We start from the raw sequence: 72,089 nt of genomic DNA on the forward strand, positions 1-72,089 counted from the left end.
AAATATTATTAACTAAACCAATTGAAAAAATTTGCGAAGCTACCAAGAAACAGGAGTTAATCACTAAATTTCACAGAGATCCAATTTTAGGAGGACATTGCGGTAAAAAACGCTTATTAACAAAATTAAGATCATATTATTACTGGAAAAACATGCAGGAAGATATTGCTAAATTTGTTAAAACATGTCATGAGTGTCAGATTAATAAAGCAAAAGTAAAAAATATTGAGCCAATGTGTATTACACCCAGTCCTCAAAATGCATTTGATATAGTCATTATTGATACAATCGGACCTTTTATAAGGACATCTTCAGGTAATGCTTACGCTGTTACAATGGAATGCGAATTAACAAAATATCTTGTAACTGTTCCTATCCCGAACAAAAATTTTTGAAAATTGTATATTGGTATACGGGCCAATGAAAGAAATTCGTACTGATATGGGTACTGAATACATTAACGAAACCCTTACTGAACTAAACAAGTTGTTTGACATAAACCACATGACGTCAACGCCGTACAGACCTCAAACTGTTGGAACTGTTGAGCGCAATCATAGAGTTTTAAACGAATATCTAAGAATGTACATAAATGATTACATAATTGATTGGGACACGTGGATGAAATATTTCACATATTGCTATAATACAACACCGTCGACAGTTCATAATTATTGTCCATTTGAATTGGTATTTGCTAAAAAGCCAAATTTACCTTGTGATTTTTTAAGTTCACACATAGACCCTCTTTACAATGTTGAATCTTATGCAAAGGAGGTTAAATACCGTTTACAAACAGCACTTGCAAGATCCAGTCAGTATCTGCAACAAATCAAGCATAAAAGAAAAACTAATCATGATAAACAGGCGCGAATGTTTCATGTAAACCCGAACGATTTAGTTTTAGTAAAAAGTGAAGTGCGACAAAAGTTCGACCCTGTTTTTTCCGTCTGCAAGATTATGAATGTCGTGTGCAGTTTGGCACCTATATAAGTAGTAACCCCTATTGTAAAACACACTTAGACGCAAAACTCAAGTCATCAACGCCAAGTCGATAAGTGTCAGTGTCAAAGTCGGGCTGGGACTTCCGGTCCAACTCCCGCAGATATGTAGTGTATCACATTAATAAACGTAAGTGAAAAAGAACCGTCCATGATCCATTATTGCATATCCCTAAGAAGAGCCTCGATCAAGAAGACAAGAACCATCTATTACACTTTTTTGAAAGTTCCATTCAATACATATCTACACTTCATACTCCTGATGGACAAAATATTTTAATGACACGTAGAAGGACTGGTTTCATTGGTCTCATTATATATCTGACAAGTGTTCAGAATATGGTGGACGATCTTATAAAAACAAAACTTTTGGATTACATCTTGACATACAAAGTAAGTCAAGATCACATAGAGATGTTTTTCTCAGCTATAAGATCACGAGGAGGTTATAATAACAACCCAACAGCTAAACAGTTCGAGGGCGCCTACAAGAGACTTTTACTTAAAACAGAAATTTCAACCTCTGTTTCTGCAAATTGTGTACAGATAGATAATACGTCTATTTTAACAATAAGTAGTAGATGTAGGAAGGAACAGCATGTTGATGATCTACTTGATTTAATAAATGACAATGAAGAACATGTTACAGAAAATGAAGACGTACTAAATTTTCCAAATTGGTCTCCATATTTAATAGACATAACTAAGTACATTTCAGGTTTTGTTGCAAGAAAACTAGCTAAGTCTGTTAAATGTTCCATTTGTGCAGATGCTGTATTCGCATCAGAGACTAATTCAAAGCTTTTAATTAGGAAAAATCGTGGAGGGTTGTTGCACGCCTCTAGAGATGTCATAAAAATTTGCCAAATTGCTGAAAACGTGTTCAGGTTTTTTATTCAATCCACACCACATCCCGTTGTAAACAAAATGGTTATCAGCGGTCTTAGAAAAATCAGTAACAGCTACAACCCATTTGCATCTTTGAATAGCCATATATTGAATCCAGATCCGATAAATAATCATATCTTACAACTTACATCTTTAGTTTTAAGAGTTTATTTTACCATACGTGTTCACCACCAAAATTCACATATAAATCAAATTAAGACTAGAGTAAGGCAGTTGTATACCAATTTAGTTCAGTTCAAACACCAATAAAAATTTAAAACAGTGTTGTTGTTTTTTTGCTGCTAAAATCTATTGAATGCATCCGCCAAAGCATAGTACGATAGCGCAGCGAGAGAGTACTTCTGCCCCGCAGTGCAAACTTGGTTGCCTATACCGTCTTGACAACCAGGCGCTTATGGCAAAACCTACGTTGCGCTCAGTCTAGTTATATCAAGTCTCTGCTGTGCACGGACTCCACACACATATATACACATTAGCATACAGAACTCCTACTTGTGCAAATCTCTGTTCAATAGTTTGTAATAAAACCCATTTTTGATTAAAAGAACTAAAAAGTTCCAACTGTGCTCTAATAAATCAGAAGTGGAATAACCTGAGACCCCGGCAACCCGAAATTACAAAATTTTTCTGATTTGTGATGAAAAGGAGATATTACGCAATAGCTCGTGGATGTTGTGCAACGTGCCATATCCTTGTGTTGTACCCCCTGTGCCTTACTTCGTAAAGGGTGAGTACCCAAGCCTTAAAACTTTTGCACGTTGTCTAGTCTGTCGGTTTTTGAACATTTTATTGCGTTTTGTTTGTGGGACAATTATCCGATCCGAAATGTGTGATCCCCCTGTTAGCGGTGGAGATGGCGAGCAATGGTACCGTGGAATTTCGTGGAATTCGCTGACCATGAGGCTGAGCAAATATTCTAAAAATAGGTCATATGTATGATTATTCATTCTCTTGGGTGTGTTGACTGATTCAGTTTGTTAATAAATGAGAGTTCATAAAGCCCCTTTGTTACTCAAAATATACCTACCCTCTAACATCTCAGAAGTGGGATAAAACCACCCCTCAAGAAAATACGACCTGTTTGTACTGCATAATAGTCAAATTAGACAGTTCGTGAAAATTGCGTGTAATTGTGCAAGTGACAAAATGAACAGGGACATGGCAAGTACTTTCAGGTCTGGTCGCTCATACACCCCACCTTTGTCGGCAGCACAGCTCCAGCGCAGCTTGACACCTTGAGGGACGTAGTGAGTACAGGCTCATTTTTTCCCGCATCAAAATGATAATGTGTGTCGGCTAAATTGGGCTCTTTATAAAGACGATCGGTTGCTTTCCGATTTTGATCCGTCTAATACAGATCAAAATATTACAGATTGGTTAAATAAAGTTAATCAGTGTGCACAAATGTATCGTTGGGACGAATTAACTACGATCTATCTGGCATTAGGTAAACTAAAGGGTCTAGCTAGGTTGTGGTACGACAGCCTGAAAACTGAAAACGCACAATATTCGTGGGCTCAATGGTAACATTCACTCAAAACAACGTTTAATCGCAGACTGGCCAGGATTTGACCCATTATTATTTTACTAAATTATCAAAATTAAATAAACTCCAGTTAGCTTTAACAGACGAACAAATTATTGATGTAATTATTGAAGGTAATGGGGATACTCAGGTACAATTAACTTTACGCGCAGCCAATTGTCGAACTTTTGTTGACTTTGCCGCGTACATAAAAAATATTCCAAATAGTCAAAGTAAAAGCGCCGAGATGACATGTGGAACAAAACGCACTTACGAAGAAAGATACAAAATAAAACAGGGTCGAATGAATCGACAAGAATTAGAATCTGCCAAGGTTAAATGTTTCTCGTGCCATGAAATCGGTCATAAACGCAATAATTGTCCAAAATTGCAAAAGGCAGTAGCGCGGTGCTCATTCTGCCACAAAATGGGTCATGAAGAAAAAGTATGTCGTAAGAAACGGTTCCAGGAGAAAGTAGAAGCTCGTAAAAATATTAATTTTATAGGACCTATACAGGACAGTATCTATTTCAAACGTGCAAAAATTAACAATCATAAACTGGACAAATGTTTTGTGGATCTTGGTTGCCAATGGACTTTAATAAAACAATCAGTTGCGCTCAAAATTGGTTTAACGCAAACTGAAATAATAAATGAAAAGATTGAACTAAGCGGTTTCAGCGGCGAGACGTTAACACCAAAATTTCAGTGTCGAGCGCTTTTAACTATCGACGGCGTGGGCGTTACGGTTAATATGTACAGGGTGGAACAAAAGTATCATATAATGGCTGTAACTTATTAATTTGACAATTTTTGAAAAAATGTTTAATATAAAAGTTGATTGGTGTATTATCCTGCATCATCTGGTCTTTCAAGTTTGTTCCTATCTTCTTTTGTTTCGCTGCTATGGCAACCATCTTTGGTTTTTTAAATAGCACCCATACATTTTTTGTGTGATTTTCAAACAAGCGTATCTTTCTGTATTCATAAATACAGTTTTGCAATTATGGGGAAAAAGAATAAAATTAAAAAAAAATAAACAAAGGTGATAAAGATAAAATTAACTTACTAAGTAATAAAATGCAATATCAAGAATGCCATGGAAATTTGACAATTTTTGTTGAACGTCATTGCAAATTATTAATTTACTCGAAGAAATTGTGAAAACATGGCACATTTAAGTGAGAAACAACGCATTGAAATATTAATGATCTATGGGTATGATGGCGATAGGAGGAGGACGCAAAGCGAAGTATGTGATCTATTCAATGAAGTTTACCCAGATACTCCTGTCGCTCAAGGAATGGTTTCTCAACTAATTAAAAAATTTCGAGAAACTGGTAGCATTAAAAACATGCAAAGAACTGGGAGGCCAAAATCAGCAACAAGTGGGGACAAAGCTTTAGACGTCCTGTTAACAAATGAAGAAACACCAAGAGTTTCAGCAAGGGAAGTGGCAGAAAATTCAGAAATTAGCCATACTTCAGTGCTTAGAATTTTTAAAAAATAAGAAAATTGTCCTTATAAGATTCAATTAATACATGAATTAAATGAAAACGATTTTGACAGACGAGCGGAATTTTGCGAGCAGATGATGGAAAGATGCAATGCAGATGAGAATTTTGCTTCCAATATTGTTTTCTCTGAGGAAGCAACATTTATGCTAAATGGTACAGCAAATCGCCATAACTGTCGATATTGGTCGAGAACCAACCCACATTGGGTGCATGAAGCACTGTAAATGTGTGGGCAGGTATTATAGGAGGTCACATCATAGGACCATTTTTTATTGATGGAACCCTTAACGCTGATAAATATCTTCAACTACTTCAAACTCATGTCATACCTGCGATCACCGCATTATTCCCGGGTGAAAATGGAGGTATTCATCACAGCATATTCCTCCAACAAGATGGAGCGCCTCCACATTTCGCACATGTTCGGGAGTACTTAAACAACGTTTTTAGAAACAGGTGGATCGGCAGAAGAGGGCCTATTGAGTGGGCAGCCAGATCCCCGGATCTGTCACCCCTAGATTTTTTCCTGTGGGGTGGTCACGTAAAAAATAATGTGTACAAAGAGAGACCACGTAATTTGGACGATCTGAAAGTGCGAATCACTGCAGAAATGCGTACCTGTAGAAATACTACAAAAAACTAAAATGAATTTTAAATATCGATTAGGTCATTGCTTGGCACTCAACGGAGCTCAATTTGAACATTTTTTTTGTGTTCAACTTTTCTTTTATTAAGCTCTTAATAAAATAATTTTTTTACTTGTCAAATTTCCATGGCATTCTTAACCAAAAATGTGGAGTCAATTTTATTACTTAGTAAATAATTTTTTGTTCATTATTTATTTTTTTATTTATTCTTTTTTTCCCCATAATGGCAAAAATGTATTTATGAATACAGAAAGATACGCTTGTTTGAAAATCACACAAAAAATGTGTGGGTGCTATTTAAAAACCAAAGTTGGTAGCCGTGGCAGCGAAACAAAAGAAGGTAGGAACAAAGTAAAAAAGTCAAACAATTTTTATATTGAACATTTTTTCATAATTTTTCAAATTAAAAAGTTACAGCGATTTGCAACACTCACTAAACCACTGACAAAGTTGTTAAGAAAAGACGTACCATGGGAGTGGAACGAAGAACAAACAAATGCCATTCAAACCTTGAAAACTTATTTAACAACGCGACCAATTCTAAAAGTATTTAATCCTGATTTAACAACTGAAGTGCATACGGACGCAAGTAAAGATGGCATAGCCGGAATGCTATTACAAGTTGAAAATAAATAGAAACACGTTGTCGCCTATTTTAGCCGCCAGACAACGTCACTAGAAAGCCGGTATCACTCCTATGAACTGGAGACGCTAACAGTCGTAGATTCATTTAAGTACTTTCGCGCATATTTAATTGGGACAAAGTTCAAACTGGTAACGGATTGTAGTGCCATTCGTAGTACAGCAACAAAAAGATATCATTCCTCGTGTAGCGCGATGGTGGCTACAGTTACAAGACTACGATTTTGAAATAGAATATCGTCCGGGAACGAGAATGACACATGTTGATTGTTTAAGTAGAATACCCCAACACGTGATGACAATTACTATTACGGAAGGGCTTCTCGCCACGCAAATGCCGGACGAGGAAATTTGTAAAATTCGCGATATTCTATTAACTAAAGACGCAGATCCGAGCAATAAAACATACCTCGATAATTACATCATAAAAAGGAATATCGTCTATAAAAAGTTGGGCATTGAAAGCAAATGGCTAGTACCAAAATCAAATAGATGGCAGATTTGCAGACTTTGCCATGACGATCAAGGGCATTTGGGTTTTGATAAGACTTTAACTAAGATCCAGGAAAACTACTGGTTTCCAAAAATGCGTCGATTTGTTTCTAAATAAATATCTTTGTGCATATCTTAACTGTCTATACTACAAAGCACCTGCGGGTAAAAGACCTGGGCAGTTAAACCCCATCGATAAAGTTATCATCCCATTTCATACTCTGTACATTGATCATCTAGGTCCGTTTGTTAAATCCCAAACAGGAAATACTCAATTGTTAGTTTTGGTGGACGGTTTTACTAAATTTAGTATTCTCGAGTCTGTACGAAATACAAAAACGAAATACGTCACAAGATGCCTAAAGACGATAATCGATATCTTTGGGGTGCCTGTCCGCATAATTACAGACAGAGGAACTGCATTTAAAGTCCTCGTCTAGAAATAGTCAATTTTGACTTAAATTGTAAATCATATTACAATAGCACAGCAAACCGTCTTATAACTACCATAATACCCTCTAACTTTATTGCCCCTTTGTTGTGCAGTGCCGACTCAAGGAAGAGCAAACATCAGGTAAAGTAACCGCCCCTATTTATTTATGGAATTATTTATGGTAGTTATAAGACTATTTTCTCTCCTATTGTAAAATGATTTACAATTTAAGTCAAAATTGACTATTTCTAGACGAGGACTTTACGTCACATACCCTCCGGCAGTTTTGTCTTGATCTGGGTATTAAACACATTCAGAATGCTGTCGCCACGCCTAGGGCAAATGGGCAATGCGAACGGTTCAATGGGACCGTTCTTAATGCGTTAGCAGCTCTAGAAATAATAACACATTAGTTTCCAAGAGATGATAAATTAAGAATGATCTGTATATTATAGGATCCGTCTAGCTCCTGTTCAAATTGATTGGGGACAATCAAGAAGCAGGCTGGCCGACTGTTAGCGGTGGAGACGGCGAGCAATGGTACCGTGGAATTTTGTGGAATTCGCTGACCATGAGGCTGAGCAAATATTCTAAAAATGGGTCATATGTATGATTATTCATTCTCTAGGGTGTGTTCACTGATTCAGTTTGTTAATAAATGAGAGTTCATAAAGCCCCTTTGTTACTCAAAATATACCCTCTAACACCCCCAATCATGCCCAAAGACGTTCTCGTCACGACACCGCCGCAAACGTCCGTGTTCTCCTATTGCTAATCTCGATAACGAATTATTGCATCATTGAATTAAAATTCTAGAAAGTATTATGGCAAATCGCGGGGCACATTCGATGTCAGGAGTTCCTACTGTCCCTTATACAGCCGAACTTCCCCAACATTCGCCAGATCTCTCCGCTATTCCATCATCGTCGCGAAATTTAAATATCCCATGTAATCGCGAACGACACCATTCTACGCCGTTGCCTGAAATTCGACATGAAAACAACAGTCCCAAATGTCAAAGACGTATCGAATTAATTCCCGAATTCAGTGGTTCTACGGATGGTATGACAATCGATCGTTGGCTAGATAAAATAAATTCCATTGGTAAACTCTATAACTGGGATGATCACGCCAAAATATTTTCCACCATTGCCCGTCTTAGTGAAAATGCGAAATCCTGGTACGATTGCCAAACAACGACACCAGTTACTTGCAATGAATGGGAAGAAAAACTTAAGAGTCCCATTTCCACCACATAAAAATATCGCCTCCAAACTTAAAGATTTTGTAAACATTGAAAGAAATCCCGATCTCGATGAAGTCATCACGGATGTGATTATTTCAACCATAAACAACAACATATAATACGAGCAAGTGCTCACGCTGCAAATTGCAAATCTACCGAAAAACTTTTGTTATTTTTAAGCGATTACAACTACGTCACCCAAACTCATAAACATCATTCAAGCAGACTAAATTTCAAGTCCCAAAGATTTACGAAGAATGACCAACATCGTTCTCAGAATAAATTTGATTCCAATAACAAAGACACCAATTATTCTACTGTGACAAATAAACAAAATATCACCTGCTTCTATTGCAAAAAGGATGGACACACGCGTGAGATGTGTTTCAAATTAAAAGCAAGAAAAGAAAGCACTCCGAGCGAATCTTAATCAAGGAATTGTCGTTCCCAATTTGTCAGAACAACATAACAGTTCTGCTCTAATTGTTCCTAGTAAACCGATTGAATTTCATAATTGTTTAGGCATTTTAACCGTATACTCCATTAGTTACGCGAATACGCTGTTATGTAAAGGGCAATGTGTCGCGCGGGGAATTCCATCTAGGCAGTCTCAGAATGAAGTACCTCTAAGACCTTCGCTCTTGACAGAAGTACAACAAACACGTTTAGATAAGCTTTAAAAGATTATGAGGACTGTTTTGCTGCTAGTACCTCAGAGTTAGGAAACACAAACGTCAAAACGAGCATTAAATTGACCAGTACTGTACCAGTATGTTACAAACCATACAGGTTATCATTTTACGAAAGAGAAGTTATCAGAAGAATATTAGCAGACCTTATGGATAATAATATCATTGTCTAAGTAGAACTAGTCGGTCAACCGTGAGGGTAAGAATATGCTGCCGTCTAGTGTAGCAAAGAGAAGCTTCAGAAAAATCATGTTCGGATTTGAAACGGTTCGGATCTGAAACAGTCATAACTGATACTAGATGTAAATGTAAAATTAAATTTTAAGGCCACTTTTATTAACATTATGTATGCCTATTTGCAGCCGTTTAGGCGTAATTTCAATTTTTTGAATAAAATATTCTTTTTTATAAGATTTCAAAAACGCATTTAACTCAGTCGAACGAGATTGTATTCTAAAAGAAGTCCAATGTCATACCCCACTTCTTCCGACTTTAAGAAAGTTATCAATTTATCCAGAAAAATTGATCTTGAATTAAACTTTAACAAATGCGAGATCTTTTGCTGTTCTGAAGATACAGATTTAAGAGTCATAAAGGAATTTCAAAATTTAGCATAAGGTATTAAAATTTGTGACCGAGGAAGTTTATCTCTTTTAGGCTCTCCAAGGCTTCAAAAACACTGTCGAAAAAAACAGTTGAAAATCTTTTAAATAAAGCTGAATTTCTTAGCAGACACGTAGCTTATACTTTTATCAAGAACTGTCTTTTCACTCTTTTCATACCAAAATTTAATTTTTTATTAAGAACAACTCCATTTTGGAAATTCTCTAATTATGTTAATTCAATTGATGCTTCTTTAAAGTCTTCTTTAGAAAGAATACTTAATTTACGTTTAACTGATTTGCAATGGTGTCAGTCCACTTTACCGATTAGATTTGGTAGACTGGGAATTCGCGGCATTTCCGAGATTTGCCTCCCTGCTTTCCCATCTTCAGTTCATGGTGTTAAAAAGTTTAAAAAGCAAACGCAAACATAGCAAATATACATAGTTCAATTATTTCGTCAAACTACATATTTAAAGGTTTAGCCTTTGAAACCTTAGGCCCTTGGTGCAAAGAAACAATCGATTTCATTAATGACATCGGAGACCGACTTATCGCGGAATCAGGCGATTCAAAATCAAAGAAATTCCTTTTTGAGAGGATTTCCCTTGCCATTCAATGTGGAAACGCTGCAAGTATTCGGGGCACTTTTCCAGATTCCGCATTATTATAGGAAATTTTTGCATTAAATCAAAAAAGTCATGTAATTATATTCCACAAAAATAGGTATTTTTTTGTTATTTTTATAAGCAATTGTTTTATTTGAATTTTGAAAGTCCCGTCATCTGGTTTATTTAGCGCAATAAGTTTAAACCGAGCGCCTCGGTTCAAATGTTAGCAATTTTTCAAACCACTTATCAGCACTGGAGAAGCGACTTTTCCAGTCCATCGCCCTCTGGTAGCTACGTCCATTACTATTAACAAAATTCACCGATTGACCGACTAGTTCTACTTAGACAATGATAATATTATAGAGCCAACTGTTTCCGAATACGCAAGCCCGATACTTCTAGTGAAGAAAAAGTGAGGATAAATGAGAATGGTTGTGGACTATAGAAAATTAAACTCTATCACTGAAAAGGATCATTATCCCCTACCAAACATCGAAGACAAACTTGAACGATTGGCTGGCCATACGTGTTTCACAACCTTAGACATGGCGTCAGGATACCATCCTTAACGCTCTAACAGCAGCAATTGAAGGCCATTATGAATCATGGGAAGATCATCTTACCGAAGTACAACCAGGTATCAACATGACCATTAATGCAACAACAGGACAAACTCCGTCTGAACTTCTTTACGGGTTTCGACCGCGTTTAAGGTACGATGCCGATTTACCAGATCGCGAACCAATAAACAAACTAAAGCAATTAAAAAGTAACCGCGCCAAGGCTTCGGGTAAAATCGCTTGAAATGCAATTAATAGTGAGCTTTCGCGTTACGTTTTTCAAATAACCGTGTACGCTAACGCCGGTGTTGCTAGGCAATAGCGTAACCGATTCATTATTACAATAAGCGATTACGGTAATTGCTCGCGAATAGCGTACCGGTTATTTTAACTGAACGTGACGCGAAAACTCTCTAATATGAAAGCGCGTTATGACAAAAATCGCTTATGTATATTTCAACCCGATGATATGGTATTCGCTGAGAGAACTCCAATAATCATCAAAGGACTTGCAAGTGGAAAACTTGTTCAGAAAAATCCACCGCTACCGTGTCCAATCCCTGTCAAAGGACCGAAGACGCTTCAGAGGCATTGTGGCGAGCGATTGAATGAAGATTTTTACCGCCCAAAAATCCAAATAAAGGTGGGTAAACTTTTATTTCTTTTTAACCGTCTTAAAAATTTTACTGTTTGGTCCTTGTTGAGGTCACATTTGTTTTGTGGACTTCAGGCTAATTCCTGTTGAGGTTGCATTTGATGTGTGGACTCTAAGTTGACCCCTGTTGAGATTGATGGTAGAGGTTGTATTTGTAAGAGGTACACACCGTATAGTTGCGCAGTAAACCAACGTTGGTTCGCTTGTGCCCCACTCTGCTAAATCAATCAGCTGTTCGTACATTCAGTGGCGTCTTCTTTTTCAGTTGTGGTACCCAAGTTTAATTTTATTGTGTTGTATTGAAGATTGTGTTGTAATAAACGATAAAAAATTGTATTTCTTAATAGAAACCTGCACTTTAGAACATTGTTCTCTGTAAGACAAATGGAATAGAACGACGTTTTAATTAATAAAAAATATAAAATAAATTGAAATAGTTTGGTTACGTCACTGCTCATAACTATGACGTCAGCTTCGCGCAGGTTGTTGGCTCCGCCTATGTACCTCTTACAAAAACAACCTCTACATGTTGCGGATGTTATGGTCGATGGGACCTCAGCGGGGTGGGGAAGCAACGCCCACTCACTGGGTGGACGCTACCTACCCTGAAAACTATGAATTCCATGGATTTCTTGGAATTCTTGGTCATGATTCTTGCAAACATTCTCGTAAATTCATTGCGTACTCTTGTTGACATTGCGTAGTATTAAGTGTTGAATTTAAATAAACGAAGTTCAAAGCAACAGACATATTTAATTTGGTCATCCATTGTGACTCTCAACTAATTGCACAGAAACATTGGTCCTTCGAGCCGGATCGTGACGGCGAATCGACAATCGAAACATCAAGAAGACAACGAAAGCCAAGAATCCCGCCTGGTCGACGCAGCAGTCAAGGTAGGCCCTTTATATTTGCCACTCTGTATATATCTCCTCACGGGTACGATAAACAATGACTCAAGAAGACGTAAAGGCACTCATTGCGCGTCGCGGCCAAATAAAGACGACTACAACTAGAATCAAAACGTTTTTGGAAAAATTCAGGGATGGTGACAACATCTATCAATTAAAATCGCGTCTTCCAAATCTCCGCAATGCATTCAAAGAATTTGATCAGGTTCAAACACAATTAGAATCATTACAAGAGGGAGAAAGACAGGATAAAGAGCGCGACGATTTTGAAACGGATTATTACAATATTGTACCGCAGATATTGGCATTATTAGATTCCGTGGAACATGCAAAAAGTAAATCAATTAATGGTCAAGGGTCCAGTGCAGTCGTCGAACAACCGCGTCTAAACCTGGTAAGGTTATCCACATTGGATTTACCTTCGTTTTCCGGCAGTTATTTAGAGTAGACCGTGGTCGCAGACACCTTTAAATCATTGATTCACAATTGCAATCTGTACAGTGAAATTCCATTATCTCAAATCGTGTTTGAAGGGAGATGCTCATAAGGCACCGCACTCAATATACGTGTCATCAATAAATTATGAACTTGCATGGCAAACCCTACAAAAACAGTTTGAAAAGAAGCGATTAATTATGCTGGAGCATGTAATAACAATTTTAAATTCACCGCCGTTAGTCAAAAACTCACATGTGGCAATGCGTCAACTTTTCGACTACATCACGATAAATATCGAAGCTCTCAGAACGTTGGGACAAGAAGTTGATAAATGAGACGCGTTGATTTTGACATGTGTTACGACACAAAATTTCGACTCAGACTCGGTTTCACAATCGCAGGATTGAGTGAAGGCAGACGCGTCACCGTCTTGCAATTTGTTTTCGTTGGTGGTGTGCGAGTCCCACCCAAAGTCACTTTCACTCGGAGTGGAGGCCCCCCAGAGGCCGAAAAGTCCCAGCATTTGGCGTAGGGCCGGGCCGAGACGTCACGCGCGATAGAGGGTGGACCTGGTTAGTATTGTTAGGTCTCTCCAATGTTTGTGATGGCCCACGAAAAAGTGGCGGTGTCGGCGTAATCCTTTCCAGGGGGTTAGGTCACTCTTCGCCGTCGGTCATGTGGGCACGTGTGGACCAGACGCGATGTCTGCGCGCGCGACATCTCGACTCGATATATTTTGTTTGTAGAATCAGATAGCGGGTGAAAGGGTGTCACGGGGGATATCTCGGTTTGGTGTGACCGGTCGGAGACGGCAACGTTCGCTCAAGGGTCGGTCCTGCGTTTTCCGGCGATCTTTGAGGTTCGCGGGGCCCTTTCGTCGAGGCGTCGGAGGTCCTTAAGGACGACGACCGACCACGACGGGTCGTCAACATCCATTCGCGCGGAGCTCGTCGTCTAGACCGACGGTACCACCGGCGGAAGCGGTACCACCGTTTCCGGGCGGCCCCACTTGTGTCGTTCCGGCCCCCTCGTCACCCAGAATTCCGATTTAAGCGGCTGCGGCTGTACGGCAGAAAAGGGAAGGGTTTTCTTTTATTTTCGGGTTTTCAATTTTGTTTGCGTCCGATCCTTCAGATCAATGTTAGTCTGACGGAACTATATCCCGTTGGGTCGAGTCTGGAGACCCGGAGCTTCACTCCAAAAATTCACGATTGACCAGACGTGAAAAATAGTTTCATCACCTGTTGGAGGCTGTGTGCCCCTACAGACAACATTCGCAACTCCAAATCACGGCGTCACGTGTTACGATTTAAAAAATTCCTGATCACACCAAATTGAATAGTCCGCGCAAAGCCAAGCATTTCCCCCGACAACACTTTGCGGAAAGCGCTGGTACGTTCGAAAAGGAAAATTTTTTGCGGGATTAAAGAAGTACGCGAGTTTCGAGGAGCAAGTCCAGAAGCCGTAGGTAAAGAGGGTGAAGGTTGGTGCCCGTAGAATACCAAAGGTGCATTAACACGCTTTTAAATTCAAATTATCAAAATAATAGCACTTCTAGTGCTTCTCAGACTTGATTTATGTTATTTATTTTTTCTATTGTTTATTTCATTAAAAAATATTCTATTTTATTCTCAAATAAACGTTCTTTTTCAAAGTTATTTTAGTTTCAATTATATTTGCGTCACATCATTTTTGATGAAAATAATATCCTTACAGACCCACAAGGTTCTAAGTACATTTACAAAAAATTGGACTAGGTCCTGTATTATTTTTACTATTTTGTAAAAAAAATAAAATGGTATTGAACACCCATTTGGTTTTACATAGACTATATGATCCCGTTGTAAAAACAGAGCTACTTCAGAAAAATTTGCCAAATTAACCCTTCTGAACCTTAAAATTGCTTAATATTTGAGGATTCGTAAATTTTGTTTGTCTTTCATCACTAATACAATTTACGAGTGATCTGTGGCTTAATTGCGTAATATCATAGCAACGGAAAATACAGCTTGAATACAGTTAATAAATCTAGTAACTTTTTTTAAAGGTTGTCTGAAATTGTTTGCTGAACGGTATGCTTTCATGCATCGTAATCAACCAACGGCTTTGAAAACGATCGTCAGCATTTGTGACAAATGGCACGGTTACTGCTCGAAATTAAAGAACTGGATCCATCTTTGATTGATTACTAAGACTGCATAATTTATTGCGAATATGATACCTTATTGGAAGGCGTACTTAAACTGTGCTGTATGGATTACAACATTGCTGTTTTTGGAAAACCGGCTCTGGCTCAAGTGTTAGGATCTAGTATTACGTTTTTATTGCAATCTTTGATACAGTCTTACAAGAAACGAGGTTTTTCAAAAGACCGCATTAACCAAGGGTAAATGTAGATCGCCTTGCATTAAGATACAGAAAGCTGAGGCGTTCCTTGCTGCCCATGAACAAAATTATTCTATTTATGTTTCAAGATCTGCTGGTAGGACCCGCCTGGAGAAAAGAGCAAAGATAAGAAATGATTTGCCGTCATCAAAAGACATTAAACTTTTCTCCACATACATTGTTAAAGAAGCACAGAAGGCATATGATCAGCTATTGAAAGGGTTTGATTACGATACATGGCTTATGTTAGGAAAAGCGGAACTTTGTATTTAATAGGAGAAGAGTTACTGAAGTCGTCAGTATGTCTTTAGATTTATACCAACAGCGAGTCGTATTAGAAGACTATAAAAAAGACAACCTAACACTCTTAAAAAAGGCCCTATCCGATAAACATATGATAATGACGATGATACGCAAGAGAGAACGTATTTTACATGTTTTGCTTGATGTGGATCAATGTAGGTGAGTTATGCCTATACTATAAAGAAAAAATATATATATATTTTTTTATTGTTGTTCTAAATTTTATACGTATGTCTAGGCACCTTTTCGTTCACAACACAACAAAACCCGGACACGCGTTCCCCTGCTGGGTGTTCAAATTTCGTTGTGGAAGTGCACCCCGCCGCACGACGATTCTTCCTACAAACTGGTCGCGTATACACAACCTGGAGATCACACCACATACGCGATTTTCTTGAGGTAACAGGCTGTTACAACTGCCAGCGCTACGGTCACCTTTCGCGAAATTGTAATTGTAATTCACCCAAGGCCTGCGGCTATTGCTCCAGCACGGCACACGAATCAAACGCGTGCCCAAACCGTGAAGACCCTCAGAACCATAAATGCGTCAATTGTCTACGAAGCGGGGATAAGGACGTGGCCCACCACACAGCAGCTAACATGTGCCCAATTTACAAACATCGACTCCAAGATGTAATAAATTCTACATTATACGAGGTTGATGGATAGTCACAAAATTATTCAACTAAATCTCCAGAAATCCGGCACAGCGAGAAACGAATTAATAGCGCACATGTTGGCCAACAACATCTCCCTCGCACTGGTACAGGAGCCATTCGTCTGTCGTCATGGCTCCTTATTCAAAGTTCCCCATTTAAACGGCCTGCAACTGGCGGCAGTCACCTCGGCCAAGTTTCTGTCGGCCATTATATTTAACAAAAACTGCGTAGCGCCACTGTTTGTGCCTCAGTTTTCTAACGACCACATTGCTGTGGTCACGCTACAACTGGGAAAAACCCAACTGTTCTTCTCAAACGTATACCTGCCGCCCTCGACAGACATCCGGTCCGAAATCCCGACAATCCACCGGATAATAAGGCGACTGCAGGTAGCAGACTGGTCATTGGCGGCGACTTCAACACCCGGTCGACCTTGTGGTGCGACATACGAAATGATGCAAGATCTCCGATACTTCAGGAGGTCGTAACACAAAATGGCCTAGACATCCTAAACCAACCCAGCGACCTGCCGACTTTCCGAAACATTAGAGGGCAAAGTTACATCGACTTGACACTAACCACCCCGCTGGCGATCCCAAGCATCTCGAACTGGAAAGTCTCGGACACCCTCACAACATCCGACCACAACCCCCATCATGTTCACTTACACGGTCGACCCAGCTGACAATACAGCCCGCACAGTCGCACCCAAGTTTGCCATTGATTATAGCCAAAATACCTCAGAGTATGTCGAAGAGACCCTGCACGACTGGGATAACGAATTTGACACGTAATTTCCCACCATCTGCAATTCAGACATGATCGATCGAGCGGTTAATTTGCTTTATAGCAGTATCCGAAATTGTGTAGCTGCAAAAGCTGTCCAACGGAAGCGCTTCACCAACCGAGCAGACTGGTGGACGGTGGAGCGGCATCGCAAGATTCTCTGTTTCAGGGCGAAGTCATCACTCCGCAGATGTTCGACTCCACGGCCCATGCCGGACTCTACTTACAACTGCGTGCAGAGGACATCTGGCAAGCACGATGGGACAACTCAACAAAGGGTCGAGTAACGTACGTATTTCTTCCCGCCGTCACCACTGACCCTGCCGCACTTCCCCACTTGGACTTCGTGCGAACACAAGTTCTCACCGGCCATGGTGAATTCGGCTGTCATCTCTACCGAATTGGCAAAGAAGAGAGCGACCGCTGCGATGCCTGCCCCGATGCCACAGACGACCCCATCCACCGGCTTCTCGACTGTCCTAAATACCTAGTCGCCCAGGAACTGATACACGAGGAGATCAGAGCCTGGGCACCACAGCTTATGGAAATTTTCGCCCTCACCAACGGAGAAATCTTCGCAGAATTAGCGACTGCAACCCCGTCAATCTCTGACAGTAACGCTCCCCTCATATACGAGCAAAGATCACACATAGCGTGAGCCAAAGGAGGACTTGGACGGATCCCGGGATTTGGCTCTAACCCGATGATTACATTTCTATATTTTCTCTGTTTCTAGATTTATCGGAACTCTCTTGTTTGTGATTCCTGTTCACACATTGTAAATAGTTAGGTAGAATTATAAAATAAGAAAAGAGATATGCATGTACACTGTAAACACATTTGTAAAAAAGCCGAAAGTACTGCGTCCAATTTGACGTTCCCTTCTTGAATAAACGTGCCCCTGGGCGCCTTGTTTTTTTTTGTTCACATATCTGACGAAATGAACTGCGATGATGATCCAATGCAAGACGATCACTTCACAGTTGAAGAACTACTGGAAATGGACTCGACCGAAGACATTTCAACATAACCGCCAACTGAACGTGTAGAGGTTGACACGCCTCAACAAGAAACAAGTGAAGAGATGCGCGAACAAGAAAATGAAGCCAATGCAGGTAGATTTATTTATTTATTTATGATTATGCAATATATTTTGATTAGTTTCAGATAAACTATTAAAGTCAAATAAAAGGTCACCAATTCGTACAAGAAGGTTGACCCTAGAAAAACACTGCTCGCCGAAAAAGAAAGTGACTACACCAACAAAGAAAACTGTTTGTTCCTCTAAAAGAACTATTGCTCAAATATTGACGCAACTTCCCAGAAGATGACTGAATTTTACATCCGCACAAATCTGTGCCATGCAGAATTATTTTCAGCAATATATAGAACGTGGCGATTTACCACAAATGCGAGTATGTGACATTCCTGCAAGAAAGTTCTTCATTATTTCCAGGCCGAACTTCTCGCGATGTTTATAATTGGGTGCAATATCAACGGAACAAATACCGATCCCTCAAAAAATTCGACTGACTTGCTCCGCACTTTGTTATATTTTATGTTGTCGTTGTTTTGCTGTCGCTGTTTCATTTGTTAAGTGCCAATGTTAAGTTTTGTAATGGGCAAACTTTCTGGGAGAGTTTTAATTACTAGTCAAGGTCGATTATGGCAATCTATCCTGTTTTGATTCTTAACTTTTGTAAACTGTTTTTTTTTTTTAAATTGGTTAATGTAATTTTTTAATCAATCATTTTACTACGACTTGTAATGTTTTCATAACATTCGTATTGTAAAATTTAAGAGCAATTATAATATATCGGAATTTTTAAAAGATAAATCCGCGGACGACTTAGAATAATTATTTATAGTACAAGTGGGGTAGAGGCATTTTTATACATGAGTGTGATTTGCATAACGAGCACGTTAGTCCGAGTCATTTAAATCCCACGAATGTAATAAAAATCCTGTTGGGGAACAGGATTTTTATTACATTCGTGGGACGTGGGGACGTGCACTATACAAAATTTTTTCTGGAGCTGCAAGAAATTTTATCTATAATCCAAAATCAGATCATATATACAGGGTGATTTTGAAAGTTGTGCAGATATTTTAATCACGAGCTACTGGCTTCATGTAGAACTTGGACAAAATGTTTAAAAAATTCTATGTCAAAAAATAAAATGACATTTATTTTTTGAGCTACAATTTTTTTTAATTGCTTTGTCTTCTACGTTGTCAAACAACCTCGTAGGTACAATTTCGGCACATTTTAAAAATACACCCTGTATATCATATTTTATAAAATGTACACCAATGCGGTTTCCTTGTTTTAAAGCATATTTCCTATAGGTTACTTCGCACACAAGGTATGTACATATAATGCTTTTTGGCCGACGTTTTTTAATTTAAAATGTTAAAAACAATTACTACTTTTCGAATTTTAATGGAACGCACACAAGAATTGTCAAATGTAAGGTAGAACCGACAGATGGCGGTGCTATTTTGATTACTTCATAGACAACACAGTAAACTTATAGAACGCAAACTCCTATGCATTTTATCGGTTTTTTTGGAAACGCACCCACCACAAGCCGTCAGGGGACGCTGCCGTTTTATAAAAATAAAAATCGCGGAAACTTATGCCAAAATTAAAAAAAATATATATATTTTGACATATTAAGTCATAAATAATAAATCTACTGTTACAAGAATTTGCAGAGTGCAAAGGTATTTAAACCATGTGGAACTCGCCATAGATTTTCAAATCCAATTAAATATCCTGGGCATGGAATGGATTAAAAACACGGGTAACAAGCAGTTATCAACTTTGTAGCCTATTAAAGTGTGGGTATAACAGCTACACTGTGTGTGGACTTCATTTTACCAGCAAATACTTCGGCACGAACAATAGATTGCTGAATGTGGCCGTACCTTTCACTCAATACAACTTCCCTCCTTTTCCAGTCCAGACTTACATATAGTCTTTGCCAAAGCCAAATAACCACCAACACTGGATTATACCCAGAAAATCAACCGGCAACGTTGTGTACTTTGATTTGATTGGTCTAGCATTTTAGTAATGTCAAAATTGCCATTATACACTTAGTGTAATTTTGTTTTCACCAACCTACTTCAACAGGTGGTGGTTATTTGGGTTTGGCACGGCCTATACTTCCAGTAATAGTAAAAAAATATTGATAATTATATTTTAACGGAAAACTATTTTTTATAGAATTTTCATCCGATCTACTGATCTACGATATTTCTACTGAAGACACTATAAGTAAATTATGTAAATCCTGTTTTATATAGTAATGACTGTATAAATTCTTGTGAAAGTTTCAAAAAGAAAATAAGAAAAGCTGAGCATAATCAAAATTATAAAAAGCCAGAATGTTAATCCAAAATTCGGGCTGCAACTACGGGCTGCAATGTACTGAAAACGTTACATGCAAAATTCGATGTCAAAATAAAGAGCAAAATTTTGAAGGCGAGGAAGCCATAAATCTCTGTCGCAATTGAGGAAAAGAAACACCAAATCAAAATTTATAAAAATGCAATGGAAATGTATCGAAAAAAATTGAAAATAAAAACTTCAAAATAAATGTAGTCTTTTAATTTCATAAATAAATTATTTTGAAAATTAAAATAAATAAAAAAGCCAGGATATCCAGCTGGCTGTGTCTTATTTTGCACCTACCACAAGCCAGTAGATGGCGTCGGGACACAAAAAACTATGGGAGTTTGCGTTCTATAGGTTTACTGTGTTGTCTATGGATTACTTACTTCTAAAGCAGCAATAACTTAAAAAATTGGTGCATTCTACTATTATTTTAGTCATCTGACTATTAATTTATTGAATTTTGTCAAATCAACCTAGAAAATAGTACATATTATTTCTCAGTACTATCAAATTGTAATTCTAACCCTGTATCTGTTTGAAGTACTATTATAGTGGTAGACAAACCAAAATCATTGTTGAATTAACTCTCCGTTTTGTTTACAATAGTTATTTGTGCAACGAGATAGGAAAAGTGACTTTTTTCCGTACGAGATGCGGGATTTTTAATCGAGACGTAGTCGAGATTAAGAACGCGTCGAGTACGGAAAAAAACACTTTTCCTTCGTGTTGCACACATAATTTTTTCTAATGACGTAGAGAAAACCCTTACCTCTTGAGGATTTATTGAAAATTTTAGATACAAAATTCGAAAAATCGAGTAGCTCATTTTGGTCGTTATGGAATCAATGTAAACACAAATTTTCACATTAGAAAAATTTGCGAGTTCGTTTAGTTGTGAGTGTATTTGCGATTAAAAATGTCCGAAGATGCTCAATTTGTTAGCTCGGACGTAGAAGAATCAGCAGCATTAGCAGTCAATGAGTTATTACCCGTGAAATCGCGGAAAAAATATGATAAAGCTTACCAACAATTTGAGGATTGGTGCCGTGAAAAGCGAGTGCGTGATATTACTGAAGAAGTTCTACTGGCCTATTTTGAGCAAAAATCAAGAAAACTCAAAGGCTCGACATTATGGAGATAGAAAAGTTCCTAAGGGAAGCGGATAATGGCACTTATTTAATGATGAAGGTAAAGGTGACTTTTATGTAATTCAAAAAATAACTGTTTTACTCTTTAAAGGTGATGTTGATAATCGGGATCAGTGGGGCATGCCGTCGCGAGGAATTGACTTTTCTTGACGTGAAGAACATTACAGACAAGGGGTCTTATATCATTATCCAGATTCCAGACACTAAAACAAACGTCAGGCGAGAATTTACAATATCACCAGGCAATTTTGAAGGTTTGGATTTATTAGAAATATTCAGGACATACTTTGTTACTTTATTTGTTAAAAGAATGCAATAATGTTGTAGTACATATTTATAATAAATAATATTAATATTAATATTAGTATTAATCAATCAAATCATATTCAACACTCAATTATAAAAGAAAATTTAGAAAAGCAATTTTATTTAAGAATTAAATCTATTTTAAAATCAAAATTAAACGGTAATAATTTAATTAAAGCAGTTAATATACATGCTGTTCCATTCCTGACCTATTCTTTCGGTGTTATAAAATGGTCCAAAACTAATTTACAGAACATAAACATTAAAGTTCTTTTTACCAAATTTAGTAAACACCATCCTAAATCTGCTATTGAAAGATTTAATTTACCACGCGAAAACGGTGGTAGGGGTTTTTCAAATCTGAAATACTGCAAAAAATCAAATTGCTTCACTAAAAAATTATTTCCTCAATAGAGCTCGTGATAACACCTTTTTTAATGCTTTGGTTTCAGCCGATAAAGGCTACACACCTTTAAATTTAAGTGATAATATAATTTCAGATATTGTTAAGCCAAATATACCTGACACTATAGCAAATATAAAACAGAAGTCTTTACATGGGAGATACTTTAAAGAACTGGAACAACCAGAAATTAATATTCAGGCCTCTCATGCATGGCTTAACAAATCAAATATTCACCCTGAGACGGAGGGTTTTATATTTGCAATACAAGATCGTGTTATAAATACAAGAAATTATAAAAAACACATATGCGGTTTACAATCGATAATTGATAAATGTAGGATTTGCGGAACTGAAGGGGAAACAATTGAACACATCATTTCTTCTTGCACCGTTTTGACTCAAAGCGAATATAAAAAACGTAACGATATATTCGCTAAAATTATACACATGAATTTAGCTGTTAAATTAAATTTATTAAAGAATACACAACCACATTATAGTTATACACCAGAAAGTTGTTTGGAAAATGACAGTTACAAGTTATATTTTGATAGAACAATTTTAACTGACATTCATATTAAGCATAACAGACCAGACATTATAATTTTAAATAAACAACAAAAGCAAGCATATCTTTTAGATATAGCTGTTCCAAATTCACATAATATAACATAGACATATAACACAAAAATTAATAAATATTTAGAGCTCTCCGTTGCTATGAGAAATCTTTGGTATTTAGAAAAAATTTCGATTTTACCACTTGTAATTTCAGCAACGGGAATAGTACCGCAATCTCTTTTTAAAAATTTAAAAATTCTGGATTTAGATAACACATTGGTAGTTGAAATTCAAAAAGGTATATTATTATACTCATGTCACATCGTGCGGAAGTTCCTTAACATTGACACAGAACATAATACACAACAAAGTCAAAATGCGGAGGCGAGACGCCGGTAATTATGTTGATAAGCACTGCACTATTACTTGATAGTAATATCCGTAATAGTGTATGTACTCCGGCAAAATTGCCGTGCCGCCGGGTGGAGGTGGGATACGAAGTATATAATTGCTGGTTTTCATTTGTTTTACTTTTCCTGACTAGGTAGGAAAAGTACTACTTTTCCTACCGAAATGAATGTGGAAATGTAACAGTTTTCGATACCGAATTAGAAAAAAACATAAAATTCCCAATACATTTATTCAATTTCGTTTGGTACATTTTATGGAGTTATAATTTTTACAGTTTTTACAATTTATGTTATTACTGCCGCTGAGGCTTATGGCCTTTTCAGCAGGGGAAAAAAAATTGTTTCACAGTCCACTATAACAGTCGACTATGAACGTTTGCGTTTGCGCACTTATATTCACGGTGTTATTGTATTTCATACTGAACATTTCACTATTACAGATGTCACATGTAATGTGATTGTTGCTTTATTGATGCATTCACTGTTACCACCTACTGTTAAACATACCATAAAGAACAACAATAAGAAGTTAATCGTAAAATCAACTATTAAGGATTCACAAGATTCCTTTTTTCTCCATGTCACTGTGAACAACGACTTTGAAAGGGAAATTGTTGTCTACAGGAACACACTGATAAGTAGGAATGAAACTCTCCAACCAATTATAATCGGAGTAGGAAGAAACTTGCTCTCATTTACCGAATTTATAGTATTTTATGACAACATTAAATATAAATTTAGTAATTCCCAACATTTCAAGTGTTGACTGGGGCGTACCTCACGGGTTGCATATACTAAATATACTCTGCAAGTGCTACGTCACGACCGCCATTTTTGTTGTACTAGGTCAAGGTGCGTGTTCCAAACAAACCGAGTTCCGCACGTGGTATCATAGGAATTATTTTTTCAATTAAGTTTTTCATTTATAAATTGGAGAGGTTTGTACTGAAGGAGGTAGTTTTCAAATGCCTTATAAAATGATGTTATAAAAGGCAAGAATACATATTGAGGTTATGTGAGAACGGTTTTATTCAAATTGCATGTGGATTTTCATGGTTTTTCGAATCAAAAATGGTTATGTGTTTTGCACCCACGTGTAAGCACTACAGCGAAAAACATGGCTGTAAATTTTTTTCCTTTCCTAAGTATCCAAAAGAAAAAAAGAAATGGACAAAGTTGCTAAGGTAAGTTCGCACATAAGACAAATGATAGGGTATTAACAACATATTGTTTTCTAAAATTAGTTAGAAAAAATCGAACTTTTCCTAATTCGAAATTACATTGTATTTAATTATGTTTTCTATGATGACTTTGTCAAAAATATCAAAACAAACTTGATGTTTGTATTTGACACGAAAAATTAAATTGTCAGTACACATTATGAGGAATTCCCTAGTAAATTTTTCAAAGTCTTGTGTTCAACTGAAAATCGGCTTTGCTTTGATCAAAAATCGCATACAAATACATGAAGCTACTTATTGTGAATAAAATCACTGCAAATTGCACAGAATTAAGAGAGTTGAAACTGCTACAAGTGAGACTGCTGTGTCTACTTTACCAGCAGAGCTTGAGACATCAGATTCCTCAAGGGAAGCTGAGCCGTGTGGTCCAATCGAAGTAGATACATCAACAGCATTCGTGGAGCAGGCTGGGCCATCTGGGCTGCAAAAAGTAAAAGCGGTGGTTCCCAGCGGGAATGAAGAAATGGGAAAAAAAGACCCAAGCCATGTTGCCATGGTACAGGCAGAAAATTACTATTCAAGATTTAACCAATCAATATTGAAAATAAATCACATTTGATATCCGTATATACTGGGTTGCCCACCAAAGAAATTTTTTTGGCACTGTTTTCGTTGTTTGAAAATATGGATTTGAATTATTTTTCTGGCTGGCAAGTTGTGAGAATTCCTAAAATTGACCAGTTGTTATTAACCCTCATGAAATTGAGGTTACATTAGTTAAATAACGACTTGGGTCAACTATTCAGTATTAGTCGTGAAACTGTCTAATATTTTTAAAACCTGGCTACATGCATTGCATGAAATTCTATTTCAGCAGTTGATGAAAGAGTTGCCGTCTGGGGAAAAAAATAAATTGTGTATGCCCATGGCATTCAGTACATTCACTAATTGTAGGGTGATTATGGACTGCACTGAAATGACTACAATTCACCCAAAAAATATGACAAGACAGCGGGCCACCTACAGTGCTTACAAACATCGCAACACTTTAAAAGCGTTAATTGGGGTTGCCCCAAATGCAGTTGTTACATTTGCCAGCAAGTTGTATCCAGGGCCGGTTTCTGATAAGAAACGCAGTGGTATATTGTCAGCCCTGAATGCAGGAGACTTGGTTCTTGCTGACAAGGGCTTCTTAGTGGCAGACATCTTACCACATGGTGTATCCTTAAACCTCCCACCTTTTTTTGACAACACCACAATTTACCCCGGAAGAAGCAGTAAGGACACGTACAATTGCAAAGGCACGGATTAACGTAGAACGAGCCATTAATAGGCTAATTCAACTCGTTCGTGTGTAAATTGGGCCTTTTTTGGCACTCGTGGGCCTTTAAAACGCTCGTTTCACTCGCGTTTTAAAATGGCTCACGCGTGCCAAAAAAGGCCCAATTTACACACAAACTCGTCAAATAAACTACCAATCTTTAATTCCACAGACATTAACACCGCATGCATCTGTGGTTTTTCAAGTATGTGCAGCACTGACAAATTTGCAATTTCCACTAATTAAAGAAGTTGAACAGTTGTACAATTATTAAATTCCTATGTATATTGTATCTAAGATGTTGTGCAAGGTATAAATTGTATTTTAAGTGTATATTATATAATTGTATTGTTCTGGTTATTTGAGCTAATTTGGTTCGCTTCCATGATTAATGTAATGCACTTACGAGTACGAGTGAGGTCACTGTTTTTCCCATAATGCACATTGCTAATCAAATCGCGCAGATCCTTCCCAATGAGAGATCCGCGACCGCCATTAATCAGTAATTTACCATCTACCGTAGAAAGCGGGTGAATCTCACACGTGGGTGGCACACCTTTGTCCACCATCTTTTAACTCTGAATGATCACATCCGAGAAAGCTCATCTATCGTTCCAACTATATTAATCTTATCGTTCTTATTTCGTTAAACCAAGCAGTGTACTTAGTTTCATTGTTTTTATGTGTTAAAGCGAGTAAACGCCATTTAAGTTAAACTGACCGTTGCATTAATGATCCCACGCCACGTCACTTACCTACACCCAACACCCATGGATCCAACACAAAACAGTATAAAGTGTTGTGTTTCCTTCATGTCAAAATATATGTGAAAGTAGATGTGTCTATTACTAATAAATGTAAATAAGTGTCATATATTTTATTTACTATATTTTCTGTGTGGTACAGTCACGCAGTCAGGTTTTGAATTCTGAGTTTTGAATTCCTTGCACTGAGTGTAATTAAACCATCGCTTCGATCTATTGCCTACCCGTTATTATGCAACAAATCACAACTTTTAAATGTCAAAAATACAAAAAAAAACAGGTTGTTTTAAAGTTTACTACATATTTTTGGTTTAGAAGTTTCTGCTTGAATAAAACATACATATACTTTACATATATTACTAAATATCATCAAGTACAGTAGAAATAATATGCGGTAAATAGCTATTTAGTTATATAAAAATTTTGTAAAAGGGTAATATTGTTGTCTCAATCATCGTCTTTTTCCACGACCATCATAAGGTTTTCCCTTGGTGTCCAAATAAACAAATAACATATTTTACGGCCCGTGATTGGTAAATTTCCCTGAATTTGGTGATAGTACTCATGTTTTTTGTTGAGCTGGAGTTCATCATCCGAATTTAAATACACAACGTAGCTGTGGTCAGTTTTTAATTCTTCACTAATTGTTTTTTCCCTGAACTTGAACGGGCATTTGACCTCAATAATGGCATCCTTCTCAACAATTCCATCGGAACTAGCACCAAGAAAACCACAGCTATGTAGCCAGAGACCGGTTGGTATAACCTTCTTTTTCATCTCATTTTGAAATTCTTTGATGGCTGTAGCTTCATGGACAATCACTTAATTTTCTGCGCGTTGAAACATGGGTTTTCCCCACGTATAATTCGTCAATTGTTTTTACCTCTTCTTCTTTAGGCTTTCTAGTTGCCCAACGACACTCAACATCTGTTACTGCTATGTTGTTGTGAGCATGTATACAAACAGCAGCAACATGATGACATAAGAAGTGACCTCTCGGACATGTACATGACACACTTTTTATGTCACCATCCATTGAAAGGTTGATCTAAAAATTTTACCTGTTAAAAAATATATACAGGGTGTCCCAAAAAAGACGAGTCCATAACTCCCTTATTTATCGGAGGATTTTAATTCTCTATACACCAAATTAAATGGTTGTTAATAGGCTACAAAACAGCTTCATAAATTCACGTAGAGCTCCAAGGGCTTCAAGACTAAACTGTCAAAATAATTTTTTTCAAATGGGATTACATACTTTTTTTTAGTAATTCTGATAGAGATTTTAATTCTGAAAACAACAATGTATCACAAGTATAACTTCACATAAAAAAAAATTACACTAACTTTTGAAACAAATGACGAGCACCAAGCGAAAAGCTATCAAAATGCATTGCGTTACAATGTAATTACCAAATGAAGGTAGCTGGAAAAACAAATGACAAATAATAACATGTGGGATTGCGCAGATATGCCGCCAATGTTTAACGCAAAATGGAACATAGACGATAGTAGCGTTTTTTTACATTTTTTTGGTGAAATTTTTGGTATTTAAGTGTATACTTGTGATACATTGTTGTCTTCAGAATAAAAATGTCTATCAGAATTACTAAAAAAAAATATGTAATCCCATTTAAAAAAAAAATATTTTGACAGTTTACCCTTGAAGCCCATGGGGCTATACTTGAATTTATTAGGCCATTTTGTAGCCTATTAAAAACTATTTAATTTAGTGTACAGATAAATAACGGAGTTATGGACTCGGCTTCTTTTTTGAGGACACTCTGTATGTGAATTATTAATCAGCAATAAATACCTCAACCCTGTAAGTACGGTTCCTCATACTGTATATTAAAGAACGAGTTTTATAAGGGTTGATTTGGCGCACGAATCCCAGGTGTAGAACACGACCCATAGGGGAGTTTTCTATAGGACGAGTGCGCCAATACCCTTATAAAACCAGTTTTTTATGTTATTTTTTAGAAGTTGCCCCCTAGTTTTAATTTTTAAATAAAAAAAATTAATTTTCAAATTCTAGAGAAATTCGTATTAATTGGTAATTCAAGGTAACGGATGCAACTACATATGCAATAGATGTTAAAAAGTAAAGTTTGAACATTAATATTGGAGGTTTTTTGGTGTAATACACTGAAATATTGCTAAAAATTGCTCAAGTACAGTGTACTTCTATAAAGCGATAAACGACTCCTACTGACTGACGTTTATAGACGTATTATAAAAGCAAATTCTAAAAAAGTATTTCAGGAATAAACTAATCTGGTTTGATTCCACAGCATTTTCGCCTGTTAACAATAATCTTCTTTCACCTGCTTCAGTAAAAAAATTAATTATTGTACCTAGAAAAGAATATATGATTTCAAGCAAGGTACAAAAATAAATACATCCACCTACAAATCCAGTGGAGAAGGTGGTATGCTTTACCCTTTAAATATACAATGACCTACCTGTCTTCAAATATAAACTCAATACTCAACACACCTTCAGATTTTCATTTCCAACAGAAACGAGAAATATGGGTTTAAACAAAAAATTTTCACAATATACACACTATCTTGACTTGTATTTTTAACTAATTATACAGGGTGGAACAAAAGTATCAAATATTGGCTGTAACTTTTTAATTTGACAATTTATGAAAAAATGTTTAATATAAAAGTTGATTGGTGTATTATCCTGCATCATCGGGTCTCTCTAGTTTGTTCCTATCTTCTTTTGTTTCGCTGCTATGGCATCCAACTTTGGTTTTTTAAATAGCACCCATACATTTTTTGTGTGATTTTCAAACAAGCGTATCTTTCTGTATTCATAAATACAGTTTTGCCATTATGGGGAAAAAGAATAAAAATTAAAAAAAAGGTGATAAAATTAACTTACTAAGGGGGAGATTCACGAAACTTTGCAAATTTACAAATCGTTAACGAAACGGCAAATACAATGCTTCAACAATGACGGTGGTCATGGTTTTGAATTTGCAACTCCTTATCGAGCCTTACCGAGTTTCGTGAATGACCCCCTAAGTAATAAAATGCAATATCAAGAATCCATAAATATCGATTAGGTCATTGCTTGGCAGTCAACGGAGCTCAATTTGAACATTTGGTTTAGTACTGATAGCCTTTTGTTATTGTAAAAGTTTTTGTGTTCAACTTTTTTTTTATTAAGTTCTGAATAAAATAATTATTTTACTTGTCAAATTTCCATGGCATTCTTAGCCAAAAATGATGATTCAATTTTATTACTTAGTAAATAATTTTTTTTAATTATTTATTTTTTTAATTATTCTTTTTTCCCCATAATGGCAAAACTGTATTGATGAATACAGAAAGATACGCTTGCTTGAAAATCACACAAAAACGAAAGTAAACGTTGCGATTTGTCTTTCTGCGTCGGGTGTTAACAACATGCTTCTGGAATACCTAAAGGATACCATACACCGATTCAGTGCGAAATAAAGTGAAAGAGTGTCAGAGCATCCTAATGTGATGGCTAATCAATTAAATGTGCGTGAAGTCAATGAAGTGCGAAGGCTAAAACGTCTGCAACCATCCGACCTAATTGCAGAACACAGATAAGTTAAGATTTAAGATCATACAAACAAATAAAGTCTAGATTTAAAATTTTGGTTCCTATAAATATTTAAATTGTTTTATTTCTGTCATTTAGTTCTCTTATTGTAACTCTCCAAACGTTCAGGTATTCAGTTTGCCTGGACTTCCCTATTGTTTATCCAAATCATGTAGAATGTTATTATTTGCGTTTGTTATCGCTTAATGTTCGTGGACCAACATCATTGAACAGTTGATGGTCGTTTGTGTGGAACATATCGAGAAGCATGTCAAAAATTGAATTTACTTGAAAACGATGCATATTGGGATAGTTCACTTGCTGACGCGTCAATTTCCGCTCATTCAAATTTTGATATGAATAATATTTGAATCATATTATGTACATGTTTACCATCAAATCCAAAGGAATTATGGGAAAAATATAACGATTTTATGACTGATGAAGTGATGAATGATGATATTCTGCATCAACTACGGTCAAGATGTTTAAACCTCGACATACAATTCACACCAGAAATCTATAATGAAGCATTATTACAAGGCGAACGATGCTTCGACATCAATGAATTGAATGCATTTTGTATAATCAAATGAAAAATAAAAATTAATTCAACAACAAAAACAAGTTATCACGGTTCGAAAATTCCGTTCCGTTCGTTTTTCGTTTTTTTTTTTGGATTTGGCCGGAGTGGAAGGCCCATGGGTTCCACTAATGCTTGGGGATGCACCATCGTTACTCGAACACCTCGAAAGTAACCTTAAAAGTAACGAATTCAGTAATTACTCTCGCTCACAGTTAGGCCGAGAGTAATCGCATGTTACCGCGACCGTTTTGTTTGTGTCTTTTTCCTTCCCGATCCCTCATCCTCCCGTTCGCTTGTCGTTGTCGTTAATCCTTTCTACCTTGCCTTCTTTTTTTGGTTTTCCTTGTCGGTTTTTCTTCGTTTTCTTTTCGTTTGCCCCCAGCTGAAGAGGCAGCTGGAATCGTGCCCTTATCCTCACAATTTCAGCGGGACGGTAGTTACCGTCGGGTTTGTCAGGTTGCGAACCTTGGCCCTACGACAGAAAAATTTGGCTGTTTCCTATCTTCTTCTTTCTTCACGGCCTAGAGTTTATCGGAGTTGAGTAGGTCTTCTGAATATACCGTTAACTTACCTTTCCCTTTTTTAAGACACCAACTCCATAAATTCCCTTCACCTTCTCGTCCCTGGACATTTTTTTTCCTTCCTTCACGGACCTCTCAATCCTACTCTCTTCATCTCCCGAAACACCTGGAGATGGTCTCGATCGACGGTTCTCATCGATGATCGACGGCGTAGGCATTTTGGCCCCCTTTGTTTTGATTTTTCTAACCTCTCTCGGTCCCGCTGTCGCGCGTCAAAAATTCGAGCACGCACGCACCTGTCGGTTCTCGATGTTCCTTCTGTCGACAGCTGTTAAGGTCTGTTTTCCTTCACCGAGACCGGTTAGACTTTTTTGGGCAAGGCGATAAGTTCGCGTTTGGATGCCACTCTTCCTCTTTCGTAAAAGTACCGTGCCTGAGTGAACTTCGTGGCAGCGTTTTCTTGTGGATCGTACCGATTTTCGGGATTTTCACGAAGTCTCCTGTGCCCGTCAGAAGAGTTGCGTGGTTCTCCGTTTCGTGCTGGATAGCGTACCTTTTGGAACCCCAACTCTGTCGGAATTTCCGGATCTTGGGAGTCACGGACTTTTTTTTGGCTTTTCGTCGCCCCAAAAAAAGACCTCACGCCGACTGAGTAACTCACAGTTTTCCCGTCGTACGTTACCGTAATGGCGTTCTCTTTTTACTATGAAAGGGTCTTTTAAGCGGATCTTTTACGAGGACCTTTTGTCGGACCCGTTCAAGCGGATTCGTCGAGTCCCATTTTTTTTGGCCTTCTTTCGTTTCTTTCCTTTCTTTCATCTCTACCGGAGTCAGCAGCGGCCTCAACAGCGGCAGGACCGCCGAGCGGCGAACCACCGCAGGACGCCGAAGGACGACGCAGGAGGCTCAGGTTAGATCGTTCCCGAATATTCACCTTCAGGAACCGAGTCCCCATTTTGCTCGTGTCGGGGTTATCTTCATCTCTCGAGGCCGTAGCAGTTTTTCGGCAGGGAGATAACGTCCCTTCTTTTGTGTTACTGTCTCTCTCTTCTTGTGTCGCGTATTTTGTCTTATATGTGTAATTTGAATCCGAACCTTTTTTTTATAATATTATTTGTAAATCCGACGCCGGTAGCTTTAGGGTTGCGCTTTGATTCGATACCGTTTGTTTTGCGGTCGCACCGAAGCTTGTACAAGTGTCGTCGGCGGCTCGAGGGAATTTCATTTTTAGTTTATATTTATTTTGTGGCGTTACCGGTCAGGACCGTTCATTGTTAGCGCCAAGACGTACCGCATTACGTGTCCAAGTGGTGATTCTGCATAATAGTGTAGGTCTTGCACATTCTCAAGTGCGGACCGCACCCCAGCAGAAGCAGATTGACCACGCGCCTCGATCAGTGCGGACGCATTATTATTTAAGCTTTTAAGATTAAAAGCTAACATCAGAAGTGGGATTGTGACATATCGTGCCCAATTTAATTTTTTTTTCTTTATTTTATTCTTTCCTGTTGTTAAAACAAAACAAAAAAGTCTCTGTGCCGTGCCCGTGCAAATGGAGGATGAAAACAACTCGAACAGTGTTGAACCTACCGCTGCGGTTGCCACTGGAGCGGGGAACACCACCGAAGATAAAACCGCCCGATCATCCTTGACCATTTTACTTCGTGGTTTGTTGGACCACGTGGATTCTGGACCCACAAATGTGTTTTCTGGATGAGGTTTGACTGACGGCAATTTTTTTTTGGTTAAAAATTTCCGGTTGTGAGGCCGAGACAGGTGAGTGGTTCTCCTGTTGCAGCCTTAGATCGTCGCTCGTGGGCCAGCGCAAAAAGAGACCTCTGCGAAAATTTTGCAGGCAGTGCTAATTTTAGCAAGTTACAAATGATACTTTACTTTAATTGTAATTACAGTTTGAATATTCTGAATTGGCAGAAGCAAGATGTTGCGCACTGGTTCGGTTGTGCGGAAGAAACAAAGTTTCAGCGCCGCGTTTTTGAAAATATCTTGGTCAAGTGGCGAGTGCAAATTCCTAGAAGAATAATTTGTCCAAAATTATATAATTACATAATTACATTCAAAACTGTACAAAACTTAAAGTATACTTTCCACTCATTTCCACTAAGACTGACACGGATTAATTAAGCCAACTAACGGAATTTGTTGCTGCATTTGCCGCAATATCAGTTCTAATATGATAAAAAAAAAGCCAGTTCATAAACACTAACAGCAAAATACTAGAAATACCAAACAGAACTAGCATTAACTAAATTAATAAAATGTTTGTTATCAAAGTTCCTTTTAAACTGTGAGACTCTTGACATTGCACTTTGACAGCTTCCCTGAATTCATTACATTTGTTTGTGAGGTTAGGTAGGTTAGGAAAAATATGTCAATCATCAAAACGGCGGTGGTTTTTAGAATATATGCAGTTATATCAGTTTATAAAACGCACTTGGTGTGTGTGGCTGTCTCCCTTTAACACATGTGGGGCAGATTCGTAGTTCGTTGCCTCTGCCGCGTTCGCTATTGAGATGTCGTTCTGTGCGTCTCACTCTGAACTATACGATTTGAGGAACATGGAACTATTGACGTGCGTCGGTCTCGGCGCGGGCGTAAGATGTCATGATGTCAACCAAACGTCAAAAATTGTCATGAAACAAGGAAAATGTAATTCGATTTAACCAAAGCTTCGGAAATCGGTCTAACCAACTTAATGTGTGTTTGGACGCGGACGTGTGTTTTGAGCTCTCTGAATATCTTTGCTTATATAGTCTTGGAGGTGTGGTTTAATTTGTTTAAGTTGGGCCCCAACTCAATCGACTATCTTGGGTGAATACTTTTGTATATTTTAGTGCTTTTCATATCAATTAGGTAAGTTATATTTGATTTTGTTATTCGTTCGCGATTGCTGAAGCATCGGCTCGCTCCTATCGTCATAGGTTTTTGCCGCTGCGATAGCCGGGCGATAACCGGGCAGGTGTTTTTGCAGGTCTCACTAGATTTCGTGTTATTTACTTTAATCTATAACGATTAATCATACTTCATTCTTTAACAATCATTATTTAATTAATTTAGTTAATCATGCCACCGAAAAAATGCTGTCATTGTTTTGAAAATGTTAATTCAAATAAGCCGTCAATTCATTGCGACGCCTGCAAATATCCATTACATGTGAATTGTTTGGAAATGAGTACGGAGGAAAAAAAACTAATCACCAATGTTAAGTCAGCCAATATAAAGATCTTTTGCGATCGTTGCAACGTGTCTTTGTCTGCGATTTCGGAAGTTAAAGCCTCTGTAGACGAATTAAAAGCAACTTTTGAATCTCGCCTCGAGCAGTTAGAAAATCTAATCAAACAATCGACTTCAGCGCCTAATGAGAAGGAATCTGTTATTAACGAGTCAGTTGAAAGATCATGGAGAGCGCGAAACGTCATAATTTACAATGTAGACTCGTGCGAAGAAAAGCGGGATGTAGACATTGTGAATGATATCCTGAAGGTCTGTCATGCCTCCCTGGTAGTAGATCCAGGGTCAGTGGCTCGTATTGGAACAAAAATTACAAATAAACCGAAACCATTAAAAGTATCCTTCAATACTCCTGATATGGCGCGGCTCTGCTTACGGAAGAAAGGGAATCTCATCCACCATGCCCAATTTTCGAAAATACTTATTCGAGATGACAAAACTCCGCTACAAATAAAACATTTGCAGTCTTTAAGAGAAGAACTTAACATTATGCGTCAGCAGGGGGATGATACGGCAACTATAAAGTACGTTCACAACATTCCTCAAATTGTTAATAAAAAAAACTAGAAACTGGCAAACCATTTAGCTTATCCATTTTATACACAAACATCTCGTCAATTATGGCAAAACTTGCTACACTTTCTACTGATATCGCGAAAAGTAATCCTGATATAATTGCCATAAGCGAAACATGGCTACACTCAAACATTGCAGATTCAGAAATATCTATTAATACCTATACTATATTTACAAAGGATAGAACTATATGTAAAGGGGGTGGGGTCTGCCTATATGTTAAGGACTCCTTACTACACAATTTCAAAACTACTGTCGTAGATATCGAAACAGATCCATATGATTCACTTTGGGTTAAATTTTATAACAAAGTATTTACTTTCACGCTTTGCTGCTTATATCGACCTCCTGATGGTACCACTTTAAACTCCGTTGCTCACGATGCGAAACTGAATAATACATTAGAATCATGTTTTACAACTTTATCTAATTTAGTCGTGATAGGTGACCTAAATTATTCCAATATCAAATGGAATGAAGGGATATATCAATCGACAAGCAGCCGTGAAAGTGACTTTATTTCAATGCTCAACCACAATAATGTATCGCAGTTAATTTCTGAACCCACTCGCTTTAGACAGAATCAACAACCATCCATTTTAGATCTTTTATTAACAACAGACCCAGATCTGATATCACAAGTTAATGTTGGCGACCCAATTGGCATCTCTGATCATTGTAGAATAACGTTTGATATACAAGTCCTAGTGTACAATACACCCAAAATTGAAATAAAAACTTATAAAAAAATATCTTATGCTTCTGTTAATGACGACTTAGCCGGGCATGACTGGTCCTCCTTTTACCAACTGCACTGTGTTAACTTGCAATGGCAATATTTTCTCTCTACAATCAACCAATACCTGGAAAAAAATAGTTACATCAAATCGCATAAACAAGTTGTGTCCAAACCATGGATTGATCACTCTCTACTCAAGATGATAAATCATAAGAGGCAGCTCTGGCGGAATTTCAGGCGCTCCGGTGCTCCATCTGATTACGACATTCACCGCAATTTCTCTAATCACCTGAAAAATGTCATTAATGAAAAGAAAACCAAATTTGAAAATAACTTACTAAATAATCCTAAGGCATTTTATGGACATCTGCGTAAACATCTTTCCTCCAGAGTCAGTGTCCCAATCGTTCGTAATCTTAGCGGAATTTTGTGTGGTAGCAGCCTCGAAACTGCAAACGTTCTGGCAGGGGTTTTTGCATCAATGTTTAACACCAGTTCAAACAATAACATACCCACATTTATTCATCCTTATGTCACACACTCCGACACTTTGTCCAATGTCTTATTTACAGAAGAAATAATTTTAAATGAAGTCAACAATTTACCTGTGAACTCTGCGCCTGGCCCTGATGGTCTCACTTCTAAAACTATTAAGTTATGCTCCCAAAATTTGATTGGCCCTCTATGCAAAATCTTTCAAACATCGTTAACAAGTGGCAAATTGCCCACACAATGGCTTGAAGCCGTTGTAACGCCAATATTCAAAAAGGGAGATAAGTGCAAGGCAGAAAACTACCGGCCCATTAGTCTAACATCTAGCACGTGCAAACTATTTGAGAAAGTGCTAGTTAGACAATTACTCGAATTTCTACGAAATAAAAACGTTGTACCAATAAACCAACACGGGTTTATTCCTGGCCGTTCTGCCATAACAAACTTGCTTACCTCGTGTAACCAGTGGACCAAACTGCTAGACACAGGAAAAACCGTTGACATTGTCTACTTAGACTTTAGCAAAGCATTTGACAGAGTGCCACACTCTTTACTCCTACATAAACTCGAAAGATGTGGCATCAATGGACATGTCTTAAACTGGATTGCGGCATTTCTGTCCTCTAGAACGTTTGCTGTTAAAGTGGGTTCTGTGCTCTCAGACAAGAAACTCGTTATAAGTGGCGTGCCGCAGGGCTCGGTGCTTGGTCCGCTATTGTTCACTCTCTACACATCTGACTTGCTTGCCAGATTACAATGTCCTTTTGCAGCTTACGCAGATGACGTAAAAATCTTTAGTTCATCCAATGAATGTAGACATATTAACAAGCTACAAATTGATTTAAATTTTGTGACTGAGTGGAGTGATCAGTGGTGTTTACCCTTGAATCCGGACAAATGTTCCGTCATGTATCTTGGTTTCAACAATAAAAAAAATATATATCAACTTGGAAACCGAGATATTACTGTAGTTGAGAATCAAAATGATATGGGCGTTCTCGTTAATAACAAGTTGAATTGGGGCAACCAGAGCGCCAAAGCCGCTAGAAGGGCTTCTGGGGTTTTTCATTCAATCAAAAGAGCTTTCTTTAAACCAAGTCCTGAATTATGCTCAAGGTTATTTAAAATGAACATTAGGCCCCACTTAGAGTATGCAATATCGGTTTGGAGACCCTATCATGTGAAGGATATACATATGCTTAACCGAGTACAACATGCAGTGACAAGATGGCCGACAGGCTTTAAACATAAGCCCTACAGAGAGAGGTTAAATATTCTACAATTGCCTGAATTAGAAGTCAGATATGATAGAGCAGATATGATCCAGATATATAGATTAACCCACAATATATGGCCAGGTGACACCTCGGAGTTCATAGACATGCAAACGGACCCCCGACTACGAGGACACCAATACAAGCTTAAGAAAGAGAAATTTAGGACATCTTCTCGACAATATTTCCTAACAAACCGCGCATTTGAAACCTGGAACAAATTAGATAGCACGGTCGTTAACAGCGCTAATGTCTGTGCTTTTAAGAAGCAATATGACAAAATGCAGTAATAAACACAATTGTCCAATATACGGAATTATACAACCATTAAGTTGCTAAATAGGTTTGCCTCAGCAACTATTTAAATGAATAATAATAATAATAATAATAATAATAATCACTGCAAAAGTGTTGCAGTAAGCCAAACTATTACACAGATGATGTTGACTCACTTGCGTAATGTGCTGTCGTGCAGCAACGAGAGGAAATTTAGTTGAACGTATTCTCCAAACCAATTTTTTTTCAATAAATCAAAATAAAGTAGTGTCACCACTGTCATCTGAACGGAAGGGTTGGGAAAACCCACATTTGTTGGGAAGTCCGATGGCATTCATTCAAAACAAATTCAGATTTTGTGTCTTTTTCAATTTCAAGAAAGAATGGTTTTTGTTTTTAATACTTGAAATACATTTGTCAGTGGTTCCGACCATAATTTATTCCGTACTGATCGTATCTATAAGGTACGTTGTACTGATAATGACAAAATAGAAATTATTTGATTGTTATTAGAATCGAAACGAAATTCAAAACAAGTGCATCATGCGCATCATTTATAATTAAAAGGTCGAATTATTTGATCATTTGGATTATTCAAAGCGATTCTTTCAATTCATTCGATCATCAGAATATATCGACTATGCCCAACACTAGAAAATATTATAATTTCTTGACAATAGCGGTAACATAAACAACTCATTATGCCTTGGTGTCAAGTGTCAAAAACGGACGAACGGCATGTCGTGTTCTTGATTCCGGCGTGACGTCACTGCATATATTTCTAAAATGAACCATATACCCCGACTGTTCTTTTAGTAATGTCATGATTAGCCGTGTTAGCGGTTGCTAGCGTGCCGTTGATGCTTGGGCCAGTGTGCTTTCTGGCGGATATCAACTTTGACTGTTGATGCTTGGGCCACTGTGCTGTCTGGCGGATATCAACTTTGGCAGGAATTTAGCTGTGCTGTTGATGCTTGGGCCACTGTGCCTTCTGGCGGATATCAACTTTGGCATGAGTTTGGCTGTGGTAGTTGATGTTTGGGTCTCTTTGCCGCCTGGGAAGTTCCGCACCTTGAACGTGTACATAATCATGGATATTTTGACGCATGTTGTGTTTGTCAGATGCCGAAAGACCCCGATACATCAGTACCAGGACCATCTCATGGAAGTCAGGATGAAACCGAGCCCTGACTTGCGACACGTATACAGTTTCAGTTTAGTCTAATAAAGTTCCTGAATTTAGTATTTATTCAATTACAAACGTCCAAGTGGTGATTCTGCATAATAGTGCAGGTCTTGCACATTCTCAAGTGCGGACCGCACCCCAGCAGAAGCAGATTGACCACGCGCCTCGATCAGTGCGGACGCATTATTATTTAAGCTTTTAAGATTAAAAGCTAACATTCATTAAATTTTTTTTGTTGCTGCAATTATATTTGGCTTTGGCCACCCACATCGAACAGTAATTTAATTTTCACCAAAAATCAATTGTACAAATTTTCTTATTTTTCACTTATTATTGTAAATATTTCACTGTACCAGGGAATACAACTTAATTAAATTGGTTAACTGGGACACGTGTGTTTCATTTCGGGTATCGGCCCCGGAGTATCACCGGATCCGGATACTCCCGAAACATCAGGATCCTGGCGCCTTACTCTTTTGTCTTTCGGGTCGGGCAGATTCGTTCCCTTACCCCGCCCAAGACTGAGCTACCGGCAACAATTGCCAACCGCCGACCCAAGTGTGAAAAATATCGTGGCAAATTTTAGCGCCCAACGTGGGGCTCGAACCCACGACCCTGAGATTAAGAGTCTCATGCTCTACCGACTGAACTAGCCGGTTATAATACGATGATGTGAGTAATATATGATGAAACTGGTCGAATGTATTTCTTGGCTGCACCAGATGGCACAGGAAAAATATTTCTCTTTTCATTGATATTGGCAACCATACGTTCACAAAATAATTTTGCATTGGCAATCATATCATCCGGAATTACGGCAACTCTATTGGACGGTGGTTGAACAGCACATTCAGCACTTAAATTGTCATTGAATATGCAATATATTGAACCACCAACATGCAACATTTCAAAAACATCCGAAATAAGTAAAGTAGGTACTGCTACCATTGCAAGTTAATTGTATGAGTTGAATGCACAATTGCACATAAAAAATCGCTGGAAGAATTGGATCGAACATTGTAAGATTTACGTGGAAATGAACAGCCATTCGGTTGTGTGCTAATAAATATTTTTAGCAGGTGGTTTTCGTCAAACGCAGCATTAAATTACCAAGCGATGTTTATAGTATGACGCTCAAAAGAATAAATGTGCAATATGAGCTACAAAAAACGTGGAGGTAAATGTTATTAACATCAGCATTCGAGATATATTACCAGACGAAACAGATACTTATCAATAAGTTGATACTGTTATGAACTTTTGAATCAAAATGAAGCAGTAAATTATCCATCTGAATTCCTGAATTCACTTGATTTAGCTGGATTACCACAACACATCATAAATTTGAAGATTGGTGTTCCTATCATTCTACTTAGAAATATTGATCCACCCCATCTTTGCAATGGTACCAGATTACCAGTCATGGAAATAATTATATTGAATAATTTCAATTTATTTAATTCGAAAATTTAACAACCAAAAAATGTAAGCTGGAGAAAAAAAAAAAAAAACAATATCAAAAAGCAGAATAGCCACAAAACCCAAAAAAAAGAATTATCCCGTACAATTCAATTCATGTCATTTCAGTTAAATAAATGAATTAGCAATTTCACTCTTTTATCCCAGCCATGACCTGACGAGAGCCTTACATCTTTCACTTTCGGTTGCAGCTGTTTAAACAAAATAGTAAACTTGATTTACGTAAGGGGGAGAAGGAACTAGATATTTCTGCATTAAGGAACATAATATGAACATGAATATCTCCCGTGGTGCATACAATATTTTATTCTTTAGTGATGTCTGGGCTTAAAAGTTAAATACTGATTCTACGTTAATTTCTACGTTTTAACCAATTTAACCAGTAGGAGAGAAATTCTACTTCTGGGTTCGGTTCAGGAGTAAATAATGACGCCTTCTCAGACTAGTAGTGAAAAAATAAACATATTAATGTGGCACCTTTACTTAATGTGCACATTTACTCTTTTTCATAATTCCCATCTCACTGAAAGACAAGATACTTTTGCATCGAAGAATTTCATGACAATATTTTACATATTTTTCTAACTCTTTCACAGGGCTTGAAAATCATGTCCAACAGAGAACGGCGACGTATTGTGCTAACATTACTACACATATCTCGTTTGAGATTCACTGTTACACTGTGGAGAACAATTCCTGGCCCAAAGCACACAAAGTTAACAAACCAACTACCTAACATAGGAGATCTAGGTAGAACCGAACGTCTTTTGACGAACAAAAGATTATCATGTGTTCCGTGAGTACTTAGATATCTTTCATAAAGAGGAAGAAAAACTAACATTCACGAACAGAGTAAAACATGGAATAAAAACACCTGATGAGATACCAGTACACACGAGAGCTTACCGAAACCCATTCGTCTATAAACAAGTAGGAAGAGAAATCAAGGAAATGTTAAGGCGATGTCACTCGACCCGTTTCTGTCTAGTTTGTACTATATTTCAAATCAAAATTACGGCGATACGGTTTAGGCTACGAATTTCAATTTTTTTATGTGAAAGTTTAACGTATAATAATGTTCCGTAACTTATTCATAACTGTAACAAGCGTCTGTTTTCCTGCAAAAAAAAAATTTAAACGTGAAAATTACCATTACTTTGACTACATAATTTAGGCACAAGTACTAAAGTAATTGAGCTTTTAATAAGTTAGGGAACATTTTGTAAGCTTCTACTAACATTTCTTGAGATAAAAAATCAAATATATTTTTAATTAGCTTTACAATTTTGTCTTAAAAATCACCAAGTTTAAAAGAAATATTGCCTTGAAAGCGACGAAAACGAAAAAGAAATTGGTAATGATTTTGAAAAGAAAAGATGACAATTATTATTTATGGTATTACATATATATTTGTAGGCACTTTTTACACTAAAAATCGTTGTCAAAGTTGACGTTTAGTGAAACTGACAGAATCGTGCCATAAAACTTTCAGTGCACGACGCTTTTATGGCACAGAACTGTAAGAATACAATACAATTTGTTGGAAACATTGTTTAGAAGTAGGTTGCTAAACGACGTGGTTCTCAAACGACGGTTATTCATAAAATATTGAATCAATGATAATTATTTTATACAAATTTGTTAAAACCGGTGTGATGATCTCGCGATCGTAGATAAAATGTTGTAAAACATACTATTATTAAACGTTAAGAATTGTAATTTGATCATTATTATATTTTCAGAACAGAAAATGAAAAAGTGGAAGGTAGACGCCTAATAAATGTATCCCATTTTTTTGAACAATGCATGTCTTTTCCTCACTGCGGCCTATTTTGTTGTTCATAAAAACATGTAAAGTTAGTGAAAGAAGTAAGAAAAGGTTTCATTTCGAAATTTGTTTTGCAGTGTACAGTGTGTGAAGTTCAACATATGGTGGAGAGTGATAAAAATGTTGGCAAACTGAATACTAATGGTGCTGCAATCATTGGAACTATAAATGTTGGTTGTGGATTTTCTCAATTAAATGAATTAGCAGGTTGTCTGAATATGCCGGGTATGTCATATAATCTATACCAGAAAATTGAGAACAATCTGAATGAAATCTTTGAAGAAGAGTGTTAGCAATCAATGATAGAGGCTGGTAGAGAAGAAGCGAAAATAGCAATAGAATCTGGCAATGTAGACGAAAATAATGTACCACTTATCATTGTTATTGCGGATGGCACATGGTGTAAAAGATCCTACCGAACTAATTATAATGCAAAACTTGGAGCAACTTGCATAGTTGGTGAAAAAACAGGAACTATTTTTTTCTTGGGAATACGTAATAAGTACGGTGCTATGTGCAGTAAAAATCAAGAAAAATCCCATTTATGTTTCAAAAACTGGGATGGATCGAGTTCGGCCATCGAAAGTGACATTATTTTAAAGGGATGTAAACTTAGTATGGAAATGCATGGAGTAAAGTATGCATTTCTTGTAGGTAATGGTGATTCTAGTGTATACAAAAAAATTATAGAATCAAAATCTTATGGTGCTTTTATGGTACAGAAAATAGAATGTGCAAATTACCTTCTAAGAAATTATGTGAGTAAATTAAAGGACATAGCACAAAAAAGATTTAGTTCAAAAGGGAATCAAATTGGCCTCATTATACGACATTCATTGAAAACCATTGTTAAACGTCTTCGCGTTTCAATAGACAGTGCCATAAAATACAGAAGGGACGAAGATGGTGATCATCAGCAAAAAGTCGATAAGCCTCGAAAAGATGTAATAAATACTGTAAGACACGTTTTTGGACAACATGATCTTTGTAAAGAGTATTTCTGCAAAGGACCTAAACCACAGGAACAAAACGTGGTCTTTACAACGATGTAATGCTTCTGCAAATCGACTAGGGCATCATAGTTCCAGTCTTTTAAGAAATATGACTAATAATAGTATTACTGAAAATTACAACTCGGTTTTAGCAAAATTTATTGGTGGAAAAAGAGTTGATTACTAAAAAAAAAGGTGCCTATGGAATGAGGTCCAATTTGGCAGGACTATCGATAAATTATAATGATAAGTTTAACACCAGATTGCGCGCAGCGATTACTCACAAGAGTCCTAGTAGTCATACAAAAAAATTTGCCGAGAGATTAGCAAAACCACGAGACAAGAATCGTTGTAGAAAAAGATTGTATGTTCCTAATAATCCCCGAAATCTCATCAAAAAAAGAAGGAATGAAAACGACATGAAGATTATGGTGCGAATATACATGCCCTTGACATTGCTCCGGAAGAATTTAAAAAAAACTGCTTTCCTCAGCAGTCTTCAAAAAACAGAGGAAAAAGTTATTCAACTGTCAAGGGCAACAGTGGAGCAAACGACTTCCTTCGGAAAAATATGTAAAATGAGAGCAACCACTGACCCAAAAAAAAAACCTGTAAAACTCTGTTGTAGCGTCCATTTACAGGAAATAAATTTACCAATTATGGAAAGGACCATGAATCAATAGCAAGGGCAGAATTTGCCGAAGTAATTGAAAAGGAAATTGGTACGTGTGGTTTTTTCGTTGGACACAACAAATATTTTTACTTGGGTGCTACACCTGATGGACTTATAGGCGACGATGCAGTAGTCGAAATTAAGTGTCCTTACAGCGTACGCGAGGATACACCTGCAGAAGCAATTGTAAAAAAATGTAAAATTTTTAAGTTTTATGGATATTTTTAAATTAAAACGTAATCATGATTACTTTTATCAAATTCGAGGACAACTCCATGTCACACAACGTCAGTATTGTTATTTTGTATTTTGGACGCCGAAAGGCTACCATTGGTTGGGACCAAACGCCACCACACTCGATTATTTGTTAAATAAAATTTAAGTGAAATGTGCTCAATCGTTTTAATCCTAATTTTGAAAAACCTCCCGAAGGTACGGCCTCTCGTTAGAACCTAATTAAACAAAATGAAAAATAAAACACAACGTAGGCTCCATAAATATTTCTTTTCTCATTATTTTTGTGTTATCAATCGAATTGACAATTATTACAACTTATTGAATTAATTGATTAAAATGTATACCATGCAAGAAAACACTTTCGTATTTCTGATTTGTCCGCGTAGAAAATGAGGAATGGCAATATTCTATACCTAAATGCAAAGGTAATTAGATGAAAATAATTTTGTTCCACACAGTATGTATTATGCAAAAAGTAAACTTTGGATTTGGAATACCTCTATTATTTCAGTATTTGTATTTTATTGTAACTAAAGTTTAAACACGGTAGATTAAACAAAAAAGTATTGATTATTTAAATAAGAATGTTCACTTCTACGCACCATATTTTTTAATTATTATAGTCAAAATAATCTAAAAAGTCTCGCGACGAAAATATGAACTAATGGATGTTGCCATAGTACCTAATCGCGGTTCGAAAATCCCGTTCCGTTTGGAAGGCCCAAGAGTTCCACTAATGCTTGGGGATGTACCTCCGTTACTCGAACACCTCGAAAGTAACCAACTGGGCGAACGCTCGCTCATAATTAGGCCAAGAGTAGCCGCGTTACCGCAACTGTTTTGTTCGTGTCCCTTTTCTTTCCCGATCCCTCATTTTCCCGTTCGTTTCTCATTGTCATTGGTCCTTCTATCCACCTTACCTTCTTTTTGAGTTTTTTTGTCGGTTTCCTTTTATCTTTTACATTTGGCCCCAGCTGAAGAGACAGCTGGAACTGTGCCTTTTTCCTCAAAATTTCAGCGGGACAGCAGCTACATACCGTCGGGTTTGTCAGGCTGCGAACCTTGGCCCATGCCAGAAAAATTTCGTTCTTTCCTATCTTCTTTACTCTTCACGGCCTAGAGTTTATCGTTTGGGCAAATCGCTTGAACGTACCTTTCCCTTTTTACCCTTATGGACTCCAACTCGATAAATTCCCTTCGCCTTTCCGACCATTGATTTTTCCTCTCTGTCAACTACTCAGTTTCACTTCCGCGCGTCGAAAATTCTAGAACGCACCCGCCGGTTATCGATTTCTCCTTCTGCCGGCAGCCGTTAAGGTCTATTTTCCCTCACCAATACTGGGTAGACAAGGTGGTAAATACTCGGTTCGACGCGATTCTTCCTCTTTCTCGTACAAGTATCGTGACTGGGTGCATTTCGCCGCCATGGTCGTTTGGACGTCGCCATTTTCGGGATCTGGGCGAAGTCTCCGGCGAAAAGGACCTGAATCTGGAGAGGCCACGTGGTACTCTTCACCCCTCCGGAGATTAGCAGCGGAACATCAGGCTGTAGTCACCGAGGAACCACGGTCGCGAGGTCAACTCTCTCAGGACGCCGCGAACACCGTTGGCTCCAGGTCAGGTCGATCCAAAAAAAAAAAAAAACGTCTTCCATCTTGTCGGCCCTGAGGTGTAAGTTATCTCCCTCCGCCGGGGCCTCCGTTCTTTCGCGGGAAGATAACTTTTTGTGACAACTCTATTATTTTGTAAATCCGACCCCCGTAATCTCGAATAGTTATTTGCGTTTGTGTCGTGGTTGAGTACCATTTTTTTTGCGGTCGCACCGAAAACTTGTACAAGTCTCGTCGGCGACTGACTCGGGAAGTCAGTATTTAGTTTAATTTATTTACTTTTTTTTTACATTACCGGACCGGACCACATTTACACTTACATTAATATCTATATTGACGTTTGTACCTAGTTATTTGTACATATCCCATCCTCTTTATTTTTGGAGGGGACATCAAACAATATTCCATTTTATTTCACATTCGATTTCAATTTTATTCACCTGATTCAGAGAATTAATTTTCGTCTTCGCCAATGACAGTCTACGACGATAGAACACGAATTCGTGATATTAATCAACTAAAGCTACCTCAGAGACAAATAGCTTCTGCAATTGGGCACTGGCGAAGACGATTAAAACTGGTAACTAATAAAAATGGAGGACATATTGAACCATATCTGTAAACTTATAATTGAGGTATATGTATATATTTTTTTAAACATAAAAATATCTTCAAAACCAGAATTTTTGCATGCCTTCATGTAATAACGTACAACTGTTGAGTTAGGAAGATCTCTGCACAGCACGAGAACTACATTTTTTCGATAAAAATTGGGCTTTTCATTGGTATATTAATCATTTTAAAAAAAGTCTAAATATTTCAAGATAATATGCCAGGAGAATCCTGGTACAATGGATTTATAAAACGCCACAGGGAAAACTTAACCGTGAGGAAATGTCAAACCGTGTAGCGTGCCAGAGCAGCAGTAAGCCACAAGCAGACCAACTCCTACTTTGTTCTCACAAAAACTTCCAACTTTGATTCCCCCACTCTCTGAAAACGTAGCTCCTGTTGTCAGTGATACCTTACTGAATTACCTTCAAACCTGCAGAAAGGGGAGAGATAAACCTATTAAAACAAGACAAAAAAAAAAACGACTGTTCCACCAGAGAGGTCGGTATCATTAGCTGATATAGAAGAAACAGACTTGCAGTCTGCTGGATCTAACGGAAGAAAAAGAAAAGCTGCCTTATCGGTATCTACTCCCTAACATCACTAATGCTTTCCACAAATTAGTGTCAATATTTTAGTCCATCAAATCGAAATGAATCCGCATTCGATCCCCAAACCAGCCTTTAAAGTAGAAAACAGTTACCATGAATTTGCCCGTATGCCATTTGGACTTAAAAACGCACTCGCAACCTTAAAACCCGTAATGGACAACATCCTCAAAGAGTTAGAAGAAAAAATATGTATTGTTTACATGGATTTTATCATCGTTTTCTCTACGTCACTTTAAAAACATGTGGCAAACCTAAAACAAATCTTCGAAAAACTTCGAAAATCCAAATTTGCAATACTAGTCGGAATTTTTCAGAAAAAAAAAGCCCTTTACTGTCGACCAATTTAAAATTCAAATTTTTGAAGGAAATCTGAAGTATCAACGCAGTGACCATGTTGCTAGGTAATGCGACATTTTAAAAAATGCAAGTTTTCCACGACCATCGGATCACCGTGCGCACGACTCGTCCTTTTTCCGCCGAAAATGCTAAAAATCCGAATTGAGAAGGGCGAAACTATAAAAGACAGGAATCAGTGCGGATTAGAAGAGGTCTCTGGTCTTTTGTCTTGGTTGCTGGTCAGGTAGGTGCCGGACTGTGAAGGAGGCGGAAACGGCGAGTGGTTGAACGGCGAGAAAGGGGTGTGGAAACGTCGAGAGTCCGAAGAGGGTGAGGCTGGAAGAAGAGTCCAGGGAGTCCAAACCCAGACGCCAAGGAGCGGATTTGCGGATCCCCGACGGAAGGTTCGGAGAGAACCGATCGCAGAGTGCGGAGTCAGATTCCACGCCCGGATTTCGTCGTCCACCGTGGGCCCGAGGTAGTCCCTGAGGAACGTCCAGATCTCTAGAGACATCGACCGCCCCTTGACGATCAAGGCCAGGGTGATAGTAGATTTATAGTTTTCGGGAGGCAAGCGCGTCGCTTCAGGAACGTTTTTTTTGTTCGGGTTTGGGGCATCGGTCTGTTGGTGACCTCGCCTGCAAATGGCCGGTCAGACCGATAACAGTGTTTTTTAATCGTTCTTTTAGTAGATTTTATCTTTTGTGTCCTCGTCCGCCGCCTGACTTCTTTTTCTATTTGAATTTTTCCTTTCTTTTGGGGAAACGAGGTGAGGCCCGAGGGGACGGTCCCGCCGATCGTGGGCGCCGTAAAAGATTAGCGTCGTGGACGATATCAGACTTCGCTTTCGGTTCCCCTTTTTCTGATTGTTTTCGAATTGAATCTCCTTTCAAGAGTTTTCCTTTTTTTTATCGCGGCGAGGGCACAACCCTTCGTTTTGTAAATAACAATTTAGAGTGAGAAACTTTTTTGTTGAAAGTTATCAGATTTGTATACAGGTGTCCGAAAATTGGCGTACAAACTACTTACTACCTTATCGAGGATGCTTAAATGTACATGAAAAAAATATGGAAAAAATGATTCCGACAAAAAAAGCAATTATTTTTATTATTATTATTAACGGTAATACAATGTAAACAAAGATATATTCGTACATCATTACCTTGCAATGTTACCGTAGTGGATTTAAAATATTTTTTTTCGATTTCCACAGCTTCTAAATTCTCTATTATGCAGGATTAAATATTGGTAGTGACTGATCTTGTACTTTGTGATAATATTGTTATAATGTAATTTATGGCTATCAGACTTTCACCATCCCTGTCCCTTTTGCAGGTAGACTTAGCTTAAATATAAAAGCGGGACCAGGGGTAGTGGATGGTCACTCCGTCACTCCTTTTACTCTCGTTACTACTAGTACTACCACAACGGTCGGAGAGTTGAGTTGTATTGTTGAATGGTTGATGTTAGTGTTAAAATAAATACGATCAAAACGGCAACCCTCTTGTTTTATTGAGGACACTAGTAGCCACACGTAATTTTTCTAATAACAAGTAATAGCGAACGCCGTAAATTCGGGCTATTACAACAATATGTACGACTAGAGGTAGCTGTCATGACAATTTCATACATATATTTCACAATAATTGACGTGTCCAATAGAATTTTTTTAACATTTTTATGACGTTAACGGTAATCTCTTCTACACCGTAGTGCACCGTTAGTACGCCAATTTTGGGACACCTGTATGTGCAGGACTGAATAAAATATATTTATTTCTATTAAACTACTCGGAGTGTTCCTTTCTCCCGGTTATCACCACCCACCCCCCACATTTTTGGTTGTACTCTCTCCAGTGGATCTCGACCCGAAGTCTGTTAAATCGTTATTTTGGGAAAATTGCACCAAAAAGGAGAATAAATAACGTACCAGTAACTAATAGAAAACAGTGTGTGAAGTGAAAAACAAAAAATCTTATGTATGTGAAATCGCATTTCACACACTGTTATGTCGAGCGATCCATTGAATTTGTTATTAAAGTTGGCGCTGGAATTGAAGCCGTAGGCCTTTTTGAATCGATACACTTATTAGTGTATAAATTAATGTTACAAAATGCTATCAGTGGAGTTAAACGAAAGGCTCGTTTGTGCTTAGAACAAAATGGTGAACACTTTCAACATCTGTTGTAACATTGTAATTTTTCTCTTAATCCCTCGAATCCTCAATTCCTCATTTTCTGTTTTACAATTGTCATTAAATGTGACCTTTGTCGCGATAGTTCAAAACTAGACATGCGTTGACAGTTCCTGCGCCAACTCTAATAACAAACGCACGATATATGGTTTTTATAGTTTAAATTTTAACAACAGTGTAAAAAAATTGTATCTAAGAAAATGACCCACTTCACGCGTAAATAACTGTGCGTGAATACCAATTTTTTGAATCAATTATAGAAAATAGTAGTTTATTTAACGAGTTCGTGTGTAAATTGGACTTTTTTTGGCATGAGTGGATCAGTTTAAAAGGCGAGTGAAACGAGCATTTTAGAGGCCTATGAGTGCCAAAAAAAGCCTAATTTACACACGAACGAGTTGAATACAACGTTTTTTTTTTGTTCGACAAGCCCCTTAAAGGCTCCAAATCCCTTAAAGTCTTTAAAATTAGCTTGACGTTTCATTTTGACAAGTTGTGACATTTATCAAAATCCGTTCATACCGGAGAAAATTTTCCTACAGATATTCAGAAAGCACTCACTGCCAACAGTGCCAGTTGCGATGTCAGTGTAAAAACAATTAACTGCTATGTGGAATACATGTAGTAGATCAACTAAAGCTTCCGACGAAATTGAAAGAACTTGTAAGTAAAAGAAAATTATGTGTTCCGTGTACTACTTGATGGAACTCTTTATTTGAGTCTCGCTATTTAGAGGTGCGGTCGCATCTGCTGGAAACAATTTGGGAATTTCTTGAAAAATCAAAATTAAAAAATGCTGAGTTAGAATTTTTAAGTGAGTATCTAGAAGTGATGAGGCCGTTATCATTGGCTATAGACATTTTAGTAGGAGAGAAATAAATGTATTTAGGGTATGTGCTTCCCACACTTTTGTCAATTTTACAAAGTGAAAACGAATTTTATAATTTAAGATTCCAACATCTTTTAGATTTTGAAACATTTCAAGTTGAGTATCTATGCAACTATTTCTTTACCAATGTTTAAATTGAATTGATAAAGAGAAACAGGTTGAAAAGTATCAATTTGTCAAAGATTTATTCACTGAGGTTCAAAAACAATTTGAAGCGAGTAAATCTACAAATGCTCAAAAATCTCCATTAATGCAGAAATCGGGACGTTTCGCCCCCACCGTTTCGCCTTCGGCGCCGATTCGCCCCCAAGTGATGCAGCATATTTTTGCATTAGATTCACATTTTATGTTAATTTCTACTCTAGTTTTATGTACTTATACATCTTAAAACTACATACATAGATGGCATTATTTGATATATTGAAACGACCATTATAATATGACTTCCTGTTATATGATTATGAAAATAGTGCAGTATTCATAATAGTATTTGTACAGCTAGTTATGAAAGTCATTCTTTTTTTTCATGAATTTGCAATTTGATTAACAAGAGCGTAGCCCGAGTTAATTAAGCAAATTAGTGAAAAAAAGAGTCTTTCATAACGTGTTGTACACGCTATTTTTTGCACATCGATGTAAGTGGAGAAATTTGGTCTAAAAAGATTTATGAAAGATTACAAAAAAAAACAGGTATGCTTTGACAATCATCTCCAAGGAGATGGAATTAAATGATGCAAAAAAGTACTACTTTCACTACGATTTTTCGTGTAAAAAAGTGCCTCTTTCACTATGATTTTTCGTGTAAAAAAGTGTCACTTTCATTACGATATGCAAAAATAGTTATTTAGACAACGAGTGTTGGAAGTGCAACTTTTTTTCATAAGCGTGGAAGTTTATTAAACGAGTCGTAGACGAGTTAAATAATCCACACGCATGAAAAAAAAAGCACGCTAACACGAGTTGTCTATAAAAAAAATTTAAATTTCATAAATCAAAACCTATTTTAACTGTAATTTGTGATTCCATTTTGGTCAAGTGCGGTGGCCGGTTGTGGTAACTAAGGAAACATTATATGTTTATTGTTTTAAAATTAATTTGTCAGTTTTATGTCAGTCTCAATAAAAGTCAAAATGAGTGATTCAGATAAAGATCCTGAAATTACTAGTGGACTAAAGAAAGGTGGATTTAATGCTACTAATTGTTCTAATCGTTATTTCAATTTTCATTTTGATAAATCACTTCTCTGTAGAATACGTAGGTATATCGTTCATTCATGAATTAAAACCAAGCAGTTAAAAAAAGTTGCTGACATCATAACTTTTTTACACTAAGTGAAAAAAGTGATACTTCTAACACTAAAAAATTAAAAAAAAAATGCTTTATTGTTAGTAAGCCCTTTGATCATTTATGTGATTAAAGTTTTACCACCCGCACGATAAACCTTATTAAAAAATTAGTAAAAATTACGAAACGTTAAGGTGACATTCTCTTGATACGAGTACATACATACAAGGTTTCAAATGTGTGCAATCAATTTTCCCGTATCACTTAGAAAATTTAGAAAAATCTATTTTGAGCAAAAAAAATATTTTTTTTTCTATAATTGATTCAAAAAATTGGTATTCACAAGTGGGTCATTTTCGTACATAGAATTTTTTTTTACATTGTTATACAATTGTAACTATAGAAACAACACATAACAGTGCGTGAAATGCGATTTCACACACATAACCTTTTCTGTTTTTCACTTTCCGCACTGTTTTTTACTAGTTGCCTAGCAACATGATTACTGCGTTAATACTTTAGATTTCCGTCAAAAATTTGAATTCTAAAATTTAGTTTTGAAAGGATTTATAGAAACAATATTGTTTATGTTCGACTGTATTATAATTCTTCATTTTTAGAATTTGGGTCTCTAATAGGTCTATTATTGTATTCAATTTGGAGTCGTTTATCTCTAAGAAAATTTTTATCAATATTTCAGTGTATTATTGTCATTTACACCAAAAAACTTCCAATATTAATGTTCAAACTCTACTTTTTAACATATGTTGCAGATGTAGTTGCATCCGTTACCTTGAATTACCAATTAATACAAAATTCTCTAGAATTTGAAAATTTAATTTTCTTATTTAAAAATTAAAACAAGGGTGCAAATTCTAAAAAATAACATAAAAAACTCGTTTTATAAGGGAATTGGCGCACTCGTCCCATAGAAAACTCCCCTGCGGGCCGTTTTCTACATCTGGGACTCGGGCGCCAAATCAACCCTTATAGAACTCATTCTTTAATATACTATTATGATATCGTTTATTGTCCATAAACTACCTCCTTATGGACGGCGTCCGTAATGGTAAAGTAAAGCAGACGCCTGTCAATTTTGGGTATTACTTCAAAATAAACGTCAAACCAACTAAATTTCATAAATTATTATTAAATCAGGAAAAAATAGAATTAACAGAAAACTTTACAGTTCTGGGCAACATTTTCAATTTCTTTTTCCAAAAAAAAATTAGCTAAATCGGTCCAGCCGTTCTCAAGTGATGCGCGTACCAACGACCAGCATTTCATTTTTATTTATATAATGTAGATGGATTTCGGGGGCGAAACGGTCGGGGGTGAAACGATACGGGGGCGAAACGGTAGGGGCCAAACAGTGGGGGCTAAACGTCACATAACCAATGCAGCACACATCATTTTGTGATTCTATTTTGAAGAAAGTAAAACCGGTCGATCATGAAAACTCATCTTTAATAGAGTTGTTAGAATATCTGGATTCTAACAATACAGATATTTTACTGTTACAAAATTATCCCACAGTACTTAAAATATTTAAGAGGAGTGGATACGTACTTTTCTTATGGAGTTTTCAATGTATAGTGCTAACACTGTAGCTTTAGCCCTAATGGACATATTTTCATGGAAATCATCTCATTAAAAAGAGCAAACCATTCCCTACAAATCGGCTTGAAAAAATTTAAAAAATTCTTTTTTTTATTATTAGAAAACGTAGCAAATATTATCGTGAAATTGATGGTTCCTAGTTACAACAATGCAAAACCAGATAACGGATATATTCTTAAGCCAAAATGTAGACTCACTGCTTTAAAAATGATAGGTTCAAACCTGGTAAAAATATTTTAATTAATAAGCTCATTACAGGGTTAGCACAATTTGCAAAGAAAAATTCACCTTGCCGTCGATGATTTACAATCCCCAATAATAAGTCTACCGCAAGCGGGGGCCTTAGAAGCTACTTGATGGATTTATGCTGTACCCAAACCCTCCTATAGCTGGTTCCTCTTTACAGTACAGATAAAGTATAGTCCATTCATTTTAAATCTTGGGTAAAGTTGTAAACTCAAAACGCCGTAAATTACGAAAGCGGCAAGTTTTCATTGTGTGGGTACTGTAAAGTAGTAATCCCTCTGTTCACATAAAATTGGTACCACGTCGTACTTTCACCATCTTATCGACGAGCAAAAGAAAGAGACCTTAAAGTATCCGCAAATAAAAAAAAAAAAACACATTTTGCGATCAGTGACCAAAAAAATGTTAAGAGATTGTTGATTTTGTATTGGGAAATTTTGTATTTGAGAAATAAGAATACTAAATAAAGAAATAAGAGTAATTAACCCTGGAACGGTACCCGGGGTACTGGAGTACCCCACGATTTTTTTAAAGTTGTGTTACGTTTTAATTAATGGCAGCAGTTATTTGAAACTCCTCATATTTTCACTACATAAACTAACTTAAATTTATAACGAAGAGTTGTCGTCCTAGCAGGTGTTGTTTTTTTTTCTCAGGCATTCTGGGGTACATATGTACCCCAGGGTACCAAAATAAGAGTGGTATAAAATTGTTGAACGCTAGGACATTTGTGCTAAATTTCATTTTTATGGCAGCACATTTCAATGTATAGCTAACCAATTTGTATTATTTAGCATGGCTAATTATTCTAATGATAATAATCGCGTAAGAAAAAGAAGCGCTAGACTTTTCGAATTTTTATAACTTGCTTGACACCGTTGAAATTTGATCCATATGGCGCTGTTTTCTAATCCTAATACACCAAGAAAGGAAGAGTTCCCAAATACATAGAAGGTCTTCCCTAAAAAAATTTCGATAGATCTAATCAGACTCACATGACTGCGAGTCTTGAAACGTCGAATTTGCCGTCTCACCTTCGCGAAATTATCAGACGAATTCTAAAACTGAACTACCTAAGGAAGCCCCAAATTCTGCTCAACAATCCTCTGTTTGGTGTACACTTTGTCCCAGGACCAAAACCGAAAAACTGGAACTCGGTGCACCACCAGCAATCAGTTTAACTGTATACAACACCACAAAAAATTGTGCCCAAATGACTGATTTTTTCAAATTATATACATATAATTTTTGTTGTTGTGTTAATTAAGGATGATATTTCACTCTCCCTTGTTAAATATTTTAATAAATCTAATTTCAGTTGGAAAATATAATTTTTTTATTTGGGGTACATTTGTACCCCAGGGTACCGTTTATGGAGTTTTTTTGATGGGTACCGTTCCAGGGTTAATAAAGTATCCATTACATGTATTCTTTAAAGTAAATTAATAAATAAAATAATAAAATACTTACATAAACAAATAGAAAATTAATCGTCATCTGAATCAAATTCACTAGATGATTCACCAGTATTGGCAACAAATATTCCAGCACATTAAAAATAATTTGTTCAGACTGATAGGTCAAATGACCCAAACCACCTCACATATTGAGTAAAGTTAACGCACTGAATTCACTTTACACAACACAAGTTATTTCTTGAACGGTACAACTAAGGCCCGGTATTTCAGTCGTGGGTTAAACCAAATAAAAATGGTTAACTATTAAATTACCTGGTTAGAGGTATTTCGGTGTCGGGTTGGTTCTAATCACGGTTAAATTTAACTGGAAAGTTAACCCAGGGGATAGGGGTGGGTTAACCTGCTTTTTCTCGGTTAGACATGCGCATTACTCGTGCCAAAAGTGCGGTGCAGAATTATTTATTTTTCTGTTTTGGCAAGTTTAATATTAAATTAGCACTTATAACGGCTATTTCGCATTTTGAAGGGGCGCCAAATGAAAGTTTGAAAATGGACAGTCGTCGAAGATCCAAAAATTAGAGTTTGATATAAGCATTGTATTTCCATTAAAATGTTAATTGTGAAATTCAATTTAATTTGATCTTACAATAGGTGTTATTTATTTTTACTTGAATAGATATTTTTTTATTATAGTTTACAGTATTGTAAAAGAATTATTTTTTGTTAATAAAAGATTATTTTATTTAATAGTATGCCCGTACCTTGTGTTTCATAAATTTTTATATAAATTCTGATTTTCCCCGAATTAAAATGAGCTAGAAGATTATTTTTTTTTTATTGTTACATTAATATTTATAATTATTTTCTTGTTTTTTAATATACATATCTGATCCAAAAGTCGGTATCTGTTGTAAAATTCCATTATAAAAAAATAGGTATGTATTTTTGAATAAAAACACCTCACTCTTTAACCAAAACAACTCTACACGTGGGTTAAATACTGTCACAGCTGACAGCAAACGGCAGCATTCTACACCTGTCCGCTACGACTGGCTACGAGCTTTTCGAATATGTCTGCCGAAAGCACTGCCAACATTAAGAAAAAGTTGGTTAAATACTTTAACCCATAACTAAGCACTGAAATACGCATACAAGGTTAATAATTGGGTTAAAATTTAACCGCGTTTTGCAAACCCAAAAGTTAACCCTGCACTGAAATACTGGGCCTAAGACTGTAATTGTTTAGTGGCTTAGGGCCGGCTGGTCCTGTATTTTTAAAATTCTGGAAAACCCCATTATTATGTACTTTCTGTCTACGCTTGGGATGTCTTATTATTACCTGCACCCGTCGTATAGATAAGGTAAGCAGAACATATTTATAGTAGCTAAAAACAGATGTTTTACCGACGAATGCAAATGTATGTTAAATAATGAGCCACCCAGAACACTCGATATTTGTCTCAAGAAAATCCGCGGATAAATTTAACTACAAGAACGCAATGCCCTCAGAAATTTAATGTTTGGGATGGTATTTTTAATAATCAAATTATTGGGCGATTTTAGTGGTAAATTTAAACACAAACATATTTCGACATTTTGATAAATCTGAATTAAAATGTTTCTAATAACTTGACCATTTAACAAATGTTAAATTTAATCAATTTCTTAATGAAGTAGGTACATGAAATCACGCAAAAACTATTTTTCATGTTAAATTCCTATGGTCAGGTTTGGTAGTTGACACTCGGTATTGAACACAGGTTTAGATTCACTGACTTTCGGACAAGTGTCAAAGCAGGCAAGTTTTATTACTAAACCCAAGATTTAAAATGAATGGACTATATTCCCTTAGTCTGGATTTTCATTTCATGTCTTTCCATTTTGACGACCGCCTGTGTTCGTTACTTGCTTCTTTATTTGTTCCCTTGTTTAGTTGTTTTGTTTTACTTGTGTACCCGTTAACGTGGATTGTGTTTATTTGTAGTATATACTTTTAGTGAGACTATTACTAGTGTTTTATTAATTGGTGACGTAAGTAAGTGATAAAATATCTAAGTTTTCTACACCTAGTAATTTTATTTCTTCTTTCAGAGGTTAGATACTAGGAATTTATTTCTTGCTCTTAATATGGCCAAAGCTAATAAAAAAATTATAAAAAGACTTATAAGTAGAAAACGAAATAGAGGAGGTACTCAAAACCTGACAAATTGGAAGAATAAAGCAAAAGTGAGTATTTTTACCTGATGAATGACGCATGGTACATTAAGAAGGAACAAAAATGGATTCATAAGGAAATTAAAGATTCGAAGAATGGCGAAAGTGAAAAAACAACGTGATGTAATAAAAATAAAACTGAGGCAAAAAGGTTATTCAAAAGGGTACCAGCACTCCAGGACACATAAACCTGATGAATCTTATGGTGAAAATTCTCAAGAGGATGACATGTGTAGAGAAATGTATGAAGAAGAGGAGAAAGAATTTTTAAAATCATTTAAAAAAAACTGATGAACAAATTTATGAAATTGAACGAAGAACGGCAGATCAAAATAAAGATGGTGAATGGATGGAACAAAGAAGGAAATTAATAACTGCCTCAAATTTTGACAAAATCTATATTGTCCAATGTCATTTCAACAAAAATTCCTTCTTTAAATGATGGAAAAATACATGAAATTGACGCCAAGAAGGAACTGGGAAAAAAACTAACCGAAGAATATAACGACAACATTGAAATAATTTCCTGTGGTCTTTTTATTGATAAGAACTTTTATTTCTTGGGAGCATCCCCAGATGGTTTCCTAGAAAATATCGATAGCCTTATCGACATAAAATGCCCTTATACTGCGTATAAACAAAATTTAACACCCGACGAAGCCATTATGAAGAAATGAATCCCATTTTGGAAAATTAAAAATGATGGTACTGTGTTTTCAATTTGGTTGTAGGTCGTAAAATTTTATGGTACTTTAAGTTAAAGATCTTGCGGGGCTTATAAATCCTAGTTTACCACTAGCAGGTAATATTTTAAGCAGGGTTGTATTGTACATTTGGTATATTTGCATTGTACGGCAAACGGCACGCGCCGCTACCCAACCTTTTCAAACCCAACCATTGTGCCCGTTAATCGCTCATAATATACAATAAAATTTTACGACCCACAACCAAATTGAAATTACAATAATTACGAAATTTATACCAACCACGACTGGTATTATCAGATACAAGGCCAACTTTATATAACAAATAAAAAAAAATGTATATCGGCAGTGTGGACAGGAAAAAACAAACTAAAAACGCAATAGAAAAAAAATTACGACTTTTGGTACAAAAAAATTAAAATAAACTGGAACAATTTTATATGAAGTGTTATCTACCTGAATTAATTGATCCTAGAACATCAAGAAATATGCCAATAAGAGATATTAAATGAAATATTTAAAAATAATTGAAAGCTCTGTTTTATTTTTTGTAATAGATTGCTTTATTAGATTTATAATCAAAGCAAATAACTAAATAAAAAAATGTGTTTCATTTTTAAATATCTAACAAAAAAATATCGATACTTTTATTTGAACCACTACCCAAAGCGTCAAAATAATACACGCCTGTGAAAGACCCTATTGTAAATCATGTAAATCATCATTACAATAAGCAAGGGTTGGTTTGCCGAGTTTATTGCTTACTCTGACAGCCGAGCCGGTGTTGTAGAAATTCCAAGGTCAACATTGGTATCTACTCCTCTTAAACTAAAATAATGTAATTTTACCATCATCCGCTCCTGTTGAAAGGATGTTTAGTACTGGAGGTGGCATTTTGACTCCGTCCCGAAATTAATTGTGCGATAAGACATTTGAATCATTATTGTTTTTAAAGCATAATAAGATAAACAATAATAGTTTGGAGTATAACAATACCTATCAAACAAGTAGTAACATTTTTTTCTTATATTTTTGTAAATATATTTCTCGTGGAAATTCGCCTATACCCTGCTTTCCTGTGATGTAGTTTAAGGAAAACTACATTTTCAATATACACTCACCGGCAAAAAAAACGGAACACTAATTAGTCAACAACAAGTTATTCCCATAATACCTATTTTGATGTATTTTGACCAGGAGGCGATGATAGCAAACATAACCTTGAACATTAGCATAAGCTATTTTATTAGCAATTTCGCATAAAAACAAATTTTTTGCTTAAAAACCTTCTTTTCTTAAATTTACCACTTTTATAATAATCAAGCAACCTGGTTAGATTTTTATAACTTTTGTAATTTTTTATTGTTGTTAACTTCGAATTTAAGTGCAGAACGTAAAAAAATGTCTCTAGCTGGTGTAAATATTGCCAGAGCTGTAGCTTTGGTTGAAGACTGTTGTTGTTTCCGTTATGCAGCTAATGCTATTGAGGCTCCTCTTGCTAGTCGTCACCGAGCTGTTAGAAGGTTTCAAAAGACTCATTGAAAAAGAGCAACCACATACCGCGACGATAGATTTTTAAATAATAATGGTGTTCCGCTTTTTCTGCCGGTGAGTGTATATAAAATTGTACCAATTCTTTTTCAGTTATTGTTCATTCTTTTTTATCACTTCCAATCATAGGTAAAAGAACGTGTTGCTGCAGCATGTAATGTCAGCCTAGCTACTGTGACTCGTATAAAAAAGGAAAAACGGCAATTGAGAGAGGCGAAAAACCATGATTCCCGACACCAAATAAAAGGAGACCAGATAGAAATTCAAAAACTGCTTTAGATGATTTTGATCGGGCAACTCTAAGGCGAACAATACTGAATTTTCATGTAACTGAGAGAAAAGCACCGACGTTGAAAAATATCCATAAAAAAAATTGTGAAGATATCGGTTCAGGGTCCAATGAAGACGCTACGAAAAGAAATTCACAAATTGGGAAAATAATAATAATAGAAAAATATCGATGGAGAAGCATGATATTCGCCATGCTCGGGTGGAGATTCTAAGAAAAATGCGCTCACTTAAAGAAGAAGGACGTCCAAATGTTTACAGGGACGAGACATACATTAATTCATCACATACAAATCAAAAAGGATGGAGTGACAATTCAATCAAATGAAGGTCTTTTTAAATCCATTTCAAAAGGTCCCCGCCTTCTTATTATAAATTCTGGAGGCGAAAATAGATTTGTTCCTCGAACTTATGCTAGGTAGAAATCAAAGTCAAACACCGGTGATCATCATTATGAAATGAAGTTCGATAATTTTGAAGAATGGGTAAGGACTCAATTAGTGCCCCACCTGCCACCAAAAAGTGTTGTTGTTATTGATCACGCACCTTATCATAATAAACAAAAAGAAAAGTGTCCATCTTCGGGGTTCAGGAAAGATGACATGAAGAAGTGGTTGAGCGAAAGGGGCATTGGTTTCTAAGAAATTATGCTTAAATCGGAACTATACAATGTAGTAAAAAATTATAAACCCCGATTTAACCAATATAAAATTGACAGTGTTGTCACTGAACTTGTTTCGACGTGCTGCGACTACCCCCATTTCACCTAGATCTAAACCCTATCGAGTTAGTGTGGGCCACCATGAAAGAACGTGTCGGCAAAAACAATGCACATTTAATTATTCTGATATGATCAAATTATGTAACACTTCCATTTTAAGGGCCCATTGTTGGCATCATATACTTGCAGGGATGGAAAAATCCAGCGTTGTTGCTGCCCTCAACTAGAGAATTAAAAACCAAATCTAGGTGAAAGAGACAGTACTTTTTCCGTAGATTGTACCGATACGACGTGAATCCTCTGACGACTTCGTTTACAGTGGTCTGTCTCTTTCTACTACTTTCCACAATTCCACTGCGCATCCATTTCTCAAGTATCAAGCTACATTTTTCATTTTGCTACATTCGTTTCTATGCGAGTAGGGGTGGTTTTTTTGGTCACTTTTTGCTTGTTATGGCCTTATCAGAGAAGAATTTATTACTAAAGTTTAATCGCACATTTCGGCAAGTAGCTTGAAACAAAACAGTCCATCGAGGTAAGAATATTGTTTTCCTATAATTGATTAAAAAAATTGATATTCACGCATAGTTATCTAGTGGATACTGCACCACCCAGGACAGGCAATCTATCAAGTTGCTGAATGCGTGGGAGTTGCTCATTACCGGTCGATGACACCAAGCAAGGTTTAAGGGAAGTGTTATCTTCCTATTCGACAGAGATGCCTTTGATGAAAGTGATTTCATGAGTTCTGCTATCACTGATCGACCTGAAGACGACCTGATGAAATTCCTGGGAGCTCAAATGCGCCAGCAAATGATGACAACGAAAACGAGAAAAAAAAATCCGGAACCAGAGCTGGGTCCCGTGAAGGAATCTAACGAAACTAAAAAAGTGTTTGTTTCGCCTGAACAATTCAGAGTATTTCCCAAAGCATGAAAAAGGAAGGATACAACTAAGAGAAAAAAGAGTAGAAGTATGATTGTCACCGATTCTCTCGAAAAAATTGTTATAGGGGAGAGGGAGTAAACTAAAAAGCAGGTGTCCAATGAAGCAGTAGTAAAGGCTAAAAAAAAGTTTTAGAATCATCAGATGAAGCTGAACAGGATAATATTTCTCTTTATTCGGAAAAAGAGGACTGGTGTCCCGAACCGTGCGTTGAACGAGAAATCAACGCCGCCACCGTCCCGTGTAGATATTTTGTGTACAATTCAGGAATTAGACCTTTTTCAATTCGGACACGGTGAATTAACCCGCTTTCGTGGTGTTTAGCTTACCAGGACGGTGTGGTAGAGGGTATGTTTGTAGATATTTTTTTTTGTTACATTCTGTTTCTCTCGAGTCGTTAATTTTAAACCTTATCCCCTAAGTTTCTCCCGGAAAGTGCAATTTTCACGCAAGTAGTTAGTTTCACGAATTTATAGTAGCCATCGTCTGACTCACCTGAGTCCATTTTGGCCACCAATTTCTAACGGCACCTTACCCGCCATTTTCGTTTAGCCCAGCCTGTGATTGTAGCGTTCGTAGTCACTTAGACAAGGTGGCGTTACTTATGTTGCCCTGGATTTGTGATATTGTAATATTTGTTCTGTTGAATTAAGGCTATTCTATACAGGGGCCGCAAAATACTGATTTTTTATTGCAAAATTATAGCTTCATAAAGATATTTGAAGCGATTCACGATACACTTAACTAATCCTAATCTAGGTCGCTCTGGGATTGCTTTTCGGTTAAATTTATCAGCTTTTTAGTAAAAAAATAAAATCCAAAATTTTTTATTGCACAATATATCCACTATTGTAAACAATTTTGGCCTAAACTTGAGGTCAATGGATAGAGGAAGCAAATCTACAGGTCGCCTTGGAAGTGAATTTTTCTTTATTTCAAACCTTTTTTGTATATTTCATTAAAAAAGGAAATAAATTTTATGTATATTTTCAGCAAATAGGCAACACACAATACGGTTAGCAATTTAGAGCTTAGGGATTAAAGGGTACCCTAATGGTAGGGTTGTCGGTGCAGTGTTACAAAGGTATACAATAGACAGCATTGTTCTTATTATATTATGATAATCTACTTATTAAAGTAATATTTGCAATTTTTTTTAAAAACCATGATTTTTGCCAAATGATTCATGGGGACTTGGATCGAGTCGCACATATAAACTTTTATTAATTAATGGCGCTCTTTTAGAAATCCGCCAACATTTTCACCCTTTTCTGATTTTTTTTTAAATGATAAATTTTTTGTGTCAGGGGTAGGTAGATGACATCTCATTGATCATTGTGAGCACAAGACAAATCAAGTACCCACTTTCAGGAAAAAATATCAAAAACACTTACAAAAATATGAACAGGAAGGTTGTTAGGGACTAGAAGGAGCAGTAATTATTATCAGGTATAATCTTCCATGACTAAGCTATGACATGGTGCCGAATTCTTATAAAATTAAGGGTGTGGTATTTAGACATTTTAATAATGCGGAATTTATGCAGACCCAAATCATTTACCTGCTTCATCACAAGCACATATTTAGAAGTGGGTAGTTGAAAAATTCGACTCTACTTGCATGTTTGCCAATGTATCCCAATTTCCAAGAAGGGCTCAGAATCCAGGCTAATGAGAGGGGGGGAGGTAATAAGTGAAGTCAAATAAACAAAATTGTTCGACTGATCATTATTGCTTTCATAGTTGCCTTGACGTGAAAGTGTGCGATAAAGTGTTATTTTGAGTTATCCCTGTGATTTAGAATAAAAAATGGGTTTGTGCAGTAAGAAGAGATTGACATGTGGCGCTCGTCGTCAAAATAAGAAGAAGTTTATAAAAAATCTTCAGAGCAAGTAAGTAACGTAAAAATGACTTCAACACTACGCTTTCAAATATTGATTGCGAGTATATTTTATTTGCTTGTCAAAAAATTTCAGTTGTAATCCTAGTAGAGCAATATATACTATTGTTCACAGGAAAACTCAATTTGAGAATGTGAATAGTGAGCATGACACTGTTAACGAAAATCTCATGAATACATTGATAATGGAATCGCATGAAGAGTCTTTTCCGGAGTTAGAAACCAATAACGAACAATATTCTCAACAAGGATCGATGGATATTTCTGGTCGCAGAATTGTCAACATCAAGCATCTTTTTGCTGTTCTAAAGCAACTGAAACATCCAGGTTTTGGCTGCAGTTTTTTTGATATAGATATCGTGTCAGAAAAGAGATATGGACTCAGAAGAGTATTTTCTACAAAATGCTCCGTTTGTGGTTTGAAGAGTTCGTTTTCTACAGAAAGCTCTCTGGATGCTGATATAAATAAATCGGCAGTTTCCGGGACAATCGCCATCGGAGCGGGCTTTTCACAATTACGAGAACTTTGTTCTGCGTTAGATGTTCCCAGCTTGACATTCAAAACCTACGCTGCTAAGGAAGTATCTATCAAAAGTATTGTGAAAGAAAACGCTTTAGAAGATATGATCGAAGCCGGAAAGGAGGAAGCCGCCATTGCTATCGAATCAGGTGAGATAGATGCAGATGGTATCCCGATGATACCCGTAATAGTGGACGGAGCAAGCGTTCTTATAAATCCAACTACAACGCATCTTCAGGTGTTGCCTGTATAATTGGGGCGAGAACAAAAAAAGTATTATATGCCGATGTAAAAAATAAATATTGTTATTTTTGTGAAAAGCATAAACGCGATGAGCTTATACCTGAACATAACTGTCATAAAAATTGGTATGGCACATCGACTGCAATGGAATCGCAAATTATTTTAGAGGGCTTCAATAAATCTCTTGAAATGCATGGAGTCAAATTTTCAAAAATTATTGGGGATGGGGATAGTAGTGTCTACAAAAAAATTAAAGAAAATAAGCCATATGGACCATCATTTTTCATAGAAAAAATAGAGTGCCGTAATCATTTATTAAGGAATTATTGTGGAAAACTTCATGAACTATCAAGAAGGTCTAAAGTAGACATGAAAATTCGACATTTTTTAAAAAACAACATTTTACGGTTTCGTTCAGCGGTAGTTGGTGCTACAAAATATTGGAAACAACAAAATATTGAAAATTATTTAAAAATTGAAAATTTAAAAACAGATATTTTAAACGGGCCAAAACATATTATGGGGTGTCATGATACTTGTAAAACTAATGATGATACATATAAATATTTTTGTAAAGGCGTTAAAGAAAGGAAGAAAATTTATTTGATTTGTTTATGCAATGCTCTATTTTTGACGAATTTTTGGCTGCCATTAATAGGTTAGCTAGAAATGCCTCCAGTTTGTTACAAGACTCTGATACAAATCAGGCAGAATGCTTCAACAGCATTGTCAACAAATTAGTGGGGGGCAAAAGAATTCATTTTTCTAAGAGTGGTTCGTATGAAACTCGTTGCTTTGCGGCTGTATCAAAATTCAATACAAAGAAACCATTTTTTGCTAAATTACAACATAAAATTAGTTCTAACGGAAAAATTGGAATATACAAGGTGTTTGAAAATTGCTAGTACAAAAAAAAACTCTGGCATCTAGAAGCCCTAAGAAATCCAAAAAACCAATTTTTAATTTTTTTAAACAAAAGGGATAAAGTAACCCTATCCCAGCATATTTTACGCCTCAGGCGGGGCAGTATTTTTTAAACCTTGGTAACCAAGCGTGATAATGAAGGACTATACAACAATATGAAAAATTAATATTTTTTTGCAAGATTTTGGCAACTAACAATGGTACTAACAATTTTAACCCAATTTTTAGTAATTTTTATCTCGAAAACTAGAGGACTTTTATTAAAAAAAATTTTTGCCGATGACTTTAACTCACCATCACCAATTACCAGTATTTTTTTGTACTAGCAATTTTCAAACACCCTGTATACGGAAAAGTATTGTTCCGCAATAAAAATAAGTACAGTTAATAAAAATAAGAATAAAAAGTTTTCAAAACACGTTGAAGCCGATAAGGACTATGGGGGAAATACATTAGATGATTTTCCAGATAAGAGCGAATTAGAAATAGGAATTTTAATAAATGACTTTGTAAAACAATTGGATGGTGTAGATCAGCGGTCGGCAAGCCGCGGCCCGCGATTGTTTTGTAAATAAAGGTCTTTTCATTTGGAATTATTTTAATTGCGCGCCAAAATTGAAATCTGTGACATCCGCGAACGTGATGACTCGTCCCCGCCCTCGCCTCGCCGTTTTGGCGGCAATCGCAAGAAACGTCCAGCGCGATGACAATTGCCGCCCGTGTACTGTGTACTGTGCCGGCTGATCGAGTGAAACGAGTTATAGTTACATATATAATTGGATCCACAGCGCCGTACGAAATCAACAACTACCTATTTTGTTTTGAATTTCGGTAAGTGTGAGAGCTCTTTTTTTATTTGACACACTTGAGTTCACAAAACTAAATAGCGTGTATTCAATACAATAATACTTCTATTGTTGCAGCATTTACTCCCGGTTGTGGGCTTAATAACTTTCAGTGATGGCTTCAAAAAAAAAGGAAGTTATTAGAAGAAAATAGAGTATTTAACGATGCATGGACAGATTTATACTTTTTTATTGATTGTAAGGGAAAACCCCTATGTTTAATATGCCAAAAAACTATTGCTGTTCAAAAAGAATATAATCTCAAACGCCATTACGATAGTGTACGCTACGCATTTTCGGGAAACGCCAGCGAAGGTCACATAATCCCCACCATGGAAGGGCGACATCCGGCGTAGGGGTTGGAGCCTGGGACTTGTGAACCATAACTACCATTGTACCGTTAAGATTAGAGAGATAGAAACGAGAGGGTGTTTGAGTTGAGTTGTATTTAGCACGCACTTACGATTACGAATATATTTATAGTTAACTGAATTGTTGTTAATTATTATCCGTACAAGTCAGAAGTGGGATTTTACAGTGTTTAGTGGCACTAAGTGTTAACGGAAGTTAATAATGGTGAAAAGAAAGCTTGCAAGGTCGTCGAAGACAAAGAAATCGTCGCGAAAATCTAAACGAAGATCACGTCGACGCAGCAGCTCGTCATCTTCTTCGACGTCTGCAGCTTCTTCGTCCACAACCACAACTGTTACTTCCTCATCTACGTCGTCTTCTTCGACGACAGCTAAGAAGTTGAGACGACAGCTGAAGGATTTGAAAGGGGAGGTAAATCGATTGAAAAGCACCCGAAGCACGGCGGCACATCCAGGAGACGAGTGCTTGATTCCCATCTTCGACCCAGCTAGGGATGACGCAAGAATCGAACACTGGGTGGAACGAGTCGATAGCTTAGCTGAGCGTTATCGATGGGACGATGACACAATTGTTCGAATGATTGCTAGCCGTCTTAAGGGAAACGCCCGCCAATGGTACGACGAACAGACTAGATCCGACGCTACCTGGGCCCATATTCGCAATGATTTCGTCGCACAGTTCCGTAAGTCCGTTCCATTCTCTAAATTATTAAAAGAAGCCGCCAATTACGAGACCACAGCAGGGCAAACTTTGGGCGATTATTGTTTCCAAAAATTATCGAAACTACGAGCGTTACAATTACAGATTCCGGAAGAATGTTTAGTTGATGCTGTTATCGGCGGAATCACCGATCCCAATATAGCACGTACGGTGAGGTCGGCGCGTTATACCGACGCTAATTCTCTATATTGTTATTTAAATACGATGGGTGAAATGCCGAGAAGCTCACATTATTCTCAAACTGTTGAAAACGTTAATACTTCTATGCACAAATCAAATACAGCAGGTCGCGATAATTTTGATCAGAAATCTCGCCAACAAAATGTAACACGCACCTGTTTTAACTGCGGAATATCCGGACATTTTGCCCGTGATTGTAGAAAACCGAGACAGCAATAAATTGTAGACTACTCATGTTATAATATTTTTAGAAAAAACCCAAACGCTCTCCCTAAAGATCAAAAGTAATAAGCGACCGCATCTTTGTCATCATTACAGGATGGCCGAGTTTTAGAAAATTATATTACGAGATATGATTACCGAATTATTAAATAATGAAAGTATCAAGCATCAAGTATTTGTTCGTCCTGGTGGACGCTTTTACGAAATTTTGTATAAAGGAACCTGACCGTAACCTAAGTAGTTCAGTACCAAGCATATTCTTAAAACACTGATCAATGTCGTAGCCTCCGCCATCAAGCAAACCCATAGTGCCTTAAACACTACCCACGACAAAGGCATCGATACGATATCCACTGAAGCTTCTTGGCCCACAAGTCTAAGTCACTAGCGGAAGCTTGGCTTCTAAACGCTCTTCAAATCCAAGTTGATACGAAGTTGAAGTTTTACTACACGGTGCTACGAGACAGCACAATACGGTGGTTGCAGCGGACCACATCAAAGTTCTCCTCAACGGTTGATACGAAGTTGAAGTCTTGCGACACGGGCGTACGAGGCAGCTCAGACGGTGGTCGCATCGGACCACACCAAACGATGGATAACGATCCAAAATGACGAAAGGTAAGCTGCCTAATATTTCATGATTTTACGATTCCGAGATCAACGGATCTCATGACGTTAAGATTCCGAGATCAACGGATCTCATGATTTTACGATTTCGAGATCAACGGATCTCATGATTTTACGATTCCGAGATTTCTCATGATTTTACGATTCCGAGATCAACGGATCTCATGATTTTACGATTCCGAGATTTCTCATGACTTTACGATTACGAGATCAACGGATCTTATGACTTTACGATTACGAGATCAACGGATCTCATGACTTTACGATTACGAGATTAACGGATCTCATGATTGCACGAAGTACGAGACCCACTACAATGGATAAGTAGCCCCGAAACTATGATAGCTTGAAAATCTAATGTCTCCTGTTTGTCTATAGGTTTCTTGAAGCCTGAGGACAGGCTTCCTGTCAGGCTGGCCGTGTACGCTACGCATTTTCGGGAAACGCCAGCGAAGGTCACATAATCCCCACCATGGAAGGGCGACATCCGGCGTAGGGGTTGGAGCCTGGGACTTGTGAACCATAACTACCATTGTACCGTTAAGATTAGAGAGATAGAAACGAGAGGGTGTTTGAGTTGAGTTGTATTTAGCACGCACTTACGATTACGAATATATTTATAGTTAATTGAATTGTTGTTAATTATTATCCGTACAATAGCGAGCATAAAACAAAATTTGCATTTCTTGTGGGTGATTTACGGAAACATAAAATTAACGCATTGAAATCGTCAGTAAAGAACCAACAAAATGTTTTTAAGGTTCAAGTTCAAAGTAACGAGTCGGGTGTACGTGCGAGTTTGAGGGTAGCAGAAATACTTGCGAAGTCTGGCCGACCGTTTACTGACAGCGAACTAGTAAAACAATGTGCTTTAGTTATGGCTGAGGAGGTGTCCAGAGCAAAAAAAAAAATTTGATGATATTTGTCTATCTGCCAGAACCTGCACCCGGCGTACTGAAGATTTGGACAATAATTTATGCGAGCAACTTCAGGAAAAGGCACGAATATTTGAATGGTTCTCTTTAGCCACCGATGAAAGTGATGACGTTTCAGATACTGCGCAGCTACTAATATTTGTGCGCGGAATTGATGAGAACTTTAATGTTTTTGAGGAGCTTTTACAGTTATGCAGTTTGAAAGGAACGACTACAGGGGAAGATTTATTTCGCCACTTAGAACAAGCGTTAGTGTCAATGCAATTACCATGGGAAAAATTGGTAAGCGTTACAACTGATGGAGGCAGAAACATGAGTGGACAAAACAAGGGCCTGGTGGGTAGAATTAAAACTAAACTGGCAGAGATAGGTTGCGATATGCCGTTATTTTTCCACTGTATTGTCCACCAAGAAGCGTTATGCTGCAAAGTTCTTGCATGGAAAGAAGTAATGGACATCGTAATATCGACAGTAAACTACATCAGAAAAAATGGGCTGACACATCGCCAATTTCAACAGTTTCTGTCGGATATGGAAGCAGATCACCGAGATGTCCTGTATTATTCTGAAGTGAGATGGTTAAGTAGAGGTGCAGTACTGAAAAGACTTTTTGATCTCAGAAAAGAAATCAACACTTTTTTGATCGAAAAAGGTAAATCTGTTCCAGAACTTACAGATCCTCAATGGTTAATAGACCTTGGATTTTTGACAGATTTAACTCATAAGTTAAATATGCTGAAGATGAAGCTCCAAGGAAAAAACAAATTAGTCTCTGATATGCACACAGATGTAAAGTCATTCCAAATGAAAAACAAGCTCTTTATAAAACATATTGACGAAAAAAAACTGGACCATTTTCCGAATTGTAAAAAAGCTGTCGAAGAAGTTGGAATGAATTTTCATTGGAAAAATGATAAAATGAAATGCATTTTAATGCAGCTACAAAATCAGTTCAACGACAGATTTTGTGACTTCGAGAAGGTTTCTGGCAAACTGAAGATTTTTGCAAACCCTTTTTCATGTGATATTGACGACGTACCGAGTAATTTACAAATGAATGTGATTGATCTTCAATCTAATGACACTCTCAAAAACTCCTTCTATGAAATCAATGATCTTGTTAAATTTTATGGCAGTTTGCCATCTAATTTTGACGAATTGAAAAGGTTTGCTCAGCAATTAATTACAATTTTTGGCAGCACTTACTTATGCGAACAAACATTTTCAATCCTCAATTACAGAAAGAATAAATATTGTTCTCGTCTCACAAATGAGCATTTGAGTGCCATTTTACGAATTTCTACGACAGGTATGAAAGCAAACATTCCACAAATAGCCAGTCAAATACAGCCTCAAAAATCGCATTAAATTTTGATTTGACTCGCATATATAGCATATTTATTTCGAAGTTTTCACTTAATTTGTCCGTTTTTTTCTCATTTTCTTATTGTCATTGTTTCTACTTATTAATACAATTTATATAAAATGATGATGAATAAAGTAAAAGTAAATATTTGTGTTTTTGCCTTTTTAATATCATCGATATAGGTACATACCTATTAACAAAAGTATGAACAAGTGCGGCCCGCCTTTATTTCTTTTTGTCACTATGTGGCCCTTGCCTGCTAAAAGGTTGCCGACCGCTGGTGTAGATAAAAGAAAAATTGAACTTGAAACAAGAGGCCAAATTTTAAATCCAAAATGGTTTCAAGAAAAATATTTCAGGATCACCGCTAGCAATTTTGGAAAAATTTGTAAAATGATGAAAAGCACTTCAACTAAATGTACTATCCAACAATTGCTCTATTCAAACTCATCCGTTTCCAGCAAATCACTGCAATATGGCCAATGTAATGAAATGCATGCCAGAGAAATATTTGAAGAGGAATTTTCTATGAGTGTTGTTTCTTGTGGGCTTTTTGTTCATGAAGAATATTCATTTTTTGGTGCCTCTCCCGATGGGTTAATCGATGAGGACTCGATTATCGAAATTAAATGTCCTTTCTCGGCAAGAGATTTAACAGTTGAAGAGGCAGTTAAATCTAAAATAATTAAATTTTGTTATATTGACACAGAGAATAAAATTAGATTAAAGCCCAACGATAGTTATATGTATCAGATTCAAGGACAGCTGGAAATAACTGATAGAAAATATTGTTATATTTTTGTTTACACAAGGAAAGATTACCATTGTGAGCTAATCCTTAGAGATTCCGATTTCTGGCAATCAAAAATGATTGAAAAACTCCAAAAATTTTATTATTCAGCATTTTTGCCTGAATATTTAGATTCTCGTGTAGAAAGGGAATTACCTCTCAGAGATATCAAAATCGAAGATTTATGATGATAAATTAGTAAATCATTAAAGATTAAACGCCTCACATTTTGCCATTATAATTATTTCTGTAGATTATTGTGGAAACTGTTATTTTTTAAATTTAGTTTACTTATTTTATTTGAAATAAAATTATACAAAAGTTTTTTAGTTTTTTTTTCGGATCCTTTCTTATTATGGTGATATTTTTGGTATCTCATGGTTAGTGTAAGGAAAAAGCTATAATTAGTTTTGACTTCACAAACAAGTATCTACTTATTAAAAAAATGCAACTGAAGAAAATGGTTGAAACTGTTGGTAACTAGAAAATATACATTTCGTATCTGGCTGTCAGGTAAATGTAGCCGCCCGTAGCCCTTCTTAAATCCGCATACAATAGAGGTTTTGTTCTGAGGATTAACACACCCAGTGGGGTGCAAATTCTTGTTTTTCAGGTTCCAACCGCGAACACTTTGGTGTCTTTAAGGCAACGGTTGCCTATTCACGAAAACTGAAAATTATGGGCACTCCACAATAGCCTTAAACTCGGTTTTCCATGTGTCGCTGAGTAAGCACCGCCTTCGGATGAGTCAGACGCACAATGTTACAGGTACGCCCCTATGGGAGCTAGGTGACATTCAGGAAGTCGTGGGGTTATCTAGCAAAATTCCGTGGGGTTAACGGTTAGTTAGCGGCGGCGCACCTAGGTCTTGCTCATGCGACCCTGGGATGCTAACGTGAAACCACGAGACGGTTCTATCATTTGTTGTTTGTCGGTAAACACAGTCCGACGCGCGTTAAAACGAGTATCTAGAAACGTCGCTTGATCTCAGACGATTCAG

The 72,089-nt window shown here is 36.8% G+C and overlaps 3 long non-coding RNA genes and 1 other non-coding gene across 4 annotated transcripts; 2 read left to right on the forward strand and 2 right to left on the reverse strand.

The window, feature by feature from the left end:
• Nucleotides 1–12,323: 12,323 nt before the first annotated feature.
• Nucleotides 12,324–22,031, forward strand: LOC138128645 (uncharacterized). Its single transcript, XR_011158814.1, has 4 exons — nt 12,324–15,725; nt 15,805–18,126; nt 18,173–21,602; nt 21,654–22,031. It is a non-coding gene; the product is annotated as an uncharacterized lncRNA (long non-coding RNA).
• An 8,745-nt stretch (nt 22,032–30,776) lies between these two features.
• Nucleotides 30,777–33,396, reverse strand: LOC138129350 (uncharacterized). The gene is made up of 2 exons (XR_011159202.1): nt 30,921–33,396; nt 30,777–30,855 (listed from the first exon to the last, which is right to left on the reverse strand). It is a non-coding gene; the product is annotated as an uncharacterized lncRNA (long non-coding RNA).
• Nucleotides 33,397–39,581: 6,185 nt separating this feature from the next.
• TRNAK-CUU (transfer RNA lysine (anticodon CUU)) lies at nt 39,582–39,654 on the reverse strand. Its single transcript has one exon. It is a non-coding gene; the product is annotated as a tRNA-Lys (tRNA).
• Nucleotides 39,655–65,729: 26,075 nt separating this feature from the next.
• LOC138128049 (uncharacterized) lies at nt 65,730–68,630 on the forward strand. The gene is made up of 2 exons (XR_011158506.1): nt 65,730–65,863; nt 65,956–68,630. It is a non-coding gene; the product is annotated as an uncharacterized lncRNA (long non-coding RNA).
• Nucleotides 68,631–72,089: the final 3,459 nt, after the last annotated feature.

The sequence above is a fragment of the Tenebrio molitor genome, chromosome 4, assembly GCF_963966145.1.
Source record: "Tenebrio molitor chromosome 4, icTenMoli1.1, whole genome shotgun sequence".
Lineage (NCBI taxonomy): Eukaryota > Metazoa > Arthropoda > Insecta > Coleoptera > Tenebrionidae > Tenebrio > Tenebrio molitor.